Consider the following 69,861-nt stretch of genomic DNA (forward strand, 5'->3'; position numbering starts at 1 on the left):
GTTATTTTTTAATTTAAAATATATTAAAATGATATTTTTTTTAGTTTTTTTTTTAATTTTTAACATCAAACATCTGAAAAAACATTATACAAAAAACAAATTAAAAAAACTTCAAAAATCAGAAACTAGTTGTAAAGCAGGACATCACATTAGAAAAGGAAAGACAAAATGAGTATCTCTAATAGTTTTTCTTTTTTTTTTAAAAAAAAAAAGCCTGTTGATCTGTGTACATGAAAAGAACTATTTTAAAGAATATTTGAGAAATTATTCAACATCTTATATTCACGTAAAAGTAGGATTTATTATGATATTTATACATAAACAATAATTGTTCAAAATATTTTTGATACGACGAAAGAACTCAGATCCACGTCTTATGAATGGAGGTCAGACAAAACTCAGCTTTTCTCACCCTTCCAAGCAACGAGACACCCTTATACGTGAGCCCAAAAGAGTTATTCCATGTGTTCTGGATGAGTAGACAGATTTTCCTGTGTCAATAAGGTGCTGGGAAATCGTTTCAAGTTTCAAAGCTCTTAAGAGCTATGATTCTCTTTGCTGTGAGTGTTCTGTCAGTCATGCTTGTACAATTCCATGAAGGATTGACTAATCCATCGTCATCAAGTGTCGAAAGTGCGAATGGCGGCTCCTGCAAGCAAGAAATTATTCCATGGACCTAACTAATCATACCATCCAGACTCACAGCACTGACCAAAACGTTCAACCTGTACTCTTATGCTCATCTTCCATTCCAAATCTCATTTTCAAATGGGGAGCAGAGGAAAAAGAAAAGACCAGAAAAATACTGCATGGTGCGAGCTGCTTCTATAAAAATGATGACTACATGCTGCATTGAATTGTATTCCCAAAAATTTAATGGCCGTTATTTGAGATGTCATGTGTTATGACTACAGTCTAAGAAATGTCTGCATCTGCATCTCTGGGATTTTCACCTAATCCAAGTATGTCTCGCAAGAGAGACTCGGAAGCCAGGGAGGAAGCAACAGAGAGTAAAATCCAGGAGCAAATATGTTTCCATCCAGCAAAGAAATGAGTGTGAATCCACTAACATATGCATCAAAAGATAGAGATCAATTGCATTGACAAAATAAAATGATTGTATTACATCTTGGTACAAAAAATTCAGACGAGCTTTTATGGCCTTTGAGCGATTATATCCCAGTTAATCAATAGAAGTCAATAATCCACATAATTGGTGGATTCAAAATTTCCGAGCAAATAGTTCACATGTGATTATATTATTCATTGATGCAGCAGAGCTCCCAGAACCTAATACTGGAACGATGTTAAATATGGGTTCTTTCCCAATTTGAACCCTCCGATCAATCTCAACAAGTTCGTTCATTGCATTTTTGAATAAGAGTGACAACGTCTCCAGTTGAATGCTGCTGTTCGTTGGGAAGTAGATCCTTAAATTCTATAAAAGAAAACGACAGGGTAAGGCTATTAAAGCAAAAGGACAAGAAAAACATAAAGGAAAATGAAAATAGCCCTGGTGTCCGTGTGTGAAAGCATTTTGCGTTTTCTGTGTAGTAGTCGCGTGTATATGCACAAGCATTCCCTGGTCATGATTCCAGGGAGCTTCAAAAAGTTTAAAATGTACAACTTCATTGCAACATCAACAAGGTTTTGCAGCATATGATTGGATAGGCCAAATATCAGAAGTGATCTGAATTTTAAAAAACAACTATAGTTAAAAAGAGATCAAGGAAACTCACTATTGTGTCTTCCCAAGAAAAACCATTTTCCACAATCCCTTTATCAAGAAGATAAACACAAAATCTTGATACTCTTTCCATATCCCCTTTTGAGACAGAATTATGATAATCCACATCTTTCTCTTTGACACCAAGGGACTCAGAACAGATCTTAGCAACATGATCTTCTGTGATAGATAAAATAACTGCACATATCTTCCCACTAACAACACAACTTTGAATGCAAGAATCATGCCACTGCGCATGCTGAAATCCCCAACAATTAGCCACTGTAAAAGAGGTTGGGTTTTGAACACTTGTAACTGCTGTTTCTGTGTCCTCTGGTACAAAAAGGATGGGCTTAACTTCTACAAATGCCCTAAAAGTAACCAGAGAGGCAATGAAAAGCATGTCAAGAGAGAAGCACTTCCAAGTAAATTTCAGCATGTATAATCTAATCTACATATTTATATGTACAAGTCAAATCTGCATGATATAGTACTGACATGAGTCCAATAACTGGTGTTAGAGTAAATGCTCCAAGTGTCACCTATGACATTCTTCCAAATACTTTGTAAGATGCTAAGATATTCTATATATAACTATGTTTAAATCCAATAAAAATATTCTTAGTGGCATGCAGGAAATACCATTTAACACATAAATGGCAGGATATACAACATTCTATTTAATTGTTTTTATACAAGATCCAAATACATTTAGCAAAGCCTTATCCAAACTTATCATACAAGCACCATTGCTTACTCAAATACACAATTGAATCCTATACAAGTTATGTTAATTTATGTTTATAAAAAGTATACATGCAGTAGATGATATGCTCTTTTATTTAAACTCTTCAGAGTGCTCTATTTTTCTCTGACTGTTTCAACGACCAAATTACTTAAATTCGAGTTGATAGCTCAGATCCTAATCACTGTTTTTTTTTTTACCAATTCCAATAGGTGGTCTCACAAATTTATACATTTCTCTTAAATAACATTATTCAAGTTGATAATTGTTTGTTTCACCAATCTAATTAGGTACACTATTGTATTTACTATTATCCGTTACTAAAAGTTCTTTTATTTATGATTGTAATATTTTCTAAAACTATTTTTAATTTATGTTGAGTTGGTAAACATAGTTGGCAAACAAATATAAACAAGGGAAACATGTGCCTAAAGGCTAATATATTTGGTCAGGTTTCCAAATTCAAAGATATGAAATAACATAACTATGAGATGGTGGATAGAGTCATAGAGATTCCTGCTTGGAAGGTCATAGAGGAATATCATTGAGATGTACAGAAGAAGTACCTTTTTGGCAGATCAGGCACAAGAACATATAGAAATATTGGATAAAGAATTTTGCACTTGCTTCCTTTTTCTAGTTGCAGCAGTCTCATTTGCTTTAGAAAAGAGTCCTGCTTCTCCTGAATCGTAAGTCTTTCAGGCAGTGGAATATTTGTAGAACAGTAAATGGTAAAAACAATAGCAGAGGTAGATATTGAGCAGTTAAAGACATTTGCCACTGCTTCACTATTTTCTAGTGCTTGTTCCAGCTCAGCAGAGGGGCCTTCATTGCATAGAGTCATAGTGGCCGGGTCAAGCCCCAACTGTCCAGCCATGTGCAGTATCTCCTTATGCAAAGTTGCCTGAGAGCAAACAGTAAAATAAAATAAAAACATTCAAATCTCCATGTGATTATGCAAATATTTCAAGCAGGGTAATCGCAAAGGTACTCAAATATAATCATAGATGTCCAGGGAAATGATAGACAAATACAGCCATCTTGTTCAAGACTAAGCAGAGCAATATCACCAGTGCAATCATTTCCTAATCAGGAATTTTCAAGATCCTGGAGCAGAACAAACACAAGCAACCTCAAAACCTTAGTGTCAATACTGTCCTGTAATCATAAAATCCAATTCCCTGCAACTGGCAATATCTGTCTTGTATAATTGTTGGCTTGACATGAGGTCATCCAACATAGTCTTGGTAACTAAATAAATCTTACTAACAGAAACTGGAATCCTGTTTTTTAAAAAAGATAAAATTTCCTTCTATATATTATTCAAACTTCTTTCACCACCATTTGGGAAAGAAAAACCAAATCAATGAGCAGGAAGCATAACACCACCAACAGAACCAGATAATTAATAAATTGATTCAAAACAAGTAACTTACAATACCTGGCTATATGGCCCAATGCAACTGGGTGCCCATGAGGAAATACTTTGCACATGCAACACATTTTTGCTGTTATCATTTGCCACAAGAACTTCAACATAAGCTCTACCCAAACTCGCTTGCAACATAGGCAGTTCTATTGTACTGCGTGATGGAACACCAAAAGGGCACTTGTCCTGGGTAATGAATCTCACATATGTCTCATTTACCGTAGCAAAATCATTCATATCAGCAATATAAAGATGAATATACAGGACATGCTCCCAACCAAAACCACATCCTGTAAGCTGTGATTCAATGTGCTTCAGAACAATTGCTAGATCTTCTTGTGAACCTGCCAATAAAAACCAGTACACGAACCTTGAAAATTGTAGAGTAAAAAGGAAAAGTGAAAGGTGCTTTGGGCATAGGTGAAGATATATAATTCTGGGGAATGATTAGGGCAAATGCATCATTCTTCTAATGTTTACCTGCTGAATTTTTGCACGAATCTTGCAACCAGCAACAAATGGAAAATATATTATCCTTCTTCGTTCTAGAGATGTAAATTCTATCATCACTAACTTCAACTAAATTAGTCCTTTCAGCATTAGACTGGCATGTAGCCTCATTTCTTTGTGGGCAGTCTCCTTGAACTTCAAACACAGAACCATTTTTTCCCAGAGAGGAATAGTTGGCTTTATCATTATTACTTAATGAAATGGCTGTCTCCTTATTTTCCAAATGAAATGTCAAAGGATGAATGACCCCAACTGAAGCTATGGAGCCTGGAGAGTGTAGTACAGTTTGAAATTCATCGAGCACAATTCTGGCATTCTGACAATTGGAAACAGTTATATGGATGATAGAACTTAGAAAAAAAAAATAAATGAATGAACAATACTGTTAAAAGTTAAAACACAAGCTATCTTAACCTTTAAGATAAAATGTAATAAAAATACGATACATTGTACTATCAGGAATAACTTTTCCCATCGGATACAGAGATCATAAACCAGAAACTTTTATCTCCAGAGAGAAAGGATGAACAATGAGTAAAGTATAACCAGAAGCACTCTGCAAAGGGATGGAACTACGGTAGTATGCTTTGGGGGGGAGCATGGCGCCCTCAAAGTCTTAAAATATTTTACTTTTGGTCCTTCAATTTTCAAAATTTTCATTATAGTTATGCATTTGGCCCCTCCAAAAATACAATATTTGCTCTCCAACCTTGTAGTTTTTATGATGGCACCCCATTTAAAATTTTCTAGTTCCACCCCTGACTCCACACCTCAATCTTCTTCATCACATACCATAAGATTACCAGGCAAGATGATGAAGACAAAAAGGATGGAGAGAATGAAATTAGGAATCAAGATTACAACTCAAAAATATAAGGTACACTTACTACAAAAAGTGGACAGTCAAGTGTCAATGTTTCATATTCTCCTCCTTCACCACATACATTTATCCCATACAGCCTACCAAAAGAAAGTCAAAATGAGAAAAGTATGCAGTTGTGCTTAAACAATGTAAAAAAATTACACAATAAAGGAAGAAGAAGAAAGAAAAACAGACACATACTCTTTCAACTTATGCAGATGGGTGTTCAAGAATGCTATTTCTTTGCCCAAGTGCTTTGAAGGTTCTAAACCAATTGCTGCTACCTATGGCATTAGAAGACAATTACCCTTCATATTTTAGTCCACAGTCCATCAATGTAACCTTGAAAAGATGTCTCACTTCTTACCTTTACAGTGATAGCCAAAATCCCATTTGTTATCTGGTTGGACAGGAAACAAAATTATCCCACAAGAAGCTCAATTCAGATCTTGATTGGCTACAACTCATATTGAGAAAATACAATTTACCATTTCTTGAAGGAGCAACGACTGATCTTGTTTCCACAAATATGCTAGAGAAACAAGCCCTAACCTTGAACAAACACTTTCCACTCGTAACCTCTGATAATCAGATGCAATAGCGCCGGAAGATACAGCTGTGATAGAGGGAATCTGTCTTTTGACTTCATTCAGTAACATGAACATGTCTTCCACTTCATCACCTGGGGTTGTCTTGTAGTTAAGTGATTGATGCCTATAATCCACAGGACAGTAAGATAATTTTCACATCTCTCTTTTTACCCCCAAAACATAATATGCCATAAATGTCATCAAAAGGGCTTGCCTTGTGGATCCTTGTATTCGCCTTCTGAATAACGGCAATCCCATGCATTCTGCATAGCTGACAATTATTTGGTGCCCAACCTGCAAAAAATTCAAGAATTTCAATCATAGACGAGAATAAATAACACAACTTGCAAAAAAAATGGAGGCAAATCAGCAAATAAACACAAGAAACCTTTCACTGAAAGACAAAGATTGTTAACCAGAAAAACTTTAAAGTGCAAAAAGATTTCATTTTTTCCATAAAGTTTAGATCTTCAACAACCCAAAAAAAAAGGCATCAACAATGCTTCAGCCTCATTACAAATTAAACCTTAAAATTCCATTAAAAAATCATCAAACCCAAAACCTTAAACCTTTAAACTATTATGTAAAACACACAAAAAAATTCTAAATCAAAATACATATACTTACAGTTTGATACATGAAGCTATCTAGCTCATCAACTGAATCATCAGCAGGCATCAAATTTGCCAATGCAACAATCTATCAAAATTAGCAATTCAAAAAACGAAAACGCATTACAAAGACAAAAAAATAAATAAAGGGTTGTGTTTTGTGGGTGATAAAGTGTAGTTTTATTTCTCAGGAAACAAACAAAAGAAAGACAGAGAGACCTCATGGCCATATTGGATGCACTTCATCATAGCATAACAACTATCCTTGCCGCCGCTTACTAGAGCCACCACCTTCATCTTCGTTTTCACTGCTAGGGCTTTAGAGGATGGTTGGTGGCCAGTCTTCCTTCTTTGACTAGTGTTCTTAGTGAATAAACTCTAACCAGTTGGAGTCGCTTCTCTTTCTTTCGGGGTGTTCGGCTCTTCTTCTGTCTTAAGAACCCGTTTCCTTTTCTGTAGAAAAAAAGAGAGAAAATATTCCCTTCAATTATTATTATTATTATATAAATACATAAATGTCATCAAATATCTCATAATTTAATATCACCTGAGGGAATAAGTTTCCTTTGAATGAAACTAAAAAACAATAAAAAGATAGGAAATTGAGGATGGATGGTATATATATATATATATATCTCTTATTAAAATAAAATTAAAAAAAATATGAAAATACAAAAAATGGATGAAAATACACTTTTCATTTCAAGAAAAATATAGAAGAAGGTTTTTCTCAAAAATGTTTGAATAAAACCTGAACATTTAAAAATTAAATAATTGAGGTTAGTTAATTTTAAAATATTTAAAGTTATTAAATATATAATTAAATATTATTATATTAATATGTATATAAAAAATATGTTTAAAGCTAATTAATTTTTAAATATTTAAGGTTATTTTCGTTTTTTAAAATAAAATAAACAGTTTTTCATCTAAAAAAGCTTCGCTCTCATTAGGGATGGAAAATGGTATTATAATCTAATGGGTATCTGTCAAATTCGACGTGAATGGGTAGATTATTTTGATAAAAATTAATTTTGATTATTATTTGGATAAAATCTGAAAAAATATTGGTCGTTATGATTAGGCTATGATTTTCGTGGCAATCAAACCAAAATCTAAGCCATATATATTATTATATTTATAAAGTATATTTAATTGCAAAATTATAATTATAAAATAATCAATATATTGTAATTATAATTTTACCATTACATATAATTTCTTGCACTCTAATTTGTTCTTAACATGATGTTGAAGCAATTGTTTTTTGTTATATTTGTTAGCTTTATGGCTACCTAGAACAACAATAATATGAATGGATATGTTTTAAAAATATATTTTTTATTTTTTAAAACTTACTTGGTTATTATTAGTAAAATGTTTGTATATTAATAATATTTTTGTCTGCATATGGTTAACAAAAATTATTAAAATTATTTATTATAAAAAGATTTAAGATTATTTATTAGATAAAAAATGGATAATGAATATTCAAAATCCTATGGTTTGAATGTTGTTATTCATAATTCGAATTTGATGTGAAGTGGATATATTATGGTATTTAATTATTATTATTTGGATATGGTTATGATTATATTACCATCCAAATTTATGAGCATTTACTATCCTTACTATGTTTAGGTATTTTAAAATATAAGAAATAAAAACAAAATTGTATTTGATAGTTGTATGCAAGATCTAATGATTGTATTTATTGAATTGATGGTAGATAATATAAAATAAAATATAAAAATATATATTTTACTCTTAATATGTATTACTTTTAAACTTATATATTTTTTTTAAAATAATTAGATATCATTTGTTACTTTATTTTATATTGAATGTTGAAATTCATAATAGTATAATAGCTCTAGTTATTAAACCTAAAACAACCTAGTCGGTCAACTCAATCCAGAGCCTCAACTAGTTTAATTTTAAGAAAAAATAAGAAAATGATTGACTTAATTAAAACATGTTGATTTCTTTTTTTGAAAATTTTTTCCATCAAAACTACATGGTTTTGATAGCTTTTTTTTTTTTAAATAGATCAACTTGAGTTGACTCTTCCAATGCCTTAGATCTTGGATTTAACTCTTGGATTTAAGTTTAAAATTATAATAATTATTATTTTTATCTTCACATGTTTTAATTAGATAATTTTAAAATTTAAAAGATTTTTCCATGGATATTTTAAAGATAAAAGAAAATCTCTAAATACCTGTTTTTTTATGTACTTTTTATTTTTTAAAAGTATAAAATTCACTCTAAAATAATCAAAAAAATATTTATTTTTATATTTTTTTTAACTAAATAGATTTTTATCTCTACGAGATTCGTATTTTCTATTCCGGAACAACAGCAAAAGACAACTTAAAATTTGTAAATCTTAATCAAACACTTCTTTTGATGATTTACTTTAACTCAAGGCAATAGAAACTATACAAATAGATGACATAACAGGTTTGAAATTTAAATTTCATTAGCACCATTAGAAAAAGAAGAAAATTACTTTTACTTCAAATTTCTATTTTTTCCATTCGATAATGTCTACCTCTTTCTTGAGGTCAAAAGCAGTGTAGATAAAAAGAAATCTACATCTCCAAGAGTATAGCTGGTAGATTTCGAATCCTGCACATTTCACCTTCTCAAACACAAGCTCCAGTTTAGAATGAAAACCTTGGGGTTGGGACATGGTTTGCTCTCTCACATGATTAGACCATCCCTTTAAACTATTTGGAAGTTCATATAAAGTAAATCATTTTCCTCAATTGGTCTTTGTTTTTTCAGGTCTAGCTCGGGGCTAAAGCCTAAAACTAAGAGTACACAGAGCTCTTTTCAGTGAGATCAAGTTAATATTTTATCTTGGATTAACCCAACCCGGGTTATTCTGCCGAGCAAAGTTCAACAGCTATGCTTTTATGAGTTTTTATAGTAGCAAATCAAATTTCCATTACCTCATGTTTCAGTCCGTAATACTTCTGATAGACCATCTCAGCTCAGATCTGCGAGGAAGATTCCTAGTTGATTTCAGGATCAAGAATCTGATAGGCAGTCATATTCATCGTCAGATTTGTAGTTTTACTGACTTTGATGCTGATAATCAGATCTTCGCTATACTTCACACATCTTAACCAACATACTCCCTAGAGATAAGAAATCTAAAAACCCAAAGAATCTGCACAAGCACTCGCAGTCCTAGCATAGAGTTTATCAAAGATGAATAATCTGGAAATTAGTAGTCATCAGTCATCACATCAATCGAGAACGACGAGCCTGAAAAGAGAGGATTGAGGGGATGGATAGATGGGGTGTAAGTTTTCCACACGGACAGCTTTCCATGTGCTGTGAAATGCCAGGGAAACTACAAGGTACATCTGAGGGTTCAAAGTTCTCGATCTAAGAAATTCAATTGAGAAAATTAAGTTTTTCATAAGACATAAGACAAACACAAAGCTACATTTTGTGTACACGAAGTGGAAAAACTAGGAATATAGTCACAGATAAATGACAATCCAAAAATTTATAAGAGAAAGGAAGCCTACCCAGCACCCAATAGATTACCGTACAGAAAACATATCAAAAGAACCGACTGCTAAATTAGAATACCTCGACATAGATTATATCTTACAGATTGATAAATAAAAAATGCAGTAAATGTTCTGAGCTACTCAACCTGGACTTGATTACTCAACTCTTGGATACTACCTCTCCTTTACAGGAAGTTCAACTTCATGAACCACTGCTCTAGTGTAATGCTCCTTGGTTTTCGTCAAATTATGCACACAAAAGCTTGAATATGTCCCCTGCTGGCACATGAAAAAAATGCATTCCATCCTGCCAAGCCTGGACTGTCTCTTTAGAAAGGTAAAAACTGTTGCACACTCCTTAAAAGAATGATCCTTTGAGTTTACTGTTTTCATGTCTCATGGCCTCTGTAGAAGAAGAAGCCGGAGCTTTTTGTGCAAGCACCTTCAGCAAAAGCAAACTCGTAAATATCAAGTAGAAATTCAAACACAAAACTAGACCCTGAAAAAAAATACGAGAAAGAAAAATGCTTCATTTATTGAGGTCCTTGTTAAATCTCCACACTCCACAGCACAAATGCAGGGGCCAGAACAAGAATCGAAAGCACAATGCAACAAACATAACCAGCAACACAAAAACTGAAGTGACTTACCTAATTAAACTCAGAAAGGAGCCTCTAGTGATTCATCCCAAACTTCTGCACTGCCATTAGAAGCATCTTCAACATCTTCTTCCATTGAAAGCCTAATATATTCTCTATGCGCAAAGCGATCCCAGTCTGTCAGTGTTGGATTCTCACGCTCCTGTTTCATTGCAATGCCATCAAGGCTTTTTTTTATTAGCAATGCTAGGTTCAAATTTCATATTGAGCATTGAACATAAATTAGGAGTTACATTACCTGACGAATAAGAAATGGATCACGGGTTTCAAATGCCATAAATTTATTAAGGTTGAAAAGGATGTTGAAAACGCTTCCTGAAAGTTTACAACCTTTGAGGTCACGAAGGGTGATATAGCTCTCATCCTGCAGCAAGAAAAGTTGAACAGTAAAAATCCCAAAACATCTCTAGATGGTGGTGTGCAGGGAGTAACAGATAAGTAACTGGTCATGTTTTCTTAAGCTCCCAATGGGAGTAGCTAATTTGTTAGAGACAGGTACTGAAGAAGGTGGCAAAAATTTCAGAGCATCTTAAAATGTAGTTTTCCTTGAACATGCTTCCATGTGCACTTCAAATAGATTTAAGGAGAGAGGAACTACCAGTAAGATTACAGAAGAGCAAAGGGCAAACCTCTGGTCCAATCATATCAATTATCTGGCATAATATATCTTCAAAAAGCACAGGCTCTTGAGCCATGCACTCCATCCTATGCAACTGCTCCTCATAAAAGAACTGCATCTCATTCCGTGTCAGGATTCCATTTCCATCCAAATCTATGCATTTGAACCTAAGAAAGAAATTGAACATCACAACTCACAGGCAGTTGATTAATAAAACCAAAACACTGCATCACCATCACTGCTTGAAAAACAAGTGTTTGTAGGTCTGTACAATGTAAACTCCCTAGAGAAGCACTCAAGAATCATTATATGATATATTCTACAACAATGAAATGAAAACAAGTTTTATTTTTATCTGCTTTACTAGCATAGCCAACATGGAATAATGGCCAGTAATTGACTGGAAATTTCTCCTACATTCAGGGCCCACATATCACTCTCCCTTATCAATCATGTTTTAGAAGTTTCACCATTTCAGAAAAAATTTCCAGTTAGGATTTTAAGTCTCCCACATTTCCCCGGTGATTTTAAGTCTTACCAGTTCCAGTTAGGCTATGTGTTCTGTTCATGCACTAGTTAGTCTTTCAGCTTGAACAAAAGCACACCACCTATGTAACTTATTGAACAAGGAATATATTCAAAAAACTTAACAATGCTTTGTTATTCATGGTTACACTAGCGTAACTTGTGGAGGAAGCATCTAACAAATGAAACAAATATAAAATGAATATTTCCGTAATATTTCATAAGTGCACAATTGTAGTTCAACTCCTTCACTCTACAGGATGATAAATGCACACATACCAATACTCAAGACTTGGCTCAGATGACTTGTCTTCCTCTGACAAAATGAAATACACAAAATCTTCATATCCCATCTTTCCTTCAACCTTGCTAGTAAATTTTCTAGCAACCTGCAAGGTATTTACATCATAAAAGCATGACAGTTCAGGTCTTTGACTAGCAAAGAAAAATTTCTTGCTGTAAAATTGTAGGTAAATTGACCCAAAACACAAAAGCATCATTCAACAGCCACAAACCTGGGAGAATACTCTATCAACAATCCGGTAGGTAAGCGCATGGTTCCCATATCTAATAAGGTTCTCTTTGTCGATAAGAAAATCATGATCTGTGTCCAGCTCCCAAAACTTGCAGTATATCACATAAAAGTGCTCATAAGAGAAGTACCTGCACATGAAATCATAAGCAAAATAATTAGGATCATTAAAAATTTGATACAAAACGTTACAAGCCTAAATTTCATTCCAATTACATGAAACTAATTCTGATAACCTGAAATATTAATGTTTCATATTTTTACAAGTTTATGATAGGCACAATGTCCCTTCGAGGAAAATTCATGTTGCATCTTCACAGCAATACTTACCTCAAAACTTTATTTATGTCCTCTTCTTCATCTGCATGTTGCATTGCATCAATTAAGTTCCCACGCTTCAGCTCCCTGAGGGTAAGATTACCATTCCCAGATCTATTTATGTAGTAAAAAATTCTGTATATTACAGTTTCAGCTGCCAATTGCAAAGGAAAATTCATGTTAGGAAATCACACGACATTAAATGCATAGCAACTATCACAAAGCAAGAGCAGCCTCTTATGGCTTATTCAGGCTGTCAGCCTCCAGCTATACTCCTCACCCAGACAGTATAAACAGCCAATCAAACAGGCAAAAGAAATTATGGCTAAACACACTGAATTAACCAGAAAAAAACCAATTCAATTGAACTGTCCATCAATTACAAGCCACTCTCGAATGAACACCACACCAATCAACCAAAGGAAAATTCTGGCAGAGTTTACACATCGCAACATTGCAAAAGTTTCAATCTTTTCTGTATTCATAAGGTCATGCTTTCCACACAATGAGAAACCAGTTGAGAGTTTACAAGAATATAAAGAGCAGAACTTTACTTCTTACTCATATGACATAGCTTTTAATAACTCTGTGCCTTCCTTCCTATAAGAATGGACATAATGTGCAATGGGTGCCCAAATCCATAAGGGCTGGTCAGATGTCTGCATGACTCAATACATTGTAGGAGCTATTCTCACACCAGATAATATCACCACTAAAAAGCACATACATTGTGCACGAACTTTTCTGTTAGTTTTACTTTCAAAAACACATTTTTCTTTTTGCAATAAACCAAATGTCACTAATTTTAGGGTGCATTTTAGGCCCATACATACTGAACTGTGCCATCTGATCTTATTAGAACTCATCATTCAAAAGGAGCCATCTATAGTTTGGCAATTTTGAAACATGTTGCTCCAGGAAAAGAGAATACCAGCATTCTTGAAACTACAAAGAGTAGCTTTAGAAATGCTTGGCGTCAGGTTCATGAGAGAAGCTTGATAATTGCTCCATTCGACAACATAATCCAAAAATCCTTTACAAATTTTTAATGATAGATTTCATTTTCAAGGAAGGGACAATCACACCATAAATGGATTCTCTTCAAAGTACCCCCAAGTTCAAGTTTAGATGCTTTGCTATAGCTTGTTAACCAGCAAAAAGCACCTCATTCATTTGAGGAATAATAAAGCTATACATGTAGTTCTCATCAGAATGAAACACGTTTACGAATATTTAAAGAAACAAATCAATTCAGATGATTTCAATACCATCAGTAATAAGTGATAAATTTTACCAATAATCGAGCATGTATTATAATGGACAATGCATCTCGCAAAGTTAAGGAATCAGAAATATGAATAATTGCTTTGAATTAGAAACAACCAAAAGTTGATTAACAGGCTGATAACGAACCATATCTTTCCTGAAACTCGGGTGTGCTCTGTAAGAACTCCAATCCTGGATGAGTTGCCAGTAGTTCTTGAAGCACAGGTTTAAAGTCTTCCTGTTATCAATATGAAAATCATTTTAGAAATGAGTGAAACAATAATTTCACTAATGAATCATACATGAAAAAGCAGCAATCCATTGATAACAAGACCCAGAAATGATTATCCTGATACACAAACACCCCTACCTGGGTGAGGTATTTGAGATCTGGTTGTTTCAAAATTGTGAAAATTTGGGTAGCTATATCCAATGTCAACATGTTGCCATTTATCCAATAATCAAGAAAAGCATCCCTGCACATAGATGAGGAAGAAGTTATGCAACCAAATAACGCAAACATTTTTTGTGCGGGCAACAGCAACTAAATTGCAACATCATGTATCCTTGAACTACTCTATCAAACTTAAAATGTAGCTTATTTTTATTTTCTTTCATAGTTTCAAATAACAGCAGCAAGCAGCCGGAAATGTCCCTTGTCCTGAGCTAAAGGGTGTACTATTTTCACATCTGTAGAGGCCTGTATAAACCAATATCCATAGCAGCCATTAAAGCAGTTACAGACAATCCACCCCTTCTTAGTTCCCCCACTGGAAGAGTGGAACTCCAATCTTCATCATCTCCTTTTGCTTTTCCACCAACACTGAATCCCCTCATTTCCGCTTCTAAAACAAAATGCACTACACCGAATTTAAGCAACAATTGCTATTTTCATACCCCAAAACAGCTACATCAAGAGAAAAGAACCTTGAATTCTAGAGATCCATTCCAAACAACATATAGCATAGCACCTGTCCTCAGAATCTTATAACCCTCCTCCAAAAATCCACAAAATGCATCAAGAACAAGTCCACTCTACTTGGCAAATTCCACTGTTACCACATAGCAAAAAAAACATGTTCCACCTATCCTAGAGCCCCACTCTATCTCCAAACACCATAAAAGGTAGCACCTCTCCTCAAAATCTTATAATCCTTCCTTGCTAAATCTACCAAATGCATCAAGAAGCAGTCCATCCTAATTGGCAATATCCACTGTATGCCACAAACAAGAAAAAGCATGGTCCACTAATGTAACAAAAAGCATCAAGAGTTAAAAGTAAATATTCTCAAAGTTGAGAAATTATCAATAATTGAATATAAAAATCCTCCCCTTTTGATTGATTTTTCTAAACTGTTCACCAAGACAAATTCCTTAAAGACTAGAAAATTTCATCCATGCCATGACTGCAACTGCAATTTAAAAACCATATTTGTTTTAAAAATAGCAATCCACCTTAAACAAACCAGTTTCTAACAGTCAAAGCCTAACGCTCTTGAGAGAGAGAGAGAGAGAGAGAGAACTGCAAATGAATTTTGACTTTGAAGCCACAATCCCAAAAGGTTTAAGCTAAAAAAAAAGCTACAGAAATTCACATACTAAAAATCCAAATAACAAATTCTTGGTTACCAGTCCAATTGGCGGTGTACAAAATGTATGGCAGTCATTCTTGTTAACTGGCATATAAATGTTAAACTGGTTCATAACTACAATTGTTGTTGTTAGTGTGTGTGCGTGGGGGGGTTGCAAATCAAGGGAGGAACACTAAACAACACACTCCAGAATTCCTTGCATAGCAACTTTGTAAATCAAAGCGAAAAAGAGCAAGAGCAAGGCCTTGATCTGTGAAAATCAAGGAGCTTAATTCTAGGTTTACTGTAAAACTAGAAACAATGATAGTTAGTAGAGTAGGGCACTTTATTTCTATAGCTGTCTCTGATCCTAGAAATAGGAAAGTGTGATAGAAAACCCAAAGTCTGTTTCTTCAAGTTTCTACCATAAACTCTCAAATCACCACTCAAACTGAAAACCACTCTCCCATCATTCTATTTGCCCGAGCATTCATAACAATCCAGACAACCATCTTTTAAGTCCTAAAATTATTGTTCCAAAGTAAATGAAAATAGTTTAAAAAAAAAGATGTGAGAGAAATTTCCAGATGTGGTAGAGAGTCATCGGGTATCGAAGAGAAATCTTGAAATAATGATAACCGAATCAGGTAAACAATTTTAAAGTAATTACAGCTTGAACAACAGGAGAATCATTTTCATAGGTCCAATAAACTACCTAAGACAAGAAGTACATACCTTGTCACGAAATCGGTGCTATTAACATCAATCCTTCTAAATAGAACCGTGGAGAAGAATGATGGCAGCTTGCATACTTCCTTTGTGACTGATTTGAACTCTAAAAACAAAATAAATAACAAACAGATTAGTTCATCAAATATCACAGAATTTGATATATAATCATTGACCTCACCATGTATTTGCAATCCATCCAAGCGGCCATAGAAAAAGTGATTGATCCGAATCAAGCATTGTTCTTTTAGTTCATTTGGTGTGGGGCGGCCATTTTGAAAATAAAACTACAGGCATCACAAGTATACATATTAAAAAATATATAATCCATGTCACTCAACAAAAATTTCGTAGATAAAAACATGAAGAAAAGAGTAGAAGAAAAAAATCATGGATCAGAGAAATTTTTTGTTTCAGTTATGCTTTAGTTTCGTTATCTCTTTTCAGAGAAAATGAAAGGAAATAGTGGCCACTGCAACATAAATTTCATCCTTTTGTTTTGTGTGTAACAAGAAAAAACATTGGGGTTTTGTTAAACCTGTGGTATCAACTCCTTTACTGGCTCACTGACTACTTTCAAAGGAGAGCCTAAATTAGATGGGCCAGCCCTTGGCTTTGTCACACGAGGGGAACCGGTTGAACTTCTGGGAGAAAGAGGCGGTGTGCTTCCCGCAGGAAACATGGAAGGTAAGGAATTAACAGTGGCAGCATTTGCACTAGAAGAGTTTCCAGAGACATTCAATGGAGCACCTGTCTTGGCATCATTAACCAGGGATGTCACCTGGACAAATATGAAGAGAGAAGAGAAATAAGCAATCATATTATATAAACAATTTTACTCAAAGGAACATCACCTATAAGAACTTACAAAAGAACTGATCGGCAAAATAAAAATCATGAAAGCAAGAATTTTAAAACTTCTCTTCTATAACCACATAAAAGAAAAGGTCTCTATAAAAATAAATCATCAGTTGTGTTTCCTTTCAGAACAGAAAGTACACAAAAAATGTTACGATGACATTGTCATCCAAGCCATGGAACAAAGTTCAGACACAAATATTACAAAAAAGCAATACTGGCAATAAAATGCATTATGGGCAATGAACATAAATTCAAAGAGATGAAGGGGGATTAAAAAAGAAAACAAAAAAATAAATTAATTCCCTGTTCAAATTTACACATGCAGACTAACAATTCTACAAGACTCGGACTTCTGCGTTGATGCCAAACCCATAGGTATCAAGCATCATCGTTGAACTGCTCTCCTTAACCTTAAAGAGGAAAAAAAATCTCTCTATAAATACAACGTATACACAAACATTTATATGACCACAACAACAAAGCAAAGCAACTCTATCAGCATCGATATGTTAATAAAAATGAACCAATCCATGATTTTTCAACCTAGCACAGCACTAATTCGAAGCATTAGCATGTTAATTAATTAACTAAATAGTTACATTATTTTAAGAGTTATTTGGGTATCAAAAATCCAATTTTTCCGTAGCACTAAAAAAGAAAAAGCATCAAGTTAACCCATAATTACTTCATCAAATACCAAATCAACAAGAAGTGTGTTTCCATATCTATCACACGCACTCCACAATTCAAGAACAATTCAAAATAAAAATAATTGTGATAATAATTTATTAAACTAAAAAGTAAAAAAATGAATCGAAATGAACACAAAACTGCAAAAGAAATAGGAAGAGATATCGAAAACGGTACCAGCTTATTGGGATCGGGAAGAGAGAGCCACTGATCGAAGAGTGTTTGGGGAAAGTGAGGGTAAGATTTGAAAGCTAAAGGCGAAATCTCTGGTAGCTGAAGCAACTCCGCATCTAACATGACAACATCGCTCGTCGTTGTTTCCATAATTACTAAAATCAAACCAAAACATAGATCGCCAAACCCTAGATTCTAATTATTGCTATTGAATCGAACCACGCCTTCTTCAATTCAATTTATTTCTGAATCTTTCGATTCGTCCAATTATCACACAAGCATAGATCTTTTGAGGAGAAAAGAAAATTTTCTTTTCAGTGAGGAAAATGGATGCGATTCAAGGAAGAGTGAATTTTTTTTTGCAGAGAGAGAGAAAAATAGAGAGAGGGAGAGAGATTTTTTTGGGAGAAAGTTGGAAAAGGAGAGTTGCAGATTATTTTTAAATAAACTTTTGAAAAAAATAAATAAAATAAAACAAAGAAATATAATATCAACCTTGACTTTAGTTGTCAAACCGTTCGGGTCTGACTCGGTTTAGAGCTTGAATCGTGATTTTCATAACAAATATTGAATCACGGGTTAATGTTGTTTTGTTTTTTTCTCAAAATACAATTCTTAGTTTTGACTGATTGTTGGAAATAGATTTTTTTAAAAATAGATTTTTTTGAATGAAAATATATTAGAATAATATTTTTTTATTTTTTTAAATTTATTTTTGATATTAACATATCAAAATATATAAAAATATAAAAAAATTTAATTTAAAAAATAATAATAATTTTTTCAAAAATATTTTTAAAATATAAAAATAAACATATTGTAAATTGAACGGGGGGAGAAGTTATGTTAAATAACTTTGCTTTAAACTTTCTTTTATATCAATTTTATCTTAGCACTCAAGGAATTTTATTATATGGATAAAAAAATTAATTAAAAAAATTAATTATATAAAATATTTTAAATAAAATAAATAATAAAAAAATAAAAATTAAATCTGGTAAATAAAAAAATCTCAATTGAGAAAAATAAAAAAAAAGATAAATAATAATAAAAAGAACAAGAATTAAAATTAATATAAAAATAAAAATGTTAAAAAATAAAATTAAAAAAAAATCAAAATAAAATATATAACAATTAAAAAATTAATGATGAAATATGATATGATAAATTAATAAATATTATTTTTTATTTTTCTACAACTTCTATATATAAAGAACCATGAAAGAAACATGGCCTAAGAATCCGTCGGATGCATATTGGGACGAGAATAATCTTGAAAGTGAGGTCATGAAGCAAGTCTCTTTGTATTGCATGCTAAGCTGTGATTTTGGGACTGCATGCAATATTCCAGGTATTTCTAGCTTTCTCTGCTCCCTCAATTTTATACAGATATATTGTGCATGTGCAGCGTTTCCATTCATTTAATTCATTTTCAATCTGTTGCTTAGTTTTACCAAGAACCCATGATCGCGATGCTTGTTCCTTGTATTTGCATGCAGGGAGTTCAATGCGTCAAAGAAGCAGCATATGACTATGCTGTTAGATGAACTTCTGTCGTCAGCCCTTCTCCTTCCTTGCTCTCCCAAAAGCGAACGAGCATGGTGCCACAGGTCAGATTTATAAGCTATTCTTTCCTGTTCTTAATATGCTGATGCTTTGAAAGTCCACCAAGATATATATATATATACACACACACACTTCAAAACCCAATTCTTATGGATGTATGAACAAATTGGCAGGTGGCGGGTGATCAAGATGATTGCTGGAAAAGGTTCAGCTTTGCGAGACATCACGGGGAAAGAATCTGAGCTAGTGGAGAAGATATATAGCTGAGGTTTAAATCACAGTATAAATTCGTGAAGCATATATATATCTTCCCATGATGACACTTGATCATAGGGCTTGAGAACCATATTTGCCGCTCTCTGTTTGTTTGTATCTCTGCTAGTGATCAAACTAATGATTTTTGGAACACAACCTTTGATGAGATATCCCCTAAACTGTATTTGTGACGAGGAATGCACAAGCCTGGGTGTGGTGCTCTTAATATGGTTTCCTGCTCACTTGTTTTGCAGAGATAAAAAAATGAATTACCGTGCATGGAATCACTGCTGCTGGTTAGTTTCGTACATGACAAGAGCATTCACATTGTATCAATGCTTTTAGAATTGTTGAGCCAACCTCACCCTGTTAAACGTGCATTGTAATACTGTATGCTAGCCTTCATATGTTAGATTATCACTAGAGTAAACTATCTTGGCTTTTTTCTGCCTTTTGATCAGTTTCCCTGGGATGCTAGATTTGGAAACTATAAATTTTAGTCATTTTACGTGTTTTTTTGGCTATAGATGAATCCTCTTTGCCTGCAGGTGCTGCATGAGTTGAAGAAATCCAGAACTCGGCGGACAATTCTTGCTTTCATTATCGCACTGTGATTTTGATGTCATACTTTTGAGCTTGATTGAAGAGGTCAGAAGAAAGAAAAACCACTGAGAAGGCGAAGAAACAAAATGAGAAAGGAGGTGGTGAGGAACAGCCATCATAGCTCTTCCAAAGAAATCCAATACCTATTTGAAAAAAAAAATGTAGACATTTCTTGATGAGTTCAGCAGCTGATGCTCATGATCAGGGAGGAGTACTGCCATAAACAAGAAGATGAAACGTCTGATAACAATGATGAAATTTGTCGAATCTTTGCAGGTACAACGTTTCTGAACACTATTCATCAGCCAATGCTCTTCATTTTCTGAAGGCTTGCCTGCTCTGTTTTTGTGTATCTGGTGCATTTATGATCAGATACTGCTAATTCCTGGTATCTTTCCAAATACAGCAGCTCATCACTAACACAACATTGGGCCACATGCTTAAGATATTCATTAGTACTGATGCGTCTGTTCTAGATGTTTTATCCTTTCTTATTATTCCCCAGCAGTAAAACAAGATTTCCAGTTTCTGCAACAATCTTTGACGGTTCCTAACACCAGTGGTCAACTTTCTGCCGCCCTTCACTTGTACCTGCTTATACTTTATTCTATCTTTTACAGGCTCTGTGGCTTCATCGTCTCCTTGCGTTGGATAAGGCATTTCACAACTAATCTCAGTGGTACATCCAGCCATGCTGTATGTAAATCCAGCTTAAATGCTGACCTTGTTATCTTTATGGATAATGAGTTGCATCTCATGAATTCCTACACAGCAATACCTTGTGATGACTTTGAGGATATTCAAGCATACAGGCAATATATATCCTGAAGACCCTGCTGAATATGGCATGTCCTGAAAGATCATGTTAACATGACCAGGAAAGCTTCAATAGGGTTTGAAGGAGAATAACAAGTAGAGAGATTAAAAAAAACAAGCACAATTAATCATACAAGAATACATACGGAATATATTTTGATTCGACAACTTAATCCTGCTTCATAGAAATTCAAGGTAGAAATTTACAAGAGTTTACATAAAATTACTTTCTCATTTAAAATTATAAAGTAATTCAAAACTTATTTTCTAGCCGCCAAAATGCAAGAAAATAGAGACACCCACGAGTATATCTTCTAACCCTAAAATGTTATGATTTTAGGTTTTTATATATAGACGATGCACATGTGTTTTTTTTTTTTTCTCAAGACACAATTTAAAACAATCCCAACTCTTCTGGAATGTTTCTACCATATTATATATGTTGCCTTGATGGTATACTTTTAGCTTTTTATGGAGAAATACCTTGAGAACAAGAAAAGGATGGAGATGTACCATGAAGCAATCACTCAAGCGGGGACGTGAATCCAAGCTCTAGCCCTTTTTGCTTTACTAGTCTATGGGGATGTAGCATGTGAATCCTCAGGGCTCAAAGCGTAGTGTCTGTCCTGTCCTGCCGACCTAGCAACGTCAGGGGAAAACTGAAAAGTACTGAACTATGATAGGCCGGTGCATGACGGGTTATCTAAGAATAAGAATATAACGGTGGTTATTTTTTAAATTATTTTTTATTTAAAATTATTAAAATAATATTTTTTATTTTTTAAAATTTATTTTTAATATTACAACAATCTAAAAACATTAAAAAAATTTATTTAAAAAAAATTTTAAAAAAAATTCATATAATATAAAACAAGTTGAATTGCAGCCCAAACATGTTAAAAATTTAAACCATATAAGGGTTGATTTAATGCAATTCAGCTGATTTGATAAGTTCAAAGGCAACTCGGACAATTAATAAAAACATAAGTTGACTTAAAAAAATCAATACGACATTATTTTATTTAAATATTGAGACTATAACATATTGAATCGTTCCGGATCAACTTGGGTTAACTTATTAAATTTGTAACTTTAGATTATGAGACTATGATAATCTTTTTATAAAGCAAATCAAAATAAATTATGAAGATCAATACTCAATTAATCTAATCTTGAAAGATAAAATTGAAAAAAAACCCGACCTGAGTTAATCTGTCAAATCTATAACATGAGTTATGAGATTATGATAACTTTATAAAAAGTAAATCGAAATAAATTTCAAATCTCAATTCTCAATTAATCTAATGTTAAAATATGAAATTAAAAAAAAACAAAAAAATAACTCGAGTTAACCCGGGTTATCTCACCAAACCTATGATTCCAGTAATGTTACTGAAATAACTTCGTAGAAAGAAAACAAAAAAAATAATATAGATCAATCCAGGTTACCTTACCAAACCTAAAACTTAAGTCATGAGACTTGTATAACCTCATGTAAAGTAAATCGAAACAAATTATGAAACACAGTTCTCAATTAACCTATTGTTGAAGAATAAAATTGAAAAAAAAAATCAATCTATAAAAAGATAATAAAACAATCCTAATTAACTAGAGTTAATCTGCAAAACTCGTGATTCAAGTCATGAGACTATAATAACCTAATAGAAAGTAATCAAAATAAATAATGAAAACCGATTCCTAATTAACTTAATGTTAAAATGATAGAATTCTAAAACAAAATATTAATTAAAAAAATTTAAGTTAACTGAGTTAATCCGCTAAACTTGTATTATAAATGATGAAATTAAAATAACTATATAGAAAATAAATTATAATAAATTATAAAATTAAACATCCAACAAATTAAATGTTAAAGAATAAAATAAAATAAAAAATTAAAAGTGAAAAAAATAAAAATATTATTATAATAAAATAATGCAGTGAAGACCAATTATCCTAAAGACCCTATGCCCATGCTGTGTCCCTTATCCATAACGCATGCACTGCAATCCGATTGGCTGACTACGAACACTTGCTTTTTTCCTTTGAAATTGCTCCACAAGACTCAATATGTTGAAAAACAATCTCTAAAACACTACAAACAATTCCCAAATTTTCAAGTTTCTCTCCTTTTCCTCGCAAATTTACAGGTACTCTCTTTACTTCTTCGGCTATGGCTGGTTCTTTTGTAAAATGATAATCCATGAACATTGAACGATAACAAAGCCATTAACATGACAATGTTTTCCACTGAGTTTATCTCTCATAGTTGTAGCTTTCCCTTCACTAGCAAACATTTTAAACTCTCTTTACATTCACTTCAAAGCAATGTAGTTAGCTGCATAAACCCTACTAATAATGACACTAACAGTAACCTTGGAAACCCACCAAAATTAAGTAGGGTTTTACCCGAAACAAAACCAACCCATGTTTTATCTTATGGTTTCAGAGAAACCCATTTGATGAAACTGCTTAATAGGTCTTGTAAAGCAGGCAAGTGTAATGAGTCACTCTACTTTCTTGAATGCATGGTTGCAAAAGGTTATCAGCCTGATGTTATTATGTGTACTAAGCTCATTAAAGGGTTTTTTAATTCAAGAAATATAGAGAAGGCTACTAGGGTGATGGAGATTTTGGAGAAGCATGGTGAACCTGATGTTTTTGCTTATAATGCAGTGATTAGTGGGTTTTGTAAGGCTAATCGGATTGAAAGTGCAAAAAAAGTGCTTGATAGGATGAAAAGAAAGGGATTTTCGCAGGATGTTGTTACTTACAATATAATGATTGGGACTTTTTGTAGCAAGGGAAAGATTGATTTGGCTTTAAAGGTTTTTGAAGAGTTGTTGAAAGATAATAATTGTAAGCCAACTCTTATTACCTACACGATTTTGATAGAGGCACACATTCTTGAAGGTGGGATTGATGAAGGTTTGAAGCTTTTGGATGAGATGTTGTCAAGAGGGCTTGAACCAGATACATTTACTTATAATGTAATTGTTAGGGGGTTGGGCAAAGAGGGGAAGGTTAATCAAGCTTTTGAGCTTGTTAGGACCTTGAATTCTAGGGGTTGTAAACCAGATGTGATTACATATAATATATTGTTACGAGCGTTGTTGGATCAAGGGAAATGGTATGAAGGGGAGAAACTGATGGATGAGATGTTTTCAAGAGGTTGCGAGCCTAACGTGGTTACATATAGCATTTTGATTAGCTCACTGTGTCGTGACGGGAAAATTGAGGAATCAGTGAACTTAGTGAAGGTTATGAAGGAAAAGGGTTTGACTCCGGATGCTTACTGTTATGATCCATTGATTGCTGCTTTTTGTAGAGAGGGAAAACTGGATATGGCAATCAAGTTTTTGGATTACATGATCTCTGATGGTTTTTTGCCAGATATAGTCAACTACAATACAATAATGGCCGCTCTTTGTAAGAATGGAAATAGTGATCATGCTGTGGAAATATTTGGAAAGCTTGAGGAAGTGGGTTGTCCCCCAAATGTCAGTTCTTATAACACAATGTTAAGTGCATTGTGGGGTTCTGGAGACAGATATAGAGCCTTAGGAATGATATCGCAGATGCTTAGCAAAGGAATTGATCCAGATGGAATTACTTATAATTCACTTATTTCATGTTTGTGCAGAGATGGAATGGTGGATGAAGCTATTGGGCTATTGGCAGACATGCTAAGTGGTAGGTTCCAGCCAAACATAGTCAGCTATAATATCGTTCTTCTTGGTTTATGCAAAATACATAGAATTGATGATGCTATTGAAGTGCTGACAGCAATGATTGAAAATGGTTGCCAGCCAAATGAAACTACTTATACGTTGTTGATTGAAGGTATTGGTTTCTCGGGATCAAGAGCTCAAGCTATGGAGTTGGCTAATTCTCTTTATAGTATGAACGCTATTTCTGAAGGTTCATACAAACGTTTGAACAAGGTCTTCCCTTTGCTTGATGTTTACAAAGACCTCACTGTCTTTGGACACTAAGAACTAGTTTTTGCTGTTCTTGGATGTGTAATGACCATATCAGATGCTCTGATCTGGGCTGTTTGTTCTCTATATGGCCTTAAAACTTACAAGAAACAAAAGGCAGGAAGGAATTATCTGCCCGAGACTCCTGATATGTAGTCTATTTCACGGTATTTTGAGTTAAAAGCATTTCACCCGGTTGTTGAGAGCATAACATCAGAGCCCACAATCGAAGAAGCAACCTATCAGGCACAACCTAAGAGCTTGAGCCTTGAGGTGATTTTCTATGTCCTTTGGACTAACCTGCCACATTCTATCTTTAATATCAGTAATATGGAGAGGAGATTCATGTCTTGAGTCTTGATGAAAGAGTACAAGAGAGCAACATCACAGTTCTGTAAATAGCAATATGTGTAGATCCATCTTTCTGTACTAACCGGGGATTTTTTCAGAATGAGATGGTAACAAGCTTTGAACATGTGCCCATGTTTTCTTTCATTCGGCTGTTTCTTTTTTGTAGAGGAATACCTGAATTTTCTTATTATCTTATCAGGATGAAACTCAATAGAATCCAAGTCTTTGTTTCTATTTTTTATCCAGTCAAATAACTTATTACCTTCACGTTGGTTTAGTTTATTTATTTGGACTAGAACTGGATGGATTAAAATGGTTCTGCTGATCACTGATGGAGAACAACTTATTTAAAGGAATTGCATTGTCAATAAAGGCTAGATTTCATGAGATCCGAAGCCTAAAATTCCTGGGCCTTGCTTGATAAAAATGAACTCTCAACAAAGCACAGACATTCAAATGGATTGCTAGGACAATAGCAAACCAGTGGCATACAGTAAATGTTAGAAGATGATTGTTGCTTCTCCTCCGCTGGCCGTTCGTTTGCTAAATAGAAGATCGATCACTCATGGTAAAATGGACACATCTTCAGAATATACGGCTGCTTGCTCATTGGATTTTGGCCCTTTTTTTTCTGGTATTGTTCTTCTGGCAGATGTTAAATCTTGAATTTGAATAGAAGCTAGGAAAGACTTCGGAAATGTATATTATTGAGAGTTTGGTAGCAGTCAGGATTCAAAGTTGTTATATTTTATAAATTTATTAAAAAATATTTTTATTTTTTAAAATTATTTTAATATTAATACATCAAAATAATTTTAAAACAAAAAAAAATTAAATTTTTAAAAAACACACCAGGCCTTGCATAGGAAATATCGATAACTTTCTGAACCACTAATCTGACAGCAAAAAATGCAGGAGGAAATATAAACTAGCTAGTAAAGAAAGGTTCAGTTTGAATTACACAAACAAGTTTCAACACATCTAAATCCACAAAAAAAACGCAGCATAAGTTGACTTCAGAATAAAGTACAACAAAGCCACCTAATTTGATAAATCTACTCCTTGCCTTACAAGGGAAACCTATGCGACATAAAACCTTATCCCATTTCAGCCACCAATGTTTCCAAGTGATCATACATCATCACTCCTGAAAGAGTCTGTGCCATGAGAAAACTGATCGAAAAACCAACTCAATATGACATTACAGCACCGAGCTTCCATCATGTATCCTCTGTATACTAGCATGAGTTTTAAATCTTCCATGCAATCATGGTTTGTCCAATATGGTTCTAAGAACCTTTCTTTCTATCAACTTCTGATGCAATTCATCCGCCTCTTCAACCATACCAGCATCAGCAACACTTTTAATTAAAGTAGAATAAATCTCTTCATCTGGCTTGTATCGACCCGAGATCATCATTTCCAGAACTTGTATTGCAATATCTACCCTCTTATTTCTACATAATCCATTGATTACCAATCCGTAAGCACTACTATTGATCCTGTGGTCTCTCTTTCCCATCTCCCTCAATATCTCCACAGCATCCTCAACTTGATCTATCCAGCAAAACCCCCAAACCAAAGAACGATGGGTGATACCATCAGGAGCTATCCCTTTTTCTATCATTTGATTGTATAATTTCAATGCTTCATCCATATAGCCCCTTCTAGTCAATCCATCAATCACAGTGTTGTAAGTTATTAACCCAGGAGAACAGTTGCTATCACTCAAGAGGACAAATACTTGAAGGGCCTCATCCACCATTCCCTCTTTGCATAGAGCGGTAAGGAGAGTATTGTAAGTTATAATGTCAGGAGAACAATTTTCAGAAACCATTTGAACGAAAAAGTTAATTGCCCGCTCCACAAGTCCACATTTGCACAACCCATTAATCAGAATGTTGTATGTAACCACGGTTGGAGGATGGGAAGTTTTTTTCATGATTGCAAGGATCTCATCTACTTCATCCCATAATCCACAGCTACAAAGAGAATGGAGAAGTGTGTTATAAGTTATGGCATTGGGCTCCATCCCATGAGACAGAATGTTGTATGTAATCAAAGCTGCATCCTCGTACTTTCCCTCTTTACAAGCAAAATTAACCAATGAATTGTAGGTAACGAGATCTGGATAACAGCCCTCGATAGCCATATCTTCCAATACTTCCAAGGCACGCACAGTTCCACAATGCTTCCAGACTAGCTCGATGAGTATCGTGTAGGGTATTAGATAAGGAAGACAACCCCTCCTTAATTGCCCCCTCCAGAATTCCACAGCCTGATCAAATTTTCCATTATCAAACAGGCTGCGGATTATTGTATTGTAAGTGATCACATCTGGGGGACAACCACTCAAGCTCATGTCTTCCAGCAGATCAATGGCAGATCTTAATTGTCTTCTCTTACAGAAACCTCCTACCATCATGTTGTATGTAATAACATCCGGAACCAAACCAGACATGACCATAGTTTTAAGAACCCTTGAAGCTCTTTCTATCCGACCAATTCTGATAAGGCCCCTTATTAAGTTTGTGGAACAAGTGGAGTTGGGAATTTGGTTTACACGTGACATAATATCTATCAGCTTTGTTGCTTCCATCAAGCTCCCCTTTTTGCACAAATTCTGAAGAATTTCATTGTTGGTTTCCTCATCATTTTCAACAAGGGGTCCATCAGCAAACAAAATTGAAGATCCATGATTCCTTGTGGTCATTTCCACTCTAAAATCCCTCCCAGAACCTGATACATGACTTCCTACGCTCCAGTCATCTTGATCATTTTCATCAACTCTATCAATGCTGACACTTTGCACTCCTCTACACTGTAAAGAAAACAAAGTTCTTCCAGACTTGAGAAATTCTTTCCCATGCCAATACAACTGATTTCTGTAACTGCAATTTATTGAACAATTTAGATAAAAAGTTGACCCCTTCAATGCTGAGCAACTAACAACACCGAAACTTGACCCAGCTTGATTAGAGCACCTTTGTAAGCCTTGCAAACAATGAACCTCAACTATAGAGTTCTGCGGGGAAACTGTAAAACCCATCTTGTTCAACCTGCTTAATAAAATTATCTTTGTGATTTTGCAAGGACATACAACATAAGCATCCAGTAACTAACACCTTCTTTTTAATAGTTCATCAAAGAGAAGGCTTGGTTTCTCGCAAGAAAAGGACAGTTGATCAGTTGCTTTACACATTCATCAACAGGGGACTTTCTCCAAGATTTTCTTGCCTGCATTAGTTCAGCAGTAAAAGTTAGCATTACTAGCAACAAATCAAGAATCTCAAAAATAATAAAAGAATACAAGGAAGGTAAACCAAAAATCCAACAATAAATAAATAAATACAAGAAAATGAAGTATAATCAGAATGAAAATTCATCATACACTTGAAAGAAACAAAAAGCTTAAAAATCCATTTACTAGATCAAAATCACAACCATATCTGTTTTCATAAAAGATTATATTAAACACTAAGCTAAGTCGAAACCAACTTCAATCATAGAGCAGAGTCATTAAACATCAAGCCCGTTAAGGCCTAGAAAAGCATGTCTTGCCTCGTGAACATATCGAATTCTTAACCTTCACATTAGAAAAAAGATATAGATGGATTATTTCCACCATAAACAAGAATTAACAAGCAGCCCCAGAACATAAAATCCCCCAAGCTCCTTGAACTCTGATAATTCTACAAACCAGTTCACAAAATGTCAAACCAGAATCATAATCATTTCGAGTTCAGTGCCAATACAACTTAACTACACATCAAAACTGAAACAAAAAGCCATAACACTCGAGCATACTGAGAGAGAGAGCCTTAACCACTAAAACCCCACAAAACGTAAGAACCCATTACAGAACAGTAGCTTAAAAAACCATTAAAGCTTGAAACTTTGATTGAATTTATCACATAAATCACAAACAAACCTTAAAAAACTTAGCTTTGTGGTCTCCTTGTTGTAAGCTGTGACAGAAAGAGGCTTTCTTGTTCAGTTCAGTTTTGTGATGATGTAGTTAGAACAAAAATAACGTAACTACCTAGGGTTTAATAGTAATTGAAATTACAACTCGGTACTTGTTGTAGATAACATTTTCATGTTAGTCCCTCGAATGAGTGGAAACTACAAAATGACTGGTTATTTGCTTTTCTTTGTCGCCCTTGTAGACATGTTTTAATATTAGATTTAACTAGGGATGTTCACGGTTCGATTCGATTTAAATTTAAAAAACTAACTAAATCGAATTACATTAATTTTATAAAATATTAACCTAATCGAACCAAAAATGGTTCAAATCGAACCGGTCTGGTTCGGTTAAATCCTATTTTTTTGGCAAAAAACCAAGAAACTTAATCCCATCATCTAGACTCTCCCAAATCCTCTCCTCTGAGTTTTAAAAACCTGAACCCTAACCCGCCAACCCAAAACTCCACCTGGTCCTTTGGCTCTCTCATCCAAACCTTAGCAACCAAATCTGAATTCGTCATCAAAATCTACAAGAAAGACCTGGACAAGCCATTGGTGGTATTAGATCCTCCAACTATTTCAATCTTTCAATGGAAATGATCATGTATATGTGCTAAATTTCTAGATATTTGAAATAAAAATAACTTCAAGCTTTTAAATGTCCATTGCCAATCTTGCAAATGGTAAATAGTAAAAGCAAAAGGAGATTAATACGCAAAGAACATTTGATCTCTTTTAAGGCTGCTCCACTACTTTTTATATGTATATAGTTGCTTATTTTTATCTATGTCAAGAAATGGGGAAAGGAAAATTGAGAATTAATTGAGAGGGGAAGGAGGCGGCTTTTTGTGAGAAGCAGGAGGTGATGTTGATTGTTAGTGTTAGCTAATTATTTACACTGAAAATTTTTGTTAATTGTTTAGTGGGTCCTGTTTAGTGTAGGCCAATTTCTTGTTTAAAATCGAAACCGAATCGGACTTGCTAAAATTTATGATTTTGAAAATCAGTTTAATCAGTTTTTCATTTTGGTTCAATTTTTTTAGTTAATTTTTCTTTGATTTTATCGATTTTCTTGATTAATCAGTTATTTTTAACACCATAGATTTAACTAATAGTTTTATTAAGTACGATAACTATAGATTTGGGTTTCTGAGTTTATTTTCATATTAATATCTTGATTCTTGAGTTTATTTCTGTCCTGAATGGGAGAAAAAAGAAAAAAAGAAAACACAGAGAGCTATTTTCTAAAAGAGATTGAAGGATAAAATTGTAATTCTGATTACATGCGAAAAAAATTGGCGTGGAGATAATAATTTCTAGCGTGCTCGTAACATTTTCCGGTATACATAACAGACAAACAACACACCTCACTCTTCCCTTCAAATTTCACATATCTGCCTCTACCACCGCCACCTCCTCCTCCTCCTGCATTGTTAACGGAAAGCAGAAAACAGAGCAAAAAACCTCAATTATTCTAAATAATCAAACTCCCAAACCACTGTTAATCCAATCTTCTCTTGTTAAATCTGTTACTGACTTCTTAAATGATGCAGCAGCCACAGCAGACAGGGGACGGCCTCCCCGATCTGGCGCAACTCCAGTCTACCATGCACGCCATTGAGCTCGCCTGCTCTTCTATCCAGGTCTTCTCCTTTTTTCATTCTCCTGTTCACTGAGAATCTGCAAGAAAATAGCACCTTCAAAAACTTAACACAAGGATTTTTTTAAGAAGAAATAGAAATAGGTATAATCAGGTTTTTGTTTAATATCTGACTGAACGCCGCCGTTTTTAGTAATATGTATCAACAACTTAACCGGCGATTAACGCTAGTTGTTGTTGATGTCAATCAGTGATTTTAATCTAATAGTAACGGTCTCTGTTTGAATTATTTGTTGTTAGGCATTTGCATAAACACGTGAATCGTGTGGATGACGTTTGTTAACTGTTTACCCTGTATGTATGTATGCATGTATGGCAGATGCATATAACTCCAGCGGCAGCTGAAGCGACCATTCTGTCGCTAAATCAGTCGCCTCAGCCTTACAAGGCATGTCAATTTATTCTTGGTAAGTGTGCTGCAGTAGTTGTTGATTTTTATCTTGTTGATGGTTTTGGAAGGTATATGAATGGATGATTGGTATCATTAGAGTTTCTATACGAAAATCAGATGTGATGTTCTTGATGATTTTAACTTCTATGTATCAGGGAATTCTCAAATGGGAATGGCAAAGTTTCAAGCAGCTGCTGCGATTCGCGATGCAGCTATTAGGGAATGGAGTCTCCTTACGAGTGATGACAAGATAAGCTTGATAAGGTAATTCTGCGATATTGAAAAGTTATGCGACTTGGTTGAATTTTCTTTCTGCGATATTACCAAGTTATGTGGTATTGGTTGTATTTTCTTTTAGATATTAAGTCTGTGGATGCATGTGTTAATACATGATTGTAATTTTTCTGGTGTACACTACACTTTTTATGTGGAAATTTTGATATATCTTGGCTTGCTTACATGAGTATTTTATCTTTGGTCGTTGATCATGGTTTTGACGAGCGTGTTTTGCTTGCAGTTTCTGTTTGTGCTATGTTATGCAACATGCTGGTTCACCAGAGGGCTATGTCCTAGCAAAGGTTTCTTCTGTGGCTGCTCAATTGATGAAAAGGGGCTGGTAAAGTTGCATGTTTTCATCTTTAAATGCTGAATAGAAATATGTAATGTGTGCAGATGGACACTTAAGTGGCAACAGGTGTATTTTACTTGTGATATTGATGCTCCATGTTTCATAATCATAGACCATGAGACTTGTCATGGAAAGTTCATGTGCCATTGAATGCTATGCATTAACAGTGTGGTTTGGGCGTTAGTTTTATGGTTTGTAGGGCAATCTGCTCAATCTTGCCTGTGATATTACTGCCTCACATTTCATTGACGTGGGCAATAACCTGGACAAATATTGAAGATGGCATGGCTTGTTTGTGAGTGATGTGGTACATGAAATATAAAGTTTGTGATTTTCAAGACGTTGTTGACAACCAGTCTCAGTAACATAGCAGAGCAATATAAAATTATCTATGGTTGTCTTGAATGAACGCAGATCCAATCAATGTGAGTGGATAATTAGCCTTTGGCAGAGTAATGGCACATATGTCCATTTGCCAGTTATTTTTGAAAAATAAAACAAAGATGGTGGAGGAATCCACTGTCTGGGAGTAGTATTTGGTTTTGGAGAATAGTGAAGCATTCCTATTATCTTAATGACTGGTGATGTGGTGGATGTGTTGGCAGAAATCATGGTTAAGGTGATAGTGAAAGTAATGATGTTAAATTGTACTTACTGATGACTCCGGTGATGTGGTGGATGTGGCAGCAGCAATTATGGTTAAGGTGATAGTGGAAGTAATGGTGCTAATTTGTACTTACTGAAGAAGGATGGATGACATGTCAAAGCAGAATTCAAATTTTACTTCCATAAAGAGTGTGTTTTTGAAGATGCTTAAAATTTGAGGCTGAGCAATGTTGAAAAGATGGCATCTGTTAGTTCCATACTACTCATTTCTAGGACAAGTGTTTTGGTCAGTCATTATGGTTTGGTGTTGGTTGCTTTCATTTCTAGTTTTACTGAGATTTTAGGGCCTTTGAAATTTTATTTCTAGTGTTGTACTTCAGTGATGTTGTGATTTATAAATGAATTTCTTACAAGTTTTGATGTATTAATATTATCTATTCTTATGTTACTAGATCACTTGTGTAACTTATTGCAAGCTTTTACTTGGGTTGTAACTGCTCTTTTCCTTGTTAGTGCTTGGTGCTAGTTTGATGTGGATTTGAAGAAAATTTTGTGAAGCTTAGGTTTAAGAGGTCCCTAATATAGTGAAGCACATTTCAAGAATTTTGCCAATTTATGTTGTGAGGAATTGATGGTCTTTATTAATTTATCATTATTTTCTTTTTGATTGTGGACAAGTTAATATCTTGGGAGTAATGATGGAAAATAATTTGTATACAGGATCGATTTTACAGCTGCTGAGAAGGAGACCTTTTTTTATCAGGTATTGCAGCTGTTTAATATTCTTCTCTTGAAAACTTGTTTAGTATTACATGCTTCATTTTGGTCAGCCTTGCCCGACTATTTTTTCCTTGCTGGTTTGAGGAAATACTCATTGTTGCTTTGCGCCTCTCTTTGTGCCAACAAGATTTTTCCTTTTTTCACAGAAATAACCTGCTCTTCATATATGTGCTCTTCGTATTGAACATCATCTCGAAATGTTAGGTGCATTCTTACAGATGAGAAATTTTATATTCCAAAGGCATCTAATTTTTCTTATTTGTCATTGAACTGTAACATTACTGAAATTCATCACCTACAGTGTAATATTATACGAGATTGTTCTGCTATTAATTAACAATAAGATAAGTAAGGGTTGTCTCCATGGGCTTATGAAATGACGAGTTCCCATTGGTGACTTTCAAATTTGCAATAGGTTAATTAATTAGCAACTGAACTCAACAGAAGAGGAAATGCATGTTCATGGACACATTAAATCTGTTATTCATAACATATTAAAATTAAAGGAGGATACCTTTTCTGACCATTTCCATTGCCCATATACCAGCATAAGCCAATGTTTTCTTTTGCTGTTATCTTTATGCTTAATCACTTTTGAACTGTGAACAGTATTACTTTTTGTGATGTCGAAATTTTCTTCTGTGGCATACCAGTTGTTGCAAGCACGCCCACTCCAGCATGCAGATACACATGTAAATTGAGTGCATGCTCGTAGATATTGTCTAACAATTTTTCACCTGCAGATAAACCAGGCTATTCTTGGCATTCATGGTGTAGATGTGCAGTTCTCTGGAGTCAATTTTCTAGAATCTTTGGTATATACTTTTCTCAAGTTATTTCATTTTATGAGCATGTTGTTTCTGACTGGAATCTACTTTATTTTATTAACATGTTGCTAAAATCTGGGACTAATAATTCCACCATTGCAGGTATCAGAATTCTCACCTTCTACTTCAACTGCCATGGGCCTTCCCAGGGAATTTCATGAGCAATGCCGAATGTTGTTAGAAAAAGACTATGTCAAGGTTCTCCCTATCCTGCTTAATTCTGTGATATTCTTCTATCTATTAACTGTGGAGTTTTCCCTGATACAATGATATTTGTGCATAGGATTCTTTCTTCTTATTGTCTTCCTTGTTCAGACATATTTAATTGTTGTTTTGCTACCTTTTGAATCATAGACATTCTATTGCTGGGCACAAAATGCTGCTGCAAGTGTCACAAGGAGAATAACTGACTCCAATACTGAAGTACCCGAGGTTAAGGTTTGTACTGCAGCACTGCGTCTCATGCTTCAAATCCTGAACTGGGATTTCCGGTACAACACAACTGGCACAAAAGGTGGAAGAAATGCCTTTTTACCTGGAGTTAGAGGTCACAGTTCACCCAAGAAGTCTGACTGCACCATAGTGCAGGTAACAAATTTATTATCTTAAAGTTTCCATGATTAGTGATGTTTTGTTTTGTTCTTGTTTATATTATAGAAAAACTTGGGTGCAAAACTCACGCTTTGAATCTACCATTAGGGTCATATCTATTAAGATCACATTTCATTGATTGTCAATCTATACTTCTTGTAGCCAGGTCCTGCATGGCGTGATGTTCTGATTTCAAGTGGCCATGTTGGGTGGCTCCTGGGTTTATATGCAACTCTAAGGGAGAAGTTTTCTCGTGGTGGCTACTGGCTTGATTGTCCTCTTGCAGTCTCTGCTCGAAAACTTATCATACAGTTCTGCTCCTTGACAGGAACTATATTTCTTTCTGGTTAGTATTATTTCTCTTAACTTTACCTTTTTTATTAGATGATTTCATTCTATGATGCTAATAATCTCTTGATGTTTGCTTTGGTTTAATTAGTAACTATGAGGTTCCTATGCTAAAAATGGTAAGCATATTGCTAATTGTTGAGTTTTTTCTTTAGTTACTGTTCTTACCGAAGAACTTGTTAACAAGAGGTTTAAGATGGAAATTTTGATGCATGCCTTTTCCTCTTACTCCTCCAAATAAAGCTAATTCCTCTGGTCTGTCCAGATAACTACCTCTATTCAACATTCACCATACTTCTTGAGCCAATGACCACGGGGAAATTTTCAATTAAAATGTAGCTCTAGCCCCATAAGCAACCTCTATCCGAAAATTGTACTACCCTGAACTTTAAATAGATTCTCACTCGTTGTTAACACAGAAGCAGATTGCCATGCCCGTAGCTGCTCTAACATTGCATGTAAATCCAAAGTTTAAATGGATTTCTAAAACTTTTAGATGGTCTACTAGTGTGATCTTTAGTTTTGGAAATGAAACAGTAGATTGGTGATTATGATAATTGTTTCTGTAGTTGGGTTATTTCAACAATGAAAGTTGGACTTAGTTGGAAAGTTTTTCAATGATGGTAACGGGAATTATCATTAGAAAAGTATTGAAATTAGATTGAGAAAAAAGTTGGAGTTTATTCATGAGATTGGATGGGGTAAAAGCTGCAGACTTTTTCACAGTTGCATATGTGTGCAATACCAGCATTGACTACTGGACTGTCAGAACAAATAAAATTGCTTGCACATTCAAAGTTTTTTTATTTTGCAACACCTTGAAATTTTTTATCGGAGAGCAACTCTTTGTTCTTTCCTACTGAGGAATGGACTGATCCATTAATAGACATGCTAAGTATTCTGTTCAATAGTGCAGATGATGGACAAATGCAAGAGCATCATTTGCTACAACTGCTTTCTGGGATAATTCAGTGGATTGATCCTCCTGATGCTGTTTCACAAGCAATTGAAGATGGGAAAAGTGAAAGGTCATATTCCTACATATTATACACTTTCAATCACCTGTTTTGCTTCCTGCAAAGTGTCATATTTATTCTGATTGTTTCAGTGAGTTGCTTGATGGATGCCGTGCACTTTTATCTATCGCAACTGTCACAAACCCTATTGTGTTAGACAATCTGTTAAAATCCATAAGGTCAGTGGGAGAATTATATCCTGTATTAGCACTTCCACTTTTTAGATCTCTTTTGAAGTGGAGATATGCTATTTCTGCTTTGTGTTTTGTGTATTTGGCAAGCATTGCATCATGCCATATATTCTTTAAATAATTGGTTTTTTTTGGCTCGATGTTCAGGCCCTTTGGCACTCTTGCCTTTTTATCCACCTTGATGTGTCAAGTTATCAAAGTCCTTTTGACTAAAAACTGCGAGGAGGGGACATGGAGCTGGGAGGCACGTGATATCCTGCTAGATACCTGGACCACCTTACTTGTGGTATATACGTGTTAGTTTGTTCTTGTGAAATTATGTGTGTGATTAAAGGATCACCTTTGTCATTCATTAATTCATTCATCATTGCTTTATTGATAATTGCATGTTTAGGTTTGTCATGGTTCCAAATTTTATGTATAGTTTGCTTTTGCTCGCTGTGGTTACTTCTATTTTTTAGCAGAAGGTATTTTTATCTATGTAAAATTGTTTGTACTTGCCATCAGATTTAGCATTAGTCTTGTCTTGTTATTCTTCTTAGGATAGTATTGGTGGGACAGAGTTGCTTCCACCTGAAGGGATCAATGCTGCAGCCAACCTTTTTGCCTTGATTGTAGACTCTGAGCTAAGAGGTAAGAATGGAGTTTTTTAATGATTGTCTTACTGATTTATTGACTTTTAGATTCATTCATCTTTTTTAGAACTGGTTTAAATAACTATCTTTGCCTGCACAGTGGCTTCTACATCAGCGATGAATGATGATGATGATGATGATGATGACCTGTACTACCTTCAAGCATCTATTACTGGTATGGGAAAAGGTTTCTAAATTTGAAGTGTGTGGATTCACTTTAAATTAGCCATCATTTTGGTTACTATTGAAATGCTTGTTTTATATTTTTCATTTTCGCCCTTGATTGATTCCCCCCCGTCTTTGTTACATGTCATACAGCCATGGATGAGAGGTTAAATTCTTATGCGTTTATTGCAAGAGCAGCAATTGATGTTGCAATTCCTTTGCTCACGAGGCTGTTTTCGGAGCGCTTTGCTGCATTGCATCAGGTACTCTTGATTATTATCTTCGAAGAATATTTTTTATGGAAACTTTTTTTTTTGTGCATCATTGGGAGGAATGATGAGTTTCTTTTGAACTTACAATATATCATTTTACATTAGCCATCACTTATTTGCATTGCACTCAACTGGTCCACTTACGGATTGAATGTTGAATGTTTGTGATAGATCACCAGGACTTGGACTTGTAAAACATTGGAATCTTTAACCCAGGCTTATACTGACTGACTTTTGTTCTTTCAAAGCTTGTCAAGATTTGATAGAATGAAACTGCATCAATTTATTTGTCAATACAATGTATTTTTCTTCATCAAGTTATAATTGGTTGATTTCTTTGATTTGAGATTTAGAAATGAAAATTGAAACTTTTTTAGCATGTAGCACTGAAAAATATTTTCAGAGGCAGGACATACAGAAAAAAGAGCAATAATTTCTTCTTTAGTTATTAATGATGTTTGCTTACATCTCATGTTCTTTATTTTGTAGGGCAGGGGTATTGTTGATCCAACTCCAACTTTGGAGGAACTTTACTCGTTGTTGTTAATAACTGGGCATGTACTTGCAGATGAAGGAGAGGGAGAAACACCCCTGGTACTTGGTTACTTGTGCTTAGTTCTAGGCTTTGTTTAGCATATATGAGTAATATGATGCTTCACATGTAGCATGTTTTATCCCCTTAAATACTCCGAAGTTTACATAAAGGTGCTTGCATTCCCAACAGGGATCTCATTTTGCATTATCTTCTTACTTGTCTTGATTGCTTATTTTAAGAGATGAGAGATTGCTATACTATGTCTAATCTGTAATCTTTGAATAAGTAAACTTTTGATGAGAAAATAAATACATGAATTAACATAATAAGCTAGTATGAATTTTCCAATTTGTGCTTCATTCTTCCAAAGCTAAAATATGGGATGAGGCTCCTTGGGCCCCAATCAAAAGATATTCAATCATGTAAGTGTGCCTTTGTCTATTTTGATACAGAAAGATATCACTGTTTACTTGTTTAAGAGAGAAGTGCCATTGGATATCTCTTTTCTTATCCTCTTTATTTATAAGGGTATTTGTGTTAGTATCATGACTTTTTAAGTAAAATAGTTTCCAGGCCACTTTTGAAATATTGTCTCGGTGTGTGTCTGTTAGTTGGTACGCTAGACTTGTTAAAGTTGCTTGTATTACAAACCAATCTTGTGACTTAATATTCTAATTATGGGGCGTATTGTTTTGTGTTAATTAGGTGCCTAACACAATACAGACTCATTTTCTGGACACGGTGGAAGCAGATAAGCATCCTGTTGTGGTACTCTCCATGTAGGTTTTTTACTTTGCATTCATGGAAAAAGTACTGGATATGTCAAATCTAAGTAGAATATGAGTTCAAAACTGTTCCTTCAAAAACTTCTGCAATTTTGGTTTGCAAGAAGGAAACTAAGGGAAGAAGAGGAAGAGGAACTGCTTACTGTTGCCTGAATGCATGCCCTGTAGCTTATTTTACAAATTTCTGACTAAATCTTTTCCTCTCTGCAATTGAATCATGCAACACATTCACTGTTTTGCTTAATGCAGTTCAATCATAAATTTTGCCCAGCAAAGTTTAGATCCAGAAATGAGAGCTTCGGTTTTCAGTCCCCGGCTCATGGAGGTAGTGAGGTTCATTTTGTCCAAAGTTTCTTTCAGCTTTCTGTTTTTTGGACTTTAGTTCCTTTATGCATTATCGTTATAGGTATGAATACATTGTACTGCTTTCTGAATGTTATAGTTGTAGTAAAGATCTGTTTGTAATGATGTATGGATTGTAGTCATGAGAACTTAAAGAGTGGTATTTTTAAGGTGCAAGATGCATGTACTCCTTGAGTTGTTTTTGGCCAACTATGTCTGTTTCTAGCTTTGTCAACTTGGGCATGTTCCTAGTATCTGGTCAGCATACATTTTTAACGATAGGCATTTAGTTGGCCTATGCCCTCTGTGCCTTTTTTGTTTATAACAAAGATCAGATTGTTGTGCTTCACTGCATTGATACTCTGGTTTCTTTATTGACGCAGAGTATAGCGAAGATAAAACTAGGGTTCTCAAGCCATAAGTTTACAAGCTAAACTATAGAGAAATCTAAAGCCCTAAGGTTACAAGCTAAACTATAGAGAAATCTAGAGAAAATTCTCTGGTATCTTTATTGAATATGAATAATAGTCTTGATCTTCATAAAATAAACTAGACATCTCTATTTATTTTAGTACTAAAATCCTTTATAGGAAATGATTCCTAATTAAAACTTACCTAACTAATATAATCCATCTAGCATTAGGATTTCTAAATAATAAAATACTAGTTAAATTAGAAGTCCTAAGCTAAGTACGAAATAAATAATTAAAATCCAAAATTAATTAAGAAAATAATTAAAATAGGAAAACATTAACTTCAGGCTTTATATCACAGCTGTTTTCGGGTTTCTTTGTGGACTTCTTTTCAGACTTGGTCTTGTCAATATAGTCCATAAACTCCTGAGATAATTGTCTTGCGTTAGTCTTCCCTACTTGAAAAACTCATCCTCGAGTTATTTGTCAGAAATTGAACTTTTTCACCCCAAATGAACAAATACTTCAAATATATTATTGTAGCTAGCTTACTTGCAAAGTAGCATGTTTTTGACATGTGAACTTCAAAATTTAATTTATAGCGCACGTATAATAAGGAAAAATCAATATTTGATGTTATACTTTCTATTCCTATGAAGTCCACTTGTAGTTCTTCCCACATTTTTCTACTTCAAACTTGAGCTCATCATCATCTATGTCCAATACTTCAACTGTTGTATTTAAAGGAATCCCAAAATAATCTTTCATAATATCTCCATAAGACTTGTCAGAAATTATCAATCCTCTTTGTCCTTGTTTGCATGATCATCATTATATAAACCTTCTTCATCATCTCCATCAAGTATGCATAAAACATCCTCACCATCGTAAGATAATAACGTTAATCAATTTATGTCTTTCGGGTTGTAGTTGTTTGTCTTGATTTGACAAGGTCTCGTGGTCTTCATTAAGTTTATCTTCACCAACACCCTTCACATAGACAAGTGGTTGTGTAGATAGAATTTTAGGAATAGGTCTAAAGTAAGGTTGGCCTCGAGTTAAGTCTCTGAACGCATTCCTCTCCTCTTTGAAATTCCTGTTTATGCTTCCTATAAGCCAAAATAGGTATTCTTCATTATATGAATACCTGTAGTCATATTGACCATGAGGGTTTGCACGAACTCGTTCAATGACAAGTTGGCAACAAACGTCATCCCCGACACATGCCTCTCTTCTTTCTCGGTTCATGTTTGCGTGCAACCCTAGTGCCTCAAGCTTAGTTGTAAGGTCATCAACTCTAGTATTAATGTCATCAAACCTAGTTTGCATTTGCCCTTCTAAAGTTGTTATCACTATTGAATGGTGATATAGTTGATTCTAAACAACTTGCATCCCTTGATCATCGTCACGAAGATGTTTGCCACCAGCTGCTCCACGATTCTCTTCATGGTTCGCTATCGATTTGGATGTTGACCTTCTTTGATACCACCTGAAGCGGCGTGTAGCAAAGATAAAATTAGGGTTTTCAAGCCCTAAGGTTACAGACCAAACTGAAGAGAAATCTAGAGAAAATTCTTTGATATCTTTATTGAATATGAATAATAGTCTTGATTTTATAAAATAAACTAGACATGTCTATTTATATTAGTACTAAAATCCTTTATAGGAAAGGATTTCTAATTAAAACTTATCTAATTAATAGAATCCATCTAGTATTAGGATTTCTAAATAGTAAAATACTAGTTAAATTAAAAGTCCTAAGTTAAGTAGGAAACAAATAATTAAAATTCAAAATTAACTAGGAAAATAATTAAAATAGAAAAACAATAACTCCAGGCTCTATATCCGATGTTATCAAGTTTTTTTGTGGACTTCTTCTTAGGCTTGGTCATATAAATATGGTCCATAAATTCCTGGGATAATTGTTCCGCGTCACTTATTATCCTAAGAGTTTTTTGATTGTGCGTCTTATAATGAGTAGATGTGAGCAAACTTTTACTTTCTGTAATTGTCTCCCCCCATCATGATCTAGGATTAACTATTTTAGCTGATATTTTGTGTAGGCTGTTATATGGTTTCTTGCAAGATGGTCTCGTACATATCTATTGTCAGAAGAAATTAGAGACAGCACCCTCAATTCAGGGTATCAGCAGCAGCAGCAACACTCCAGAAAAGCTTTGCTCAGCTTTTTTGGAGAAACTTATCAGGGAAAATTTGTGCTTGACATTATTGTTCGTATCTCAGTGACAACTCTCTTGTCTTATCCTGGGGAGAAGGATTTGCAGGTACAAGTTATGGGAATTTTATGGTTTGACATTTTTGTGGTTTGGCATTTGTGCTTGCTCTACATTCCTTGATCTTAACTCCCTTGCATTTATTTATTTTTTCTCAACTTCCACAATCTACAATCTAACAGTGTAGCCATTTTTCCATCTCCTACGCTTGAGTAGTTGCCAAGCCAAGCTTCATCTTTGGATACTTGTTTCCAAGTTATTACAAACTGGACATAGTGTATTGTGTGTTGTTTATTTGGTACTTTTTATTACTAGAAATACAATTTTGTATCCAAATCATAGATTGAACTTCTTATTGGTGATTGTATTCAAATTATGTTTTGCTCCATGAAGACATTGATGACTTTTTCTTAGTGTACTTGCCAAACTGATCTGTATATGGCTTCTGATTCTGCGAACAAAATCCTACATCCACAACTTAGGGCGCACTCATATGCACTCAGATTCTTGTAAATTGTTATATTTTATCTAATGCAGAAATTGTTGTGCTCAAAATAATAATTCAAATAATGATTATATAATTTGAGATATTCTTAGTTGATTTCTGCTTAAGAGTTCTTGAATTCATTGTCTTTTTATACCTACATATTGGGATTAGGTAAGAGCATAGAAGGCTGTTGAGTTATATTTTCTCATAATCTTCTTAGAATAAAACTGGCAATATTTGTAAAGGTTTTGAACTCTGGATGAATTCATCCTAGCTAATGTAAACTTATCTAGTAGAAATCCTTATTTCCATTTCCATCCCTTTTGGTTACCTGAAGAATCACATTGACGTATTAATAGCATTAGGAACCTCCCCCCTGTAGTTTCAGCCCTTTGATAATCCATGGGCCATGTTAGCTGTGCTGTTCCTTAATAATGCTCTTTCTTCACATGTAACAGGAGTTAACATGCTCCAAACTACTCCATGCTCTTGTTCGGCGAAAAAATATTTGTGGTCAACTTGTTCAACTGGTAAGTGACATGCGTTTACAATATTTTGACTAGCTTAAATATCAATATCGATCATAGTGGTCTCTTTTAATGATATTCAGCCTCGTAACTATAGGCTGGCTACCTTCATACATTTTTCTGGCTGCATTTTTTCCTTTATTAGTATTATCAATGAATGATAAATGATCAAAAAGGTACTTAAATCGTTAATATGACATTCTTTTGGAAATCTTGAAGTAAATTTCTGAATAACTTTATGGTAGAATAGGACGCAATGTATTGGAGGTTTTTTTTTTTTTTTATTTCTAACAGCATTTAATTACTGTTATTTGATCTGTTTCATTTTAAAAAAATAATTTTATAGGACTCATGGCGTGAACTAGCAAATGCATTTGCAAACGGACAAACGTTTTTCGTGTTAAATTCTTCTAATCAGGTGAGTTTCAAATGTTGTCATCTGCTATTATATTCTTGTTGTCTCCAGTTTTAACTATAAGTTATTTTTCTCGTTTAGCGTTCACTGGCTCAAACACTGGTTCTTTCTGCTTCTGGAATGGGTAATTCAGGAGCTTCAAATCAGTGAGTCTTCTGCGTATATTATTATTGTTGTTGTTGTTGTTGTTGTTGTTGTTGTTATTTTCTGATGTCTGCGTATCCTTTTATTAAAGATATGTAAGGAACCTCATGGGTCATATGACAAAGTATCTGGTGGAACTATCTAACAAGAGGGACCTCAAAAATGTTGCTCAACAACCAGATGTCATCCTACAAGTAAACATTGAGTCTTTCTGTTCACTATTTTTTTTTTTTTTTACTAGAAGGATAATCATTTTCTGATAACATTAGGTGAGTTGCTTGTTGGAGCGACTACGTGGAGCTGCCAGTGCCTCTGAACCTCGAACACAGAGAGCTCTTTATGAGATGGGACTCTCTGTGATGAACCCGATTTTGGTTCTTCTTGAAGTGTACAAACATGAGGTACCATAACATATCACTCTAATGACTGCGTATTCTCTTCAAAAAGCTCAAATTGAAAACACATTTTTATATCTCCTAGTATCCAATTCTAGTTTCACCTCCTTAACTACCTTAAACTTTATTTTCTTAAAGTGCATAATTTTTAGGGAAAGACGTTGATTGACTGACTGTTCTGTGCATCCCATCCTCAGTGGGTCACAAACTTTGTTTGATGAATATAGCACATTGTGTTCATATTGGATTTACTTTTAAGGAACATGTTGCTTATTCTGTTTTGGTTTTCTTACATGATGTTCATCGTTACCTGTTGTAATTTCTTGGCACTAATCTCAGTTTATTTTTTAGTCTGCAGTTGTTTATCTGCTACTTAAGTTTGTTGTTGATTTGGTGGATGGCCAAATTTCCTACCTGGAATCCCAAGAAACTGCTGTTGTTGTTGATTTCTGCATGCGTTTGCTTCAGCTTTACTCATCTCACAATATTGGCAAGGTACTTTTCGTGACTGCCTGGTGTCCGATTAAGGTTATTCATGCTAACCCAGAAAAAATAATGGTGGAAGAATCTCTTCCCCTTCCATCTTCATAGAAATGATTGTTTTCTCATAAAACTGCCATCAACTTGCCTCTTGACATCCAAGGCTGTGGTAGAACATTACTTTCATAGGATGCTTTTGGTTGGATTCTTGTATGAAAGATGTTATCTGGCTTTGGCTGAAAGCTTTAGACCATGTTCATCTACATAAAACAAATGGAACAGCAATTTATTCTCTTGCTCCTTTTCTTTTTCTTTTTGGTTGGCTCTTTTCTGGCTTGGGCATGGCCCTTGTGCTGTTCCCATTAAATACTTAACATCTATGCTTTTATAAATCAAAGTTGAAGACAGAGTCAACTCATCCCTAACGCAGACTTTTTTGCCATTTGCGCTTGGCCTATGGATCCACTCCAAGTCCAACAATACTTGTATTTGTGGACCTAACTTAGATAGCAATTTACCTACTCCTGGACAAGGACATGTAATGGGTTAAGTGTAAATCTTTGTGCTTTCATGATAATTTGCTAATTAGTTAATAAAGGTGTTAGTGCTGTGCTATTTAATGATATTGTTGAAAATCTGCAATATAGAATAAGGAATAGTGCCATCCCATGCCCCCCCCCCCCCCCAAAGAGATCTTGGATTCCAACCTAAAAATTGGAAAAGAATTTCGCTTGTAAATGCTAAAATTTGCTAGCATCTATACTCTGTTTGCTTTATTTTTTTGCTCACGTAAGAGAGGCTGAACTTAGACTGTGTGCACACCATGTCTCATAAAATCATCATTCATGTAGCTGAACTCTCCTATTTTCAAATTTAAAAGTAAACTATCTAGAGGTAGTAGGCATGTTTTCTTGTTAATGCTAACTGTGTTTTATGGGGTTTTTGAACTCTCTGATCTACTGATATAATTTGTTCTGAATTCTTATACCCATCCATCGGTATATAATTCTGCTGCATGCTTCTTCTTATTCTTCTTTTTTTTAATATCACATTCGTAATTCATTATGGATAAGATGCAATTTTTCTTTTCGATTACCCCCCAACTCCCTTCACTGTTTCGCAGATATCATTGAGTCTTTCAAGTAGTTTGCTTAGTGAGGCAAAAACTGAGCAGTATAAAGATTTACGTGCTCTTCTTCAGCTTCTTTCAAGTCTTTGTTCAAAAGATCTGGTACCTTTTCTTCTTCATTTTTTCGATTGGGATGAAAATTTTGACCATTTCATAGCTTATTAAGAATTTATGAATATTTCAGGTTGACTTTTCATCAGATTCAGTTGAGACACCGGGGACAAATATATCTGAGGTAAGCTTGTCCTGCAGTTTGAGTATAAATATCATGTACGTGGTTTCTCATGCATTGGTCTTGCAGGTGGTCTACTTTGGACTTCACATAGTTACCCCTCTGATCTCTTTGGAGTTGCTGAAGTACCCTAAGCTTTGCCATGATGTAAGAGTTTTATAGATCATGAGATTTAAAGCTCCATTTTGATCATTGGTAACTTAAGATGGTCCATGACTGTGCAGTACTTCTCGCTACTGTCGCATTTGTTGGAGGTGTATCCTGAAACAGTTGCCCAACTGAACAATGAAGCTTTTGGCCATGTGCTTGGGACCCTTGATTTTGGTCTTCGCCATCAGGTAACTAATGATCCTCCTTTTCTTTTTCTTTTTTGTGCTCTTGATGTAGAACTAGGATGGAATAGAAAAGGGATAGAAAACATAGGACCCGCTAGGCTAGACCTTTGAAATCCACAAGGGATACTTCTTGAAAACATAAGAAACTACCCTGTTGAATCTACAAGAACAACAGATTCTGAAACTCAACTTTATTCTGTCAGAGAATGTGTGCTTACATAGGCACACCAAAGCCATAAATGTACTGAACTAAAAGCGGGAATAAAATGATAGTAACAAGTCCTTGTAGTGAAAAAAAATACCTGATTGCAATATTATGAATTACAAACAGAAAGCTTCCAAAAAAAATGACAACAATGCGCAGTTGATGAATCTACAAATAACTTGAAAATAGCAATGCTTCTCATCGGCCCCAGTTCTCCATTTGGGATAACAAGTGCTTGTTTTTGTTGCATATTGTGTCCATATGTTGTCAAGTCCCTTTAAATAGTTTGGTGCATCTTGTTGGAATATGACACAAATTGGATTGGCAGAGAACCTGAATGTAAGATAGACTTCATAACTCCTTAGTTTTGCTCTACAATTGTGTTTGTGTGAATTTACACAATATATCTTGTATGCATAGCCAACAAGTTTCTTACTAACTGATGACAAGGTATAAACTGCACAGCCTCCACCCACCTACTTTTTGTACCAGGAAATTCTTCCTAAATTTTCGAAGCCATAACTTTTCCATTGGTGGTACAGGACACGGAAGTAGTTAATATGTGCCTGAGCGCTCTGAAAGCTCTTGCTTCCTACCACTATAAGGAGACAGTTGCTGGCAAAACAGGCTTGGGCTCACATGCCAGTGGTGTGGAAGATTCAAGTGGGAATATGCAGGAAGGCATTTTGAGTAGATTCCTTCAATTGTTAATGCAATTACTCCTTTTTGAGGATTACAGGTAATTGGCTTGCTTAATCTACAATGTTGAGGGGAAAAAATAGTTTGTGTTGCATTTAATAAAAGAAATAGGTCAGAATCGTCAACACTTGCAAAACATGTTTGACAATCATTTTACTTCCTTGCAATGCATGATATCATAGTCTGAAGTTCTTCTGTTTGTGTTTCCAGTCCGGATCTGGTTGGTCCTGCAGCGGATGCTCTGTTTCCGTTGATTCTTTGTGAACAAGTTCTTTACCAGGTATTTTCCCCTAAGCTTTTATATAATTTGGACGCTATGTTAATGTTCCATTTCATTATGACATAAAACGCTATCGCATTCCAGCAAGCATTACCACAATTATGTCTTTCAGTATTGAGTGGGTGGCATTTTCATTTCGTAGTCTCCTCCTTGTATTTGCTACAAATGAGTCTCTTATCTCGATAATACTTGAACTATTTTCTCTTTAGTGGATGGAAAGATTAGAAGGCCATTTACTTGCTTATAATTATGAAATACTGGATCAAATAGTCTTGACTTGGTGATATTACAGCAAGTCTTTACTTGTGATATTACATTAATAGTACTTTGTGGTTGACTGCATCGGTAACTTTTGGGAAATAGCAGCTCATCTCTCAGAGGAGAGTGAATGTTGCAAAATTATCTCCTCTCAAGATTCTCCTTCGCATGAACAATTTAATGGAAGGAAAAATTATAATCTCATCACTCCAAAATCTTTTAGATCCCCCTTTCCACCCTGTAACACTTGCAGACAAACACAGATTTATGTCTGGGGATGTCTGTGGTTGCAAGGAGAAGGGGAGAGACTACAACGAGTGTGCACATTTGCTTAAATGTTGTTGGAATGTCTGTCTAAAAATTTAAGAGTCGTTAACACCTTTTCCTTAATGGTGGTTAAACTCGCAATGCATACACACGAACTTTTCATGAAATGTTAGTCAGACAACTCTTTATCTGTTAGTTAATATGGGGCATGTAATGACTGAAAGAGCTGGATAAGTAGCTTCACATGGTAAATATTGCTTCTTTCTGATCGAAGGACATATTTGCAGGGGGCGTGTTTAGTTTGTAGAAGTCAAGCTCACTAGTGTTTAAAATATCAAATTCATTAAATATTTCACAGAATGGTAATAGAACAATATCAAGTTCATTAAATATTTCACAGAATGGTAATAGAACAATGATTAATCGCATCCTTTGCACCCCTTCCCCCAAAGAACAAACAAGTTTTGAATCGGTGTATTTGATTAATGTGTTATGAGGCATTTTTGGTTGCAGAAATTAGCCAATGAGCTTATAGAGAGGCAAACAAATCCAACATTGAGATCAAGGATGGCAAGCGCCTTGCAGTCCCTCACAAGTGCCAATCAGCTTTCATCAACTCTAGATCGCATGAATTACCAAAGATTCAGGAAGAACGTGAACAACTTTTTGATTGAAGTTCGTGGATTCCTGCGGACAATCTGATTTGTGGCCCCGCTCTGTAAATGTAAGCAAAACATCTTGGTTTTCTTATTCTTTGCATTGTTTTCACATGAACTAGGTTTTGGAATCAAAAGGAAAATCCCAGTTTCAACACACAGTATAGTCAGTTTCTGGCTGCTAGCAGAGTGAAGTTAAAACTGTTTGTGATGAATGAAATTGAAGTCGAAACTTTGGTGCAGGCACAAGGGAGTGAAAACGATGGGTTCTGAGTGAAAAGGTGCCTAGGCAGTTACATTACCAGTTTTCTTTCAGTTTCCTGCAGTTCCAAGATAATCCCCGATTGCATGAATAACTCAAAACTTGTCACTTTGTGCTAACACCAAGCTAGGAGTGCTACCTTGCATATCCATCCTAGTTACAAGCACAAGGGCATGCATATGGAAGAAAATCAAAGTGCCCTTTGTCAATGCATGCATGCTAATATAAGCGTGTTAGAATGAACATTGCTTCTATATGCATTAACAAGTATCCATTACATGATGAATAAGCAATGCCTTTTCCATACCTATACAAAGTCCTATCTTTTGTGCTTTCAAAATCTATTTTCTTTAAGGGAAGTTGCATTTCTAATTGTTTTTCATTTAAAAGCATATGTTTTTTTAGGTGGTTTTTATAGTTTTAGAGCTTGCTTGAAATTGTGGTAGCGGGAACGGTTCAAAGTGTTTTTCGTTTAGAAATATATCAAAATAAAGTTTTTTTATTTTTAAAAAAGTACTTTTGACATCAGCACATCAAAATAAAACAACCTGAAAATATAAAACAATTTTTATTTTAAGTAAAATAAAATATCAAAATTTTTAGTAACACGATGTATTAATATTAAAATAAAAAAATATTTTAATATATTTTTAATTAAATAATATTTTTTAAAAAATACTTTTCATCCATCACACTGTCAAACACATTACATAGGTGTTTCCATCCCTTTACTTTGATTGTCAAGCCATCGGATCCTTTCATTGTGTTAGCCTCCGTCATGCAATCTTTTATTCTCCTATGAGGTGAAAAGAGAACATATGATTGTCATGAAGCATCCACCGCAACTCTTTCATTGTGTTAGCCTACTGCTAATGCATGACATACACACAAGTGGTCAGGCCACTTGGACAATGGCATCGCTCACAGCCATTTCTCCGGTCCCCACCAAACAAAATTTATATTTTCATTCTTTAAAGCATAATTAAACTCCACTTGGCAGGTTAACTAAACTTGAATTGGGTTCTAGTGAGTCTTTAAAACAGTGACCCGACAAAATCTTTTCGCCAGCTGTACAACCGGAATTTTTATATTAAAAATAATTTTTTAAAAATAAAAAAAATTATTTTAATATATTTCCAAACAAAATAAAATATTACCCCTACTACCAAATATACCCCGCCTTAAATATTGCCATTTTAATAATAAAAAGAAAGGTTGATCCAATAACAAACAAACATGGTGGATTCGTTCTGACAAGCCTGCTTTCTAGGCCTCGTTCTGCACTTTCATTACAAACAAATAAAAGGATTAAGAGAAAAAAATGACGGCGAGGGATTGGCTCAAAACACCTGAGAAGCTAGAGAAATTCCCATTATGCGATTTAATTGTTTAGAATATAGCATAAATGTATCACGTAATTTTACGACTGCTAGGTTTTATCCCCAGCACAAAGGAGGGGGGCTAAAGGAAGCAAATTAGCAGCACACCCATCTGAAGGTGGCATGGCATGCTGTTTCGGGCATCTCACCTAGATGTCATCACAAGGCTGGCACTTTCTTACGCTTACTTGTGCAATACACTCTTCTTTGGAAGCTTCGGTTTCCTTTGACTCTGGTTCTGAAAGGTCATAGAAACAGATTTTCAGATTGGGTGAATGGAAGAAGATGATTTTGATTCGGGCAAAAACAAGAAGATGTACCTTTTGTCTTTCTAAAGCTCCGTAATCTGTCCTCTCCCTCCAGTTGCTCTTCCGTAATTTGATAGGCCGGTTTCCGACATATTTACCTGAAATCAAGGTTAAGGAAAAGAATTAACACACTGAAACAGCTCAGAAAAGGGGTACGTTCTGAATGAAGGTACGAAATTTTTTTACTTAAATTCATCACTGGGTAAAGGGAATTAAAATATCAACCAAAGATCCAATCAAAATCTATGAGTTCAATAGCCAAGAGTGGACAATGCCCAGTGCCCTTTAATTTAAATATTAGCTACTTTCTCCTCTTCTAATTATCATCCATGTGCAAAAGAGCCAAAGCTGGCTGATAAAATTATGAAATACATGCAAGACGCAACATCTTCTCTTCATAAATATCTTGTTTAGTAGCTGAAAGCCGATCACGTACCCATAGCGAAGTTAAAAGGTAACAAACAGCCATTCAGCCACCTTGTTATATTAAAAGAGAAATGATACAGGCACAGAGGTCAGAGTCTCAAAAACAGGGTCCAAACATTTGTTCCCACCCTTCTCTCCCTCGTAACAGAAACAGTCAACAGCCGCTCATAACAGAACAGCACAACCAAAACAAAAAGGAAAAAAAAGCAGAGAGATTAGAGCTGACTCACCATTCATCTCCTTAAGTGCAGCAGCAAGGTCAGTAGGGTTGGCAAAGCTAACAAATCCATAGCCCTTGGTCTTTCCAGTTCGCTTATCCCTGACAACCTATTATGTGAGGAAGTACAGCATAAGCATATACAGTAACCATTGAAGCTTCCAATAAAAATAAAAAACACCAGGAAAGGGAAAGAAATACAAACAAGAAAAACATATTAGCAAATGCATTCCGTGTGCCGATGAACAGGCACAATAGAACAAACATGCGTTGTCGACATGATCACAGCCCACTCTCCCAGCCACCCACACACATTAAATATGAGGTACCAAGGACCAAACTCAAACTACCAGAGACGAAGCATCATGGTCAAATCCCCAAAAACATAATTAAAATTTGTACCTTATTTCAACAATTAATCTTCTATGAAAAAACTCCCTTTTAGACTCACATACCACAAGGCAATTTCAGAAAACGTAATGTGAAAAAACCCTTATGGAGATTATTCCAACCAAATACAAAAAATCTACATTGAATTAACAGGCCTAGTTTAACCCAGATAATGCTCATTCAAGGTAAATCTTCAAAGGATTTATTAGATTACTCCATCATACTAATAAAACAAAATAAATTCATCACATGCCTGTCCAAGAAAAAATATTGAAGATTATAAATGTTGCTCTCGGTCCACAAACTGAACCAATACCATCAAACCCAAGCATCATGGAGGGCCTAATATATTGACTCTCAAATTTTATAATGATAAAAAAAAAAAACAGTGAATTAGATTATTACATCAATTTGCAATTTGAAAGTTATTCACATGATCAAGATGTCATTCACATGATCAAGATGTCCAGGCAAAATGTAGATTGTAGACAAAGCCTACCTTAGTACACAGAAAAACACTGCTCTGTGCGCTTCAAAGAAAAATCTGAACAGGAAATGTAGAAGTTTCACAGACTAGGCAAACAATTATTCATACAAAAGAAATCAAGAGATGCGAGTGAAACATCAACTTACTCTGGCCAAGTTAAAAGAAGGAAACCTTGAAAATGCTTTTGAAAGAACATCATCATTCACCTCATTACCAAGATCACCACAAAATACGCGGTAGTCATCTGCAACAGCACAATGTGAACACCTTAGATGAGAAATACAGTGATGAATGACCAAAATCAATATCAACAAAAGAACCGTTTCCATGGTCAATCCAACATTATTATATAGAAAAGCTCAAAAGAAAAACAAAATTGCATCAGAGAAGCAACATACTTTCAGGCCATTCTGCAAGAATTGGATCCTCCCATGTCTGGCCAGCAGCTTTACGAGGAATTGCTTTCCTTTTAGTCTCTGCTTTATGTTCAACCTCACTATTTGCAAGGGCTGCTTTCACACTCTCAAGTGCTTCAGGCGTGATCGTTTGTGCATCCCTCTGAAACAACTGGTGCGCCTGTTCAAACACACCACAAAATCATTCACCCCATAAAGAAATAAGATTAAATGAAAAATAAAACAAAAACAATAGTGGAAACATAAAAAGACCCATCAAATTATCATTATCAAATAAAGTAGAACTAAAAACAATCCAAATCAAAGTAGCCAAATTTCGCAACCAATTAGATTGACTATCCGATTTATGCCCATTACATTTACTTCAAAAAATTCCAATATTAACCAGACCCATTCTGAAACATTTTTTTAAAAATCTATCTCATAATCACAAATTCACAATCAATTTTCACACCACCACAAAAAAAAAAAAGCCAATCAAAAACCCTAAAATTAACCATTTCCCCCAAAACCCAAATAAACCACCACAAAAACAAAATGAGCAAAATAACTAACAATCTCACAATTTTCATTTTCCTAATATTAATCAATTTTGAATGAATAAAAATAATTCATCTCATAATTATAAATTTACAACTCGATTTTCACATCACCACAAAAACAATCAATTAAACCGTAAAATCAACCCATTTCCCCAAAACACACTTCACAAAACACAAAAAGGACCAAACGTCACATAAAGTTTTCGCAAGTATAACAAAATCATCCAAAATAAAAAGCCCTAACAAACAAAATAAAAAAAAAAACTGAAATTCAGCAGACAAATGTAGAATTGCTGACCTGTTGGTACTGTGGAAGGGAGTAAACGGGTCCAATCGGGGCAGGCGGATAAACGGGCGCCATGACGGTAGGAGGTGGAGCGACATAGGGTTTTGGGTAAGTTTCCGATTGCTGGAGGTGAAATGGGGTAGGGAAATAAGCGCCGTTTGCTACTGTTGCTGACGTCGATGCTGCGTAAGTGAATTGCTGCGATGTTGAAGAAGATGGAGGGATCGACATGGGTTTTAGGGTTTGATTGAACGACTAGTCGTTCGTGTGTATTGGTGAGAATTGCAGGCTGGATTGGATTTGAAGGAAAGAGAGTCGAATGTTCTGGAGGTTTCGTGGGATATATTGTTGTATTTATTAGGATGCTATGTTCTTTCCAATTTTAACTTCAAGACGACTGCTAATTTTTTTCTTATGAAGTGTCTTTATTTATTTTAATTTTCTTAAACTTCTAGTTCATGGCTCGGTTTCAAAAGGTTATTTAATCTGTTTTTTAAAGTATGTTTTAGTTTTTTTATTGTATGTTAAATATTACAGTGTAAAGAGTTTTTAAGAATAAATTTTATTTAAAAATATATTAAAATAAATTTTTTAATTTTTAATATCAATACATTAAAATTATATATATATAAATAAAGTGAAACACACATTTAAAATACACTCAAATACTTATCATTCTTTCAAATATTTTTTCAATTATTTTTTAATAATTTTAATATATTAATATCAAAAATTAATTTAAAATTAAAAAAATAAAACCATAAAAATAAATAGATTCTTTTGAAAATTTTGTGCTTGTACTTTTTTTTGTTGTTGTTAATGCCATGATGTCTACAGCTTGGAAACGCGATGTAGACCATGTTCTATACAAATTTTATTTTTTTAATTAAAATTTTATTTTTTTTGTATGTTTTGAATCGTTTTAATACAATGATTTTAAAAATATTATTTTTTTAAAAATATTATTTTAATATATTTTACCAGAAAAAATATTTTAAAAAACAACTATAATTATACTTCCAAACAATCAATTATAAAGCAATTACATGCATGAGATTATAAAACTAAAGAAAATTACTCCATGACTTAAAACATAACCTAGTACGTATGGTAAAATTCAGATTACAAAGTTTAATTTTTCAAAATTTAATAAATAAGTTTAATTTTGATTAAACTATAGAATAATAGAGTAATTTTTCAAAAAAGTAAATTAAAAATTAAAATTAGCTAAGAAAATTCAAAATTGTTTAAAAGTATGAAACAATGGATTGAGCATCCAAAATTAATATGGATGCAAAGGTAAGTTTTTTTTTATATAGTATATTAAAATTATCAAAAAACACTTATATAAAATTAATTTAATATTTTTTCAAGTAAAATATATCTAAAAATAAAAATTATTATACTTTCAAATACTCGTAGATTGCCCGTTTAGAAATGTAAAATAGTTGCGGTGTAACCCGTGTTTTCAAATGAAATTTTAGAGCCTGTTTTATATTACGGTAGCTGTTATTTTTTAAAAAAATATTCTTTAAAATTGATTGAAAACAAAACTCGAGCCTCAATTAACATAGAAAAAATATCTTTTACATGCAGAAAGAAAAGGAATATCAACTGTCATCAAAACTTGTGCAGAGTTCCTGGATTCTGATGCAGTGAAACTAGGTGGATGCCAAACTTCTTCACTTGAAAACAAGCAGGCAAAATTATGGAACACGCAACTGAATCACCAGCTTCTAACTTGTAACTAAGCGGCCAATGGCTTAACCACAACATATTATCATTGGCTTCAGGAACTCCAAAGATTTCTGGGCTGTACTCCAAAATTTGACCTTTGGCTTTGATTCTTATTTTGGCACTGCTAGAACTTTCAAAATTACCCCTCAGGTCAGAGCATGTATACACAACACATATGTTGAAACCAAAGATCTCAAAACTAGAACTTGAAGGTACGCAATAACATGCATGGCATGTCCCTGTCGCATGACAGAACCAATCTGGAATCTCATGCACTGGCAGATATATGTTACTTATGCCACCATCTTGAAATACCTGTTGCAGCATAGTCATAATTCACAAAATGCACTAGAATAAATACGCCACAAGCTTGGTATATATCAGGATAAAGACTACTAATGGATAGAATGACAGGAACTGCCAAGGGACCTGCATTTAGAGATTCCTTTCTTGAATGTCAAATTTAAAAACTATGTAAAGCATTTAAGAAAATGTCAGTTTAGGACCGTTAGAATGCACATGTGACAATGAACACACGAAATAAGAAAAAGGTAAGAGTGGACCTGGATGGTAGTCTTTCCTTGTGTTGTCATTGCATCAAAATTAGTGGTCTTGAGTGATTCTCATGGATTCTGATATCTGCAAACCAACATTATAAATCATCTCCAAGTCAAAGTTCAGCAAGTGTTCTAACTTGAACAGGCATTGAAGCTTGTCTGGTTCATGGCGACCAAACATGTAGATATCCAGTGGTCCCAGTAGGGGTCCAAAATTGCTTATAAGTAATCTCTCTAAACTACTTGGTAGGCTTGGAAGTGATTGGAGACTGGTGCATCCTTGTAACATAAGAGTATCAAGCCTTTTCAGGCCACCAATGCTTTCAGGTAGATGCTCAAATGGATTTCCACTTAGATCCAAATGTTCCAAACAAGGCAAGGAACTAAGATTATTAGGCATCATATCATCCCTTATATTGCAGTTTGCAAGACTTAAATTTACCAAAGAAGATGGTAAGCAATCGAATGAACGCTTGGTTGATAATGTGTGGTTTCTCATTAACCAGGACCACATTCTTGAAGCCCACTTTTGAAACTGACTCATGAGAGGTCCATCTGCACGAATCACCCCCAAGAATTTCATTTTTTCCAAGTGATTCGGTATCTCACTATCAAGTTTAGAGCAACCAGACAATATTAGAGTTTGAAGTGATGTCAACTTGCACATTTCATCTGGAAGTCTCTTGAGATTTATGCAGCCCTTAAAACTTGAAAAGGAAAGATTTTGTAGGTTTCCAATGGACTTGTGAACCTCAGCCAAATTCGTGCATTCTTCAAGCATCAATATTTCAAGACAAAGGAGTTCTGAGAAGTCTGGAGTTCTAACTAGACCATGACAACGACTGAGATTAAGGATCTTCAACCCTGGAAAACACTATTTGAAATTACAAGAAAATAATTAGTAGTTTTCACCAATTGATGAGAGAAATCAGAGAAAGATATAGATTATTAACGTACCCGGATTCCATGCCAAACATGTCTTAGACTGCTGTTGCATAGGTCAAGAACAATAAGATCCTCGAGATAAAAATCAACTGGTATATGATCCCAGGGGACGTGATGCCAACACAGCCACACTAATCCTTTTGGAAAATTTTCATACCCTCCTTTAAGCCTCAAATTATTGAGATGGATTAGTTTTAGATTGCTCATGCTTGCAAAAGCATCAGTGTTTAAGTCCACCAAACATTTTGAGGCTATGTTTACTTGTTCCCAGTCAAGGATGAAGCTCTTAATAGACCTTGAGCCCTGCTATGAAGCAATTATATATATATATAGAATACAGAAATCACAAAAGACGCATGCAAACTGGTAATTCAAGTAAATGCAAAAGGTAAGCTTCTCACATTTTTTTTTCTCAAAATCTTAAATGAATCACCATGACGCCAAATTCTGCTACGCTCTCCATGATTCTCAGGTGATTCTCGACGGACAATTTCCCATCCCATTTCCCTAAGCAATTGATGCATTGCCAGTTTATTGTCCTTATCAATGGATATCAGATATCTGTCGATAAGTTCTTGAATTCCAACATTCCGATAGAAATCACAGCTTTCTACAATTCTCTCCACAAAGGTTATGTCTTCTCCAATGAAGAAACAAGCTATATCAAGAAACAAATTCTTGTCACGATCATCTTGAAGAGAGTCATAACTTACTCGAAGAATCTCGTGAATTTTACCACCATCAAGGGCTTCTGGCTCTCTTATTGCTCTTTTCCATGAATCCCCAGTTCGAACAGACAAAGAAAAGCCAATTACTTCGAGAGCAAGTGGTAGCCCTCCACAATAACGCACTATATTTTTAGAGTCTTGCAAGTAATATTCAGAAGGCTGTGATTGTCTAAATGCATGCCAAGTAAAGAGTTGAAGGGATTCACTTTCATGAAGAGGCATAATTCTAAACTCTTTACAAGGTTGATCATGAAAACTTTGCAAGCGACCATTTCTGGTTGTTATGATGATTCTACTTCCCTTGTAAAGCCATTTCCCCATTTCAAGAATTGATTTGAGTTGGCCAACATCATCTACATCATCGAGAACAATAAGTACTTTCTTGAACCGTGTGGCATATCTTATTTGGATAGTTCCGTCATCTACATTGTTTATCTTGTGGAATCCCCCCTTTGACAAATCAGAAAGCAGTTGCATCTGTAATTGAACTAAACCATTGTATTGCTTTGATGTTTCTCTGACATCCTTCAGAAAGCTCCAACAATCAAATTGTTCGAAATTGAGGTTGAAAACAGTCTTGGCAATTGTTGTCTTACCAACACCACCAATTCCACATATTACTGCTATATTAACATCTTCAGGCCTGTCTTGTATCCAGCTGTTAATGCCTTTCACCTGAGCATCAACTCCAACTAAATAAGAGGGCACATGCAGTATTGTGCGTTTCAACATTTCTCCAACCTTTTTGACAATATCTTGTATGAATTTTGCCTCAGGTCTGCACATAGAAAAAATAAAAATAAAAATAGAAAACCCTTGTTTAAAAAGAAATGGTTTGTCACTGCCTCGTTGCTCTTCTTTTTCTCTTTTGCCAATACCTCATTTCTTATCCCAGTTTCCTAACAGTTTTCCATTTCTCTTTCCATATTGAAGACATTAATTTTCCCTAGATAGGCCACACTGAAAGTCAAATCTTCAGAAACCTAGTTGTAGTACTTTAAGTCCTGAAAGCAAAAGATCAATCCCTTCGCTTCAGGGCCTATACTGGTCCAGTCTCCATATGGATTTGAGGCATCAAGACTAGTTTCAAAGGCCTTAATCATATCCTCGCTTTCCTAAACAGGCTGGAAAGTAGAAACATCTACTTATCCTAACTGACAAGTTTATGAATTCCGTTAGGAAACTATTATATTCAATTGATTGTAATTAAACTCCTCATTTTAGAGCCAATTATTAATTAACTCATGGAATTTGTTAGATTCAGGGCATTATGAAAACATTTCTTTAATCACCAAAGAGTATTCCAATCGAGACATTTGCTCAATGGGATATTCACATTTTCTATTTTCTCTATATATACTTCATCAGCTCAGTTTTCTTTCCCTTAAGTTATAGTTCCACAACAATGGAGTTTTGGCAACCACTGATGTGTTGATTTGATAACTACCAAAAGGTTTTTAGCAACCCTGTTCTGCAATTTCCTTAATCTGAACTAATGTAGGATTAACGATTTATAACAAAAGTAGCTAAATGATGACCAAGTAACATTCACTACGTACTAATCAATGGAGTTTTCAATTTTAACATTAAGTATAGAAACTAATTACCTGTTGTGTAAAACCATTCCTGCCAGATTAATGACCTTGCAAAGAGCTTTCCTCCATCTCTTAATCTTCTCATCCTTGAAGCGTTTTCCATGTCCAGAAAATGCTTCTGCCAAATCACCTGTTTGCTTTTGGACTTCTGATGGATCGACGGCGTAAAATACAGGAAGAACAATGTGCCCAGCATGATGCTTTTTGTGTTCCATAATCATTGCAACCTCATCTAGGCACCAGCTTGAAGAAGCAAAATTACTCGAGAAGACAATCAATGACATTTTTGACTGTCGTATTGCCTTTTCAACATCACATTCTATGTCTGCACCTCTCTCAATTGCATCGTCATCTCTAAATACATGAATTCCTGCCCGCTCCAAAGCTGTATACAGATGGTCGGTGAAATTCTTGCGGGTGTCCGCGCCCCTAAAGCTTAAAAACACATGATAAGAAAATTCACACATTGAGGAGCTTGATTTCTTGTTATTAACAGCAGCCATCAAGTTGGATGGAGGATATCTACCCGCAGTAACAATCAGAAGATGGCAGCAATCTGAAAAAACAGAAAGTACTATTTAAAATGATGGGACAATAAAAAATACCCATGTTACTAAAAATCAATTCCAAAAAGAAAACATGAAGTTATTTTGCAAATCCTTTGATATTAGTAGCAGTCATCATGGATGATGAAGGAGTATATCTACCACCAGTAACACTCAGAAAATATCACTAATCTGGAAAAAACAACAAGAACTGCATAAAGTGATGGGAAAATAAAATTAACCCTCTAATTAAACATCTTGTGAGTGTCTCACAAATCCTTTGATATTTTAATTGCTCATTTAAAACATATCAATCATGAAGTAGTTCAATTGACGTTCGTGCTCTAACTTCTATCTATTAAACAAGAAAATACTACCACCATGCAAAATAATATTCCATGTCGTGAAAACAAAAGCAAGAGAGAGGATATAAATGCCTACTGGCCTTCGCTTTCCTGTGTTCTGCTGTGATTGAGAACCTGCATTATGGTACTCACTGTCTGCCTTTGGTTGATAGATAGATCAAAAAGTCAACAGTGTTTAAGTCAAGGCAGGGGTAGGTAAGGTGTCTTGAGTTGCCTAACCCAACCTTCTCTCTCTCTCTCTCTCTCTACATATATATATATATATATATATATATATATATATATATATATATATATATATATATATTTGCCTCCTTAAGCTAAAGATGGAGGATCGACCTGAAATTTGTATTGAAAAACAGTAACAGTTTGGTAAAGATATTTGTAAGTTGATCTTGAGAGGAGATAAAACGAATTTGAATCTCTTTTTTTCATAGCCCGGTAGTGGACAAAGTGATAATCTACCTTAACATGCTTAGTACGAGCATGGAAAAATAGGATTTGTTGAGAGATAGGTGGCGCCAAGGTTATCACACCAAATGATAGGAGCAGAGACGGAGAGAACCTGCAGATCTGTTAACAAATATTGAAGCCAAATGATCTCAGCAGTACTATCTGCTAAGGCTTTATACTCAGCTTCAGTAGAGGAGCGAGTAATTGTGTGTTGCTTGCCGAATTTCTATGAAATCGGCATCTGACCAAAGAAGACAAGGTATATACCCGTAGACTTGCGATCATCAATACTACCAACCCAATCTGCATCTATAAAACCATGTAGAGAAAAAAAAAAGAAAAAAAAGAAACCTCGAGTGATAAGGAAACCATAAGATATTGTACCTTTAAGGTAGCATAGAATACGCTTGACGACGACCTAATAAGAATTTGTAGGAGCATGCATAAACTGACAGATTTCGTTAACAACAAAACAGATATCTAGGCGAGTGAAGGTAAGATATTGAAGAGCACCCACGATTTGATAAAATCGTGTAGGATCAGAGAATGAATTATCCGACAGTTTAGTAACTTCGAATGAGAGAATGAAGTATCAACGGGTTTGCGGGAAGTCATACCTGTGAAAACCCGATAAATTATAATTTGAGTAAAATAAATACAATACCGAATAGATTAAATAAAAAGATTTCAAGTATAGTAAATGGATACAATAGAGTAAAAGATAATATGTTATGGTGTAAATTAAGTAAAAAAAAGAGTTGAGTGACAAAAATAGAATTAAGAAGTAATGAGGGCCAGTGTGTAAATAGTTAAAAGCTATAATATAAATGCTTTATATTTTTTCTCTTTTGGCCGTGAGTTTGAAACAAAAAGAGGGGGAGGAGTTGTGTGATTTTTCTACTCAAATTTTTGTTGGTTTCACCAATTAAAGTGAGTAATTAGGGTGATTAACTTAGTTAAACATCAAGAGGGGGTGATTTTAAAGTGGTGAGTGCTTTGAAGGAAGAATTTCAAGCTAGGGTTTGAAGAGGGAGGAGAAGAAAACTTGATTTTTTCTTGCATTCTTTCCTTGAATCCTTATCAAAGTGAGGTAAATAACATGCTTTAATTGATTAATTCCTCTAATTTTATGTTTGATGAAGGATTATGCAAAATTATGATTATGTGAAGTTATGGGTGTATATTATAAATTATGGGAATAATGCAAATTATGATTTAGCCATGTTAGAAAGCATAAATTATGGTTGGGTAAGTGTTTAATTCTAAATAAAAGAAACAAAAATTTTCCCCCCATTTTAATTGAATTTTCAGCCAAAAGTGTTATTAAATGAAAGGAGTAAGAATTTTTCAAAGAGAAAAGAAAAATCTTCACTTTCTTCCCTAGGTTATTTTCGGCTAAAAGGAGAATAAAATTAAAAAATAAAGTTTAATAATATTATTGAGAAATCTTGCCAAATTAAAGATAATTGATGTTGATATGTTAAATTGAATAAGGATTTTTATGAAAAATAAATATGTAATTGGTATTAGAATTTTACCAGTTCAAATGAATGAACAATGAAAAACAAAATTGTGTTGGTGCAGAGGAGGCCGCAAGACCTAATCAGTAATAAAGGACCTCTCCAAGCGCACAGACACCAGGTAGGTGTTCGACACCTTGGAGTAGTTAAATAGTTTAATTTTTATTATTGTAGAAGAATTTTTTTTGTAGATTGTAATTTTAGTGTAAAGTTCAAAAAAAGAAAGAGAAGAATGGGAGAAAAAAATAATGCCCTGTTGAATGGGCAAGTCGTGAAAATTATTTCCTGGTTACTGGAAATAACGCCCTGTTGAATGGGCGGTTACTGGAAATAAGGCCTTGTTGAATGGGCAAGTCGTGAGAAAATTATTTCCTGGTCACTGAAAATGATGCCTTGTTGAATGGGTGAGCCGAGAAGATTATCTCTTGGCTACTGGAAATAATGCCTGGTTGAATGGCCATGTTAAGAAAATTAACTTACGAGTTAATGGGATAACCACTTGGTGTAATATAGATTAATTGTAAAACTTTAATTTGAGGTTAAATATGTAGGTTTGTGGGAAACATTCTTGTTATTTTTCAATAGATTTATTCTGTGTCTAGAAAAGAATATATGAAATTATAAATTACAAAAAAAAATAAGACAATTTATTCAATGATGTGAAAATTACCTTATGTACATGAATAATTAGTCCTTATTCAATTACTTGTTGAAATGTATAATTTTAATCATGTTTAATGTGATTATGTTTTTAGATACATCGTATCCTCGAACTGGAAAGTAAATGCTTGGATAATTAATTTTGCTATGTGATTAATGTAATTGGAAGAACAAATATTTTGTTGCAATACGCTTTTATAACTAAGAATTGTAATGTTTAACTTATTATCTTGTGTATGATGTAATTTATGATGTCGATATTATTAAGTTGAATTATGGTTAGTTGTATATATATATTGAGCACAAATATTTAAAAAAAAAACGATGCATGTTATGATTTGTTAGCTTTTAACAAATTGTTTTATAGAAAATAGAAATGAGATATTGATATATGCTTGAGTTTTTAAAGTCTAAATAATGGACGGATATTGTGATTGATGTTACAGGTTGAGAAATGATTGAGTCGATAACTTGGTATCGAAAGAATACAAAGAAAACTCCGCCGAAATTTCAGTAAAACATATAAGTAGTGAACTGCGCCTGAGTGAGGATTAAACATAAAAAAATTTGGTAACCACGAATATGTGTCATATATTTTGAGTTTACAAGATTAAGGTTGTTACAATACCAGCCTGAGTGAGGATGAAAATAATATATTTGTGCTTACGCAGCATCAAACCCATACCTGTAGACTAAACTTCAATACCTAGAAAGTAGTGAACTGCGCCTAAGTCACGAAACTTAAATTCAGAGCTTAGTAACTGTATTAGGCGATGGAGCACAGTAGAGTTGTTACCCATAAGCAGGATATCATCAATATACACCAGAAGATAAAAGATATTAGTTCCATCAGACAATATAAATAAAAAGGTGTCAACCTTGGAGGCAAGAAAACTAATTAAAAGCAAAAAATCACTCAAAGAAGTGTACCATGCCATCGGTGCTTGTTTTAAACCATACAACAACTTGTGCAATCTGCTCACATGAGATGAAAGAGTAGAGTTAACAAAATCTAGAGGTTGTTTAATATAGACCTCTTTAGTAAGAACATCACTGAGAAAGGCATTATGAATATCAAGTTGATGAATCTTCCAATTGCACGAAACAACAATGGAGAAAACTAATTGGATGGTGGCCTGTTTAATAACTAGACTGAAAGTTTCAGAATAATCAATGCATTCTCGATAAGTAAAGCCTCTAGCAAATAGGCGTTCTTTATAACGCTCAATGCTGCCATTAACATGATGTTTGATTCAATACACCCATCTACTGCTAACAACGTTCATCGAAGGATGAAAGGGAATTAAAGACCAAGTGTAATTAGAGCGCAAAGCCTTGATCTTATCATATATAGCATCATGTCAAACGACATACCTGTCAGCATCAAAGAATGTGATGGGTTCAGAAGAGAGAGAGTGCAGTACCCGAAAGGAGGCAGTAACAACGGAAGCAACCAGATTTGTTATCTTCAATTGCCACGGTCGAAGGACCATAGGATGTCTGCTGATCAAGGGCGGCGACGCATGAGAAAATGGTGGAATGAGGTGTTCTGCTGCAGCGGATAAGAAGAGAAATAAACCACAAGATTCAGGCTGGCCGAAGGGGCTAAGGGAGAATCTGCTGCAAGCAGAGGGCTATCAGCATAAATGAGACTGATAGTAGAGGCAGAATTTATAGTAGCGTTGTCACTGGCCAAATAAGGCAAAACAGAGAAGGAACCAGATATTGTCCCGACACTAGCAGAGGTGGCGTGCTGGTGGCTAGGTGAGACCGATTTACAAGCTAAACCTACAGCAGAATGGTTAGATAAACATGTATGTGATAAGAGGTAATAGAGGAGTGAAGGTTGTGGTGGGGTGGCTGATTGGGGTGGCAGAGTTGTATGGGTGGGGAATAACGGGGAATGTAGCAGATTTAATAGGAGAGTAATGGCAGGTTGGGTGGAGGGAGGAGCTGAAACCTTTGCAATCTATTTAGAATAATCAAATAGAAACACATGTTCATGAAAATAAACATGACGAGAGATGTAAATACGTTGAGATGCAATGTCAAAACATCGATAACCAAGGTGCGATGAGCTGTAACCAAAAAACACACATGGAAAGGAACGAAAATCCAATTTATGATTTGTTAGAGGGATGTAAAAAAGAAAAGCAGAGACACCTAAAAGTACGCAAAAAATGATAATCAGAAGACTGTTGAAACAAACAATCAAACGAAGATCTAGGTGCAAGAACAAAAATAGGCATGCAATTTATAAGATAAACTGAGGTTTCAAAAGCATAATTCCAAAACCAGAATAGTGATTTACATTACCCTAGAAGAGTAAGTCATTTTTCCACAATATGTATATGACGACGTTCAACTGTGCCATTTTGTTCATGAGTGTGAGGACAAATCAAACGATGATGAATACCAATGGTCTGAAAGAAAGTGAACAGTTTGCGGTAACCGCCCCAATCAGTTTGAACAGATTTAATTTTTAATAAAAATTGACTCTCAACGAGAGTCTGAAATTGCTGAAAAACAGAGTAAACATCAGACTTGGCAACGAAAAGATAATACTATATATATTTTGTATACGCATCAACAAAGATAATAAAATAACGATAGTCATCCGAAGAACAAAAGGGAGCAGGACCTCAAACATCACTAAAAATTAATTCAAATGACGCAGAAGTTTTGTGACTCATAGGTCCTAAAGACAAACGCAATGATTTTCCTAAAGGACAACTTTGGCATTGAAAATTAAGACGTTTATTGTTACAATAATCTTATTTTTCGAGACTAACAATTAAAAGATACAATATGTAGGATGACCTAGTTGACGATGCCATAAATTGGCAGAAGCAGAAATGCAAGGAGACCAATAGGCTTGAGGAACTGACATGACGGAAGACCTAGACAAAGCATAGAGACCATCTTTACTCTGACCTGAGAGAAGGACTTCATTGGTGTTGAGATCCTTGACATAAAACACAAAAGGATGGAATTCAAAATAAACATTGTTATCGAGATAAAAATTTTGAACAGAAAGCAAACATTTCATAATTGTAGGAACATGAAGAACATTAGACAAAGTAAAAGAACGATGAGGTGTAAATATTTTTATACGACCGATATGAGATATAGGAAGTCCATTACTATCACCAACATGAAAATTATCATTACCGAGATATGGTTTTGAAGCAGCCAAGGTTGTAAGGTCAGTTGTAACGTGTTGATTTGCACTGGTGTCCAAAAACCAATCAGCAGTACATGTTGATGAGAGATTACGCAACGCCAGATTTGTACTAGGTTGTTGTCCATAGCCCGGGTACTGGAGTTGAAGGCAGTAAGGATTTGTATGGCTGAATGTTTGACACAATTAGTAGCGTGGATTCTGCCCCTTACTGCGTTGCCAATTACCTTGTCTTCTATCACTAGTGAAGGAGTTGTAGAGGCTGCAGAAATCTAGTCTAGACGCTACAGATCGGTTGCCTCTACTACTGAACTAGTTGGGATGCCAAACTCCATGGAAATGACCCTATTTCGACCAAAGTTCCCAAAAGAATGGTGTTAAGAAACAAAGTAGAAGAAGATGTGTTAGGCGTGGGCAACAGAGAAGCATTGATGGCAGCAGACCCAATGGATGGATGGGACGATTTGTGAATAAATTCATGCATAAGAAGATGACTATGAAGATCTACATACGAGAGAGGTTCTACGTTGATCACAAAGCTTGTTATTAAGTCCTTAAACTCTCCCCGAAGGCCACAAAACACATATAAGTTGAAATCTTTCAATGAAATAGGTCGGTCAGCAGCGACTAACTCATCAAATAAGGCCTTATCTTTTTGCATAAATTGAGTTACTGATTCATCACCTTGTCAAAGATCTTGAAGGGAGCTATGAAGTTGCATAATACAAGAGTTTGACGTGGAAGCTAGAGCTTGCTTAAGTGTGCGTCAGGCAGAACATGATGTTTGGTAGCCAACAACAAGTTATAAAACTTTCATGGATAGTGAGGAAAGTAGAGCACTCAGAATGAGTTAGTCTTGTTGTTTCCAACGAAGAAAGAATTGATTTACCTAAAGAGAGGTATCATCAACAACAAGAACATATAGAGAGGGGCAGGAGTTGGAGCTATCAACAAAGTCGAAAACTCCTTGGCCTAGGAGATACGGTCGCATTCTCTAATAGAGATAATTGGTGTTTGTTAACTTGAGAGAGATGACTTGGTGAGTGTGGGAGAGGGAGACAATAATAGCGACAGAGGTGGCAGAAACTACATCAGAAGAGGGCTGCAATAGGGGAGTATTGTTGGGGTTAATGAGGGCGTGACCACCAGCTGTGGGTTGTGGTCATGGTAGAATAGAGGCAGAGGAAGACAATGGTGTTGCGGTAGGGGAGGGAGCCGGCATCGCCGGTGCTGTAGAAGAAGACGTAACAGGTGGCTGTGATGAGGAGTCATTGAGTTTCACCCATCGTTATTTTAATTTTTAATTTTCTTATTTTTTATGTTTTTACTAAATTTTTTAAAGATGTCAATAAGATAAAAATAGTTAAAATTACAAAATAGGCATGTGAATGGCTGAGATGGGGCTAAAAAAATTGGATTATAACAATAGATTTGGTTTAGATGATCCTATAAAGGCAATTGTTAACTTGAAAAAAGAACTACCACAATGGAGAATTACAAACCCCAATTTGAACTGGGCCTTATAGAGTTCAAAGGTTATATGATACTCGTAGGCTTAGCTTTTTTATAGGAGGGCTAAAAAAAAATTAAACTTGGGGTTCAGATGCTCGATCCTCAACTTATGGGTTGGCCTGTATATATGAAGAAAATTTAGTGATATTATATATAAGTTGGAAACCTAGTGTATAGGGTCACAAGGAAAATATTGTTTTCCCAATCCAAAGTAAGAGAGACTTTTGGGCTAATCTATTAGTCTAAAACTTGACTCTGACCCATATAAAAAAAACAAGAGAAGGGCTTATACTTCATGTATAATGAAAAATAAAATCTTGATCATAAGTGTAGAGATCCAAAACTATTCATAATTTAAGAATTGGAATAGTAGGACAAAGGGGTGGGGGGTTATGCTATGATGAGAGATTTAATTGACCTATAAAAGCCTAAAGTGACCAAGGAAAAACTTGGAATCTCCTTAAATGCCATGAACGAGAGTCGCAATCCTAGAACCATGCGAGTTAAAGTTATAATTAACAATGAGTTAATTATAACTTTGGTGGACACTGGCAGTACATATAATTTTATCTGCCCAAGGGTTGCTAGAAAGGTGAAAATAAATTTTAAGAAACACGGACCTATTGAAGCTAAGATCATAGACGAGACCAAAATCTAAAGCATAAAGAGTTGCTCCAGTTTCAATTTAATACTCAACGAGTTTAGTTGTAAGGTTGTGATATGGTTTTATGAGTCTAGTGGTTAAAGGGCTTAGGGCCTATTTTATGGGGTTTCTCTGAACTAACCACAAAGTTCCAATATAATGAACTCAAAGTCTAGCTAAAGGGTTTGAGAGTTTGAAAGTTGGTAATAGATTGTGGGCTAGGGAAGCTTAGGAGAAATGAAAGGGCTAGTCTTGCAAATATAAGCTTTAAAGGTCAAAACCGAAAACATCATGGAACTACTAGCTTTATTACAGGAGTTAAGAGTTCAAAAAAGTATTTAAGGAGACCATCAAGAAATCATGATCTCTCTATAATCCTAAAGGAATGTGCCATTTTTTTTAGTGCCATTTTTGTTAGTGTAAGGACTTATCGTGATCCCTACTATCAGAAGTAAAAAAAAAAAGATCATTAAGGATTATTGGAGTTGGTAACTAACCAACCTAGTTAAAATTCATTTTCCTAACTAGTTTTATTGGTACAGAAAATAGGTGGTTCATAGAGGATAAATGTAGATTATTGGGCATTGAATAAGGAAACTATTAAGGACAAATTCCCTATACTCATAATGAAGTAATTATTGGATGAACTACATAGGTCATAATTCTTTTCTAAGCTAGAATTGAGGTTTGGTTATCATCAAATTTTGATTCAAATTGAAGATATTCCTAAGACTATTTTTTGCACTCACGATGGGCCCTATGAATTTTTAGTCATGCCTTATAGGCTGACTAATGCTCCTTCCACTTTCTAAGACCTAATTAACGAGGTTCAAACCCTTTCCTAGAAAGTTTGCATTGGTATTTTTTATGATATCCTAGTCTATAGTAAAACTAAGAAAGAGCATCTAGAACATTTAAAGGTTGCACTAGGAATATTAGCCTAAGCTCTATGCTAAAATATCCAAATGTAGATTTTATAGTTGGGATGTTGAGTATTTATGCCATATAGTGATAGAGGAAGGGGCAAGGGGTAATTCAAATAATATGAAGGTCATGGTCAATTGACCTAGGCTAAAAAATATTAAGGTTCTGAGAAGGTTGGAATTGTTCATCTATAAAAAAGAATTATTATTGATGCTCTTTCTAGGAAACTGAGGAAACAATCATTATAGAATTATAGAAAGTTACAACTCCCTTAGTAGGTTCGGTAAAAAGTATGAAGAAAAGCTACACTACATACCCTAAAATCCAAAACATCGTATAATAATTAAAAAGGGATGTCATAGAGGCCTTGAGGAATCAATTAAAAGGTGCCTATTATTGTATAAACATGTCCCCTCAAGATTGTCATCATGCGTTACATACATAACAACTTGTAGTAGGTCATTTAGGGTATGAAAAGACACTAAGAAGAGCTAGGGGAGGGTTTTTTGAGATATGCATGAAATTTGAAGTAAAGAAGTATATTAGACAGTATGAAGTGTGTCGAAAGGTCAAACTTGAGAACACTAAACTTCGAGGTAATTGGAGCCCTTTCTTATCTTAAAAAAATCATGGTCATTCATTTTTATAAAATTCATTGAAGGACTGCCCCTTTCTTAAATGTACTATATGATCTTAGTAATAGTGGATAGGTTCTCCAAATATGCCCACTTCATGGCATTAGCTCATCTATATACAGTTTCTACTATGGCCTAGACTTATTCTCAACAGGTTATAAACTCACATGGGATGCCTGAAAATATAATGATTGATAGATTCTATTTTCACCAGTAAGTCCTCACATGTCCATTACCTATCGTCCATAGACAGACGACAAACAGAAATCACTTACAAAATCCTAGATTTTTTTTTACAGGTGATAACCCTAAAAGCTGGTATAAATGACTAACAATAGTCTAATGGTGGTATAACACCAGTTACCACTCATCCCTACAAACTAACTCTATTCCGAGCACTATATGGGTGCAGTGCACCTAGCCTAATTAGTTACATTCCAAGGTTATCTCTTAATCAAGCAGTAAAAGAACATCAAATGATAGATCCATTATATTACAAAATATTAAATCTAATCTATTAAGAACACAAAGCATGCAAAAATCATAGCCAATAAGAAAAGAAAATAGCAAGAATTTAAAGAAAAAGACTGTGTCTACCTTAAACTCTAGTCATACTACTAGGTAAGCATGAGATGGAGGGGAAACTATAGTCAACCTATTATTATTACAGTCTATTTCAGGATATGATAGGGAAGGTGGCTTACCATTTAAACCTTATAAAAGGATAACGGGT

The 69,861-nt window shown here is 34.6% G+C and overlaps 7 protein-coding genes and 1 long non-coding RNA gene across 12 annotated transcripts; 3 read left to right on the forward strand and 5 right to left on the reverse strand.

The window, feature by feature from the left end:
- Positions 1–1,073: 1,073 nt before the first annotated feature.
- On the reverse strand, positions 1,074–6,944 carry LOC133668579 (diphthine--ammonia ligase-like). The gene is made up of 12 exons (XM_062088520.1): positions 6,693–6,944; positions 6,490–6,561; positions 6,077–6,156; positions 5,761–5,986; positions 5,640–5,672; positions 5,474–5,556; positions 5,298–5,370; positions 4,381–4,726; positions 3,913–4,244; positions 3,038–3,375; positions 1,740–2,097; positions 1,074–1,438 (listed from the first exon to the last, which is right to left on the reverse strand). Exons 1-12 carry the CDS (start codon positions 6,768–6,770, stop codon positions 1,223–1,225), a joined length of 2,235 nt encoding a protein of 744 aa, XP_061944504.1. The 5' UTR covers positions 6,771–6,944; the 3' UTR covers positions 1,074–1,222.
- Positions 6,945–9,885: 2,941 nt separating this feature from the next.
- Positions 9,886–18,374, reverse strand: LOC133668448 (serine/threonine protein phosphatase 2A regulatory subunit B''beta-like). Of its 2 annotated transcripts, XM_062088304.1 has the most exons (13): positions 17,951–18,373; positions 16,761–17,003; positions 16,404–16,509; positions 16,229–16,328; positions 14,293–14,398; positions 14,070–14,160; positions 12,669–12,810; positions 12,322–12,469; positions 12,086–12,195; positions 11,292–11,448; positions 10,901–11,026; positions 10,654–10,804; positions 9,886–10,445 (listed from the first exon to the last, which is right to left on the reverse strand). In XM_062088304.1, exons 1-12 carry the CDS (start codon positions 18,095–18,097, stop codon positions 10,664–10,666), a joined length of 1,617 nt encoding a protein of 538 aa, XP_061944288.1. In that variant the 5' UTR covers positions 18,098–18,373; the 3' UTR covers positions 9,886–10,445; positions 10,654–10,663. The 2 variants fall into 2 exon arrangements, with proteins under 2 accessions (XP_061944288.1, XP_061944289.1); XM_062088305.1 differs by lacking the exons at positions 9,886–10,445; positions 10,654–10,804 and having other exon boundaries at positions 11,261–11,448; positions 17,951–18,374.
- Positions 18,375–23,160: 4,786 nt separating this feature from the next.
- Positions 23,161–26,303, forward strand: LOC133667852 (uncharacterized). Its single transcript, XR_009833575.1, has 2 exons — positions 23,161–23,337; positions 25,872–26,303. It is a non-coding gene; the product is annotated as an uncharacterized LOC133667852 (long non-coding RNA).
- Positions 23,267–25,750, forward strand: LOC133667851 (pentatricopeptide repeat-containing protein At3g04760, chloroplastic-like). Its single transcript, XM_062087533.1, has one exon. It carries the CDS (start codon positions 23,422–23,424, stop codon positions 25,180–25,182), a length of 1,761 nt encoding a protein of 586 aa, XP_061943517.1. The 5' UTR covers positions 23,267–23,421; the 3' UTR covers positions 25,183–25,750.
- A 125-nt stretch (positions 26,304–26,428) lies between the features above and the next one.
- LOC133668823 (pentatricopeptide repeat-containing protein At1g08610) lies at positions 26,429–29,541 on the reverse strand. The gene is made up of 2 exons (XM_062088838.1): positions 29,450–29,541; positions 26,429–28,755 (listed from the first exon to the last, which is right to left on the reverse strand). The coding sequence occupies exon 2, from the start codon at positions 28,565–28,567 to the stop codon at positions 26,786–26,788; it is 1,782 nt and encodes a 593-aa protein (XP_061944822.1). The 5' UTR covers positions 28,568–28,755; positions 29,450–29,541; the 3' UTR covers positions 26,429–26,785.
- A 1,306-nt stretch (positions 29,542–30,847) lies between these two features.
- LOC133668242 (uncharacterized) lies at positions 30,848–49,017 on the forward strand. Of its 2 annotated transcripts, XM_062088016.1 has the most exons (33): positions 30,848–31,130; positions 31,467–31,554; positions 31,694–31,802; positions 32,056–32,154; positions 33,493–33,535; positions 34,296–34,367; positions 34,482–34,577; positions 34,734–34,967; positions 35,133–35,316; positions 36,235–36,346; positions 36,427–36,513; positions 36,673–36,811; positions 37,068–37,158; positions 37,261–37,335; positions 37,479–37,588; positions 38,087–38,191; positions 38,838–38,911; positions 39,167–39,242; positions 41,736–41,957; positions 42,852–42,923; positions 43,267–43,338; positions 43,417–43,481; positions 43,571–43,673; positions 43,749–43,880; positions 44,226–44,369; positions 45,478–45,585; positions 45,668–45,718; positions 45,785–45,862; positions 45,940–46,053; positions 46,798–46,994; positions 47,165–47,234; positions 48,273–48,483; positions 48,659–49,017. In XM_062088016.1, the coding sequence occupies exons 1-32, from the start codon at positions 31,032–31,034 to the stop codon at positions 48,459–48,461; spliced, it is 3,510 nt and encodes a 1,169-aa protein (XP_061944000.1). In that variant the 5' UTR covers positions 30,848–31,031; the 3' UTR covers positions 48,462–48,483; positions 48,659–49,017. The 2 variants fall into 2 exon arrangements, with proteins under 2 accessions (XP_061944000.1, XP_061943999.1); XM_062088015.1 differs by lacking the exon at positions 48,659–49,017 and having other exon boundaries at positions 48,273–48,657.
- An 832-nt stretch (positions 49,018–49,849) lies between these two features.
- LOC133668243 (uncharacterized) lies at positions 49,850–53,525 on the reverse strand. 2 transcript variants are annotated; one of them, XM_062088017.1, is made up of 6 exons: positions 53,141–53,521; positions 52,283–52,460; positions 52,031–52,128; positions 51,021–51,117; positions 50,377–50,462; positions 49,850–50,294 (listed from the first exon to the last, which is right to left on the reverse strand). In XM_062088017.1, exons 1-6 carry the CDS (start codon positions 53,357–53,359, stop codon positions 50,241–50,243), a joined length of 732 nt encoding a protein of 243 aa, XP_061944001.1. In that variant the 5' UTR covers positions 53,360–53,521; the 3' UTR covers positions 49,850–50,240. The 2 variants fall into 2 exon arrangements, 1 of the variants encoding a protein (XP_061944001.1); XR_009833658.1 differs by lacking the exon at positions 49,850–50,294 and adding an exon at positions 51,897–51,941 and having other exon boundaries at positions 50,378–50,462; positions 53,141–53,525.
- Positions 53,526–54,669: 1,144 nt separating this feature from the next.
- Positions 54,670–59,835, reverse strand: LOC133668832 (disease resistance protein RUN1-like). Of its 2 annotated transcripts, XM_062088847.1 has the most exons (6): positions 59,677–59,835; positions 58,703–59,246; positions 56,769–57,873; positions 56,380–56,670; positions 55,429–56,296; positions 54,670–55,180 (listed from the first exon to the last, which is right to left on the reverse strand). In XM_062088847.1, exons 2-5 carry the CDS (start codon positions 59,191–59,193, stop codon positions 55,469–55,471), a joined length of 2,715 nt encoding a protein of 904 aa, XP_061944831.1. In that variant the 5' UTR covers positions 59,194–59,246; positions 59,677–59,835; the 3' UTR covers positions 54,670–55,180; positions 55,429–55,468. The 2 variants fall into 2 exon arrangements, with proteins under 2 accessions (XP_061944831.1, XP_061944833.1); XM_062088849.1 differs by lacking the exon at positions 54,670–55,180 and having other exon boundaries at positions 56,150–56,286; positions 58,703–59,835.
- Positions 59,836–69,861: the final 10,026 nt, after the last annotated feature.

This window comes from Populus nigra, chromosome 11, assembly GCF_951802175.1.
Source record: "Populus nigra chromosome 11, ddPopNigr1.1, whole genome shotgun sequence".
Lineage (NCBI taxonomy): Eukaryota > Viridiplantae > Streptophyta > Magnoliopsida > Malpighiales > Salicaceae > Populus > Populus nigra.

Excerpts from the sequence above, each read along its gene's own strand:
- LOC133668579 (XM_062088520.1), bottom strand. The coding sequence starts at position 6,770 with ATGAAGGTGGTGGCTCTAGTAAGCGGCGGCAAGGATAGTTGTTATGCT. Across the intron at positions 6,157-6,489 it reads ATAGCTTCATGTATCAAACT|GTTGGGCACCAAATAATTGT; the intron begins GTAAGTATATGT and ends AATTTTTTGCAG. Across the intron at positions 5,371-5,473 it reads CATCTGCATAAGTTGAAAGA|GCTGTATGGGATAAATGTAT; the intron begins GTATGTGTCTGT and ends TTCTTTTGGTAG.
- LOC133668448 (XM_062088304.1), bottom strand. The coding sequence starts at position 18,097 with ATGGAAACAACGACGAGCGATGTTGTCATGTTAGATGCGGAGTTGCTT. Across the intron at positions 16,329-16,403 it reads GGATGGATTGCAAATACATG|AGTTCAAATCAGTCACAAAG; the intron begins GTGAGGTCAATG and ends TTTTGTTTTTAG. Across the intron at positions 14,399-16,228 it reads AGCACCGATTTCGTGACAAG|GGATGCTTTTCTTGATTATT; the intron begins GTATGTACTTCT and ends ATCTATGTGCAG.
- LOC133667851 (XM_062087533.1), top strand. The coding sequence starts at position 23,422 with ATGACAATGTTTTCCACTGAGTTTATCTCTCATAGTTGTAGCTTTCCC.
- LOC133668823 (XM_062088838.1), bottom strand. The coding sequence starts at position 28,567 with ATGGGTTTTACAGTTTCCCCGCAGAACTCTATAGTTGAGGTTCATTGT.
- LOC133668242 (XM_062088016.1), top strand. The coding sequence starts at position 31,032 with ATGATGCAGCAGCCACAGCAGACAGGGGACGGCCTCCCCGATCTGGCG. Across the intron at positions 39,243-41,735 it reads TCAGTCCCCGGCTCATGGAG|GCTGTTATATGGTTTCTTGC; the intron begins GTAGTGAGGTTC and ends TATTTTGTGTAG. Across the intron at positions 47,235-48,272 it reads GTGAACAAGTTCTTTACCAG|AAATTAGCCAATGAGCTTAT; the intron begins GTATTTTCCCCT and ends TTTTGGTTGCAG.
- LOC133668243 (XM_062088017.1), bottom strand. The coding sequence starts at position 53,359 with ATGTCGATCCCTCCATCTTCTTCAACATCGCAGCAATTCACTTACGCA. Across the intron at positions 52,461-53,140 it reads CCCTTCCACAGTACCAACAG|GCGCACCAGTTGTTTCAGAG; the intron begins GTCAGCAATTCT and ends GTGTTTGAACAG. Across the intron at positions 51,118-52,030 it reads CTTCTTTTAACTTGGCCAGA|GTTGTCAGGGATAAGCGAAC; the intron begins GTAAGTTGATGT and ends CTCACATAATAG.
- LOC133668832 (XM_062088847.1), bottom strand. The coding sequence starts at position 59,193 with ATGGCTGCTGTTAATAACAAGAAATCAAGCTCCTCAATGTGTGAATTT. Across the intron at positions 57,874-58,702 it reads GGAATGGTTTTACACAACAG|ACCTGAGGCAAAATTCATAC; the intron begins GTAATTAGTTTC and ends TTCTATGTGCAG. Across the intron at positions 56,671-56,768 it reads AGATTTTGAGAAAAAAAAAT|GGCTCAAGGTCTATTAAGAG; the intron begins GTGAGAAGCTTA and ends GCTTCATAGCAG.